Here is a 71505-nt window from a genome sequence, read left to right as displayed (position 1 = left end):
GGTAACGGAGCCACAACAGTTTGATCCTAGATAGAGGCGGATATTGCTCTCTCTGGGCACACTGAGAATATATCTGCTGAACAAAACTCTGTATTGGTGACAGGAAAGGCATCCGGCCAGTAAACACTCAGCTCCACTCAGTTGCCCAGACTCCACCCCGCAAGGGATTATGGGATCATTAGAAGATGATTGTAATCTCCCAGAGTGGGCAGCGTACAGACAGTCCTCAATTTATGACCAATCACTTAGTGACCATTTGGCGTGTTCTGACCAACCTCCCCAGAGTACTTAGGACCCGCTTCTGAAATTCCAATGGAGTCAAGCCCTATCAACAACTACTTCCAGCATCCTACGGTCATGTGACGATGTTTTATGACATTTTTGCTGAAAACCACCATTCATTCTGGTTTTCACCAAAACTAATCCATAGCAAATAAATGATTCGCTTAACAATTGTGGCATTCACTTAATGATGGCTGCAAAGAAGGTCATAAAACTGGACCAAACACGTAGATTACCCACTTTACAACTATCATGACCCATGACTATAATGGTCAGGCAGGGAATACATGTTGGTGTTAATTAATTTCTATCCTGAATTTCCTCTTCAACCAAAGGCAGCGTTCAGTGGATGATGGGAACTGCCTCATATTTTGTTCTGTCAGCAACAATCTGATGAAGGAGATTGGATCAAGAGATACTTGACTAGCTGGGTCTGGGAAGAGAAACATTATTTTTGTCTCATTTTCTTCTTACTTCATCCTTCTGTAATTTGTTTTTATCAATAGAAATCAATAAGGAGAACAATGAAAGTGTGATTTAAAATATTGAAACAGCTCTTAGTGTTATCAGCTTAGTTTCATTGCCTTGAATGAGTACTTATCAATGTACTGATCGTTTCAAATCCTGTATTTTTCTTAGATTTGCTCTGTGTAGGGCCAGGATTATCAAAGGCCTTATGATTTATAAAGTCACTTAGGCAGCTCTAAAATTGAGATAGAAGCTGATTCTTTATGATCCACTTTAACACCTCAATCACAAGCACGCTCTTGTCCTCATACACAAACACAAGTGTTGCTTTTATTCCAGGTAATTGTGTTGTAATTTCTTGGAGCCTTTTGAGGTTCATTTTCCATGAAGAGTTGAGCAACTTATATCAGAGCAGTGCCAACTTAACCAGCCATTCAGTCCAGTGATACACTTTAAAAAAACCTGATTTAATGTTCTCAAGAAGGGAGTGTCTTAAATAGCCAAGCATATTATTTGGGAATATGTACCATTTCGTTCTAAGAGGTGATGTTTAAGATTATGTAGTACAAGCTGCTGCACACAATTATAACATTTAAATAATACAAGGAATAGGAATTCTGGTCTGGTGGGTTGCCCCTGGTTCGGACCGGTTCTATAAAACCGGTAGTAAAACCGGTGGGAGGCTGCACCCACTGACCCCAACATCATCAAAGTTGATCTGCACATGTGCAGAAGAGCGCGTGCGGGGGCATGATGTGAACCGGTAGTAAAGGTAAGTAGAACCCATCCCTGCTTCACACACCAGACTTAACTCTGAGTAAATACCTTGAGCTTCCTTGAACACCTATATTTTATTAAGCAAGTTAAATCTCCTGTCATAGCAACTGTTTGGTTGGCTATTTTAAGTCTTCCCGGAGTTATCTCCCCCTGGAGATCTCTCTTGGATGCTCCATGAAGTTAGATCTCCCTCCAGATCATTCTTAAGTGATCCATCTGCATATCCCTTACTCTATGAAGTATTTACAATACATGCGCTGCTATTGTTCAGTTTTAGCAAATGAGCTATGACGTCTTGCAAAAATAGCGGCATACGATTTATGCTGTTTGAATTCTACAATCGGCGCATGATATGCAGGGTGGGTTCTACTTACCTTTACTACCGGTTCGCAACGGGATCGCACAGATCGCTGATGATGACATCCGGGGCGGTGGGTGGGGCCTCTCAACGGTTTTACTACCAGTTCTTGCGAACCGGTCTGAACCGGAGCCAACCCACCGCTTATGATATGCAAGATAAAAGCAAGGAGCAACACATTGCTATATCTTTCAAACATGGCAGGAAGTTCACTAGGGCAGGATTTATATTAGATTACTGCTCCCATCTCTATGGTTTGATTTGATAGATGCTAGAGTTTCTTTCTCAGAGCCTGGCCCTTTAAAAGCTGCACAATGAAGGCCAGAAATCAACAAGCTTTGCTACTTGGAAAAGCTTAACCGGTGGACTACCACCTGTTATGCAAGCTGGTAAGAGAGCACTCAAGCTATAAAAAGACCCTTGGCCAGGGGTTTCAAATGACTACCCAGAAGGATTTGAATATTCTTAATGAACGGGATTGAAAAAGGGCTATGAATGTGGGTTCATTTAGAGCCAATGTTTTCTTTTAAAAGGTTGAAGGGCCTACCAAGATAGGAAATCTGCCTTAATTTTATTTTCACCATTAAGTTGTGGAGACTGGTTGGGGGTCTTATTCAAAGTCACCCAACCAATTCTGTAGACTCCCTGCATTTCTCAACTTTGACAGCTTTTAAGAGGTGTAGAGTTAGGCTCCCAGAATTCCTCGGCTAGCTTCCTGGCTGAGGAATTCTGGGAGTTGAACTCCACACCAGTGGTAGGTTGCTCCTGGTTCGGTCCGGTTCTATAGAACCAGTAGTAAAACCGGCGGGAGGCTCCACCCACCCGCCACGACATCATCATGGGTGATCTGCGCATGCGCAGAAGTGCATGCACACAAGCGAAGCGAGCATGCTCCTGCTGCAAACCGGTACTAAAGGTAAGTGGAACCCAACCCTGGTCCACATCTCTTAAAGTTGCTAAGGTTGCAAAAACCCTGCATTATCTTGTAATTCCCTTGATTTCCAGAGACATCCCCACAAAACAGGCCCGTTTAAAAAGGGACACTTTGCAAAACCTCTTTCTCTCTGCTTCAGCAAATCTGCCCCATTAGAGAATCCTGCTCCCTTAAAAGAATTTTATTTTGATTCTTGGACAATCAGCATTTCTGTCTCTTTCCTGCCTCCTGTAAAATTCACCTAAGATTGAACTGGGCTGACTGTGGCTACTGAATGCATTTCCACAGAGATTCAAAAAAAAAAACAAAAAAAAAAACAACCTCTCAAATTATGGTCAATCTCTACAATAGATTTCTCAAGAGTTTAAAAAATGAAGAATTCCTCCAACTTTTCCAAACTCTAGCAAATTAAATTCCACCCATTTCGCATGTTTTCTTACCTATTGCGACCCTTGCAGCCTCCTGCCAAATATAACATGATATATATAAACATGGTATATAGGGACTCATTCTTCAGCAGGGGGTTGAACTAGAAGACCTCCAAGGTCCCTTCCAACTCGGTTATTGTGTTATTCTCTTAAATGTGATGTGGCCCCAGGTTATAAAGATTGTCAAATTGATATAATGAACGGCTGAGCGTTAATAATGTAAAAAGCATAGGAGCCTTGGTGGTGCAGCGGACTAAGTGCTGTTATGTAGCCCTTAGCTGTCAGCTGCCTGCAATTAGTGCAAGTTCAAATCTCACCAGGCTCAAGGTTGACTCAGCCTTTCATCCTTTCTAAGGTAGGTAGACTGAGGACCTGGATTGTGGGGGCAATAAACTGACTTTGTAGAAACATCGTTTATTGGGGGGGGGGGGGGGGCAAAAGCCCTAAGAAGCAGGTATATACAAAAGAATGAATGAATAAGTGCATTGTAAGCCGCCCTGAGTCTTCGGAGAAGGGCGGCATATAAATTGAACTAATAAATAAATAAATAAATAAATAAATAAATAAATAAATAAATAAATAAATAAATAAATAAATAAATAAATATATATTTGTTACCTGCATTATTGTCTAGTTCAACTGTAACTCCTCTTACCCACCTTTAGTCTAAGGTTGACTCAGCCTTCCGTCCTTTCTAAGGTAGGTAAATTGAGGACCCAGTTTGTGGGGGCAATAAGCTGACTTTGTATAAAATATACAAAAGTATGAAGGCTATTGCTTAACGCACTGTAAGCCGTCCTGAGACTCCGGAGAAGGGCGGCATATAAATCAAATTTAAAAAATAAAAATAAAAATTAGAAAGCCCAATATTGCAGTTTTTCTTTATGGGGGAGTTCCTTTATTTCATTTTATCGCCCCCTTTTTGCATCTTTTCCTGCAGAGTGGCAAACGCTTTCCCTCCGTGCCTTTTTCTCATTTTGCAAAACTCATACTGGACCTCACAACCAAGCAGAGGTCTCCCTTCATGTTATGTCCTTCCCGTCAAATAGAGATGTTGGTAGCATATTCATTACAGTGCCTCTGAAACTGAGCATTACCATGTAAAAATGGATTCAGCAGGGATGTCATAGGACTGGAAGTGTTGGTACCAATCTTAAACCAAAGGATTCCTCTGTCTTTTCTCTATTGTGGTATAGATACGAACTTAAGCTCTTTTTGAAGCTCTAAGGCGCCCTCTCCCGACAGATATTCTGAAACAGCCTAATCTTAACAGAATAACAGAATAATATAATAATAATAATAATATAATAATATAATATTATAATAATATTATAATAATATAATAATAGAATAATATTCTAGTCCAACCCCTTGCTCAAGCAGGAGACCCTATGCCATTCGACAAGTGGATGTCCATAAAAGCCTCCAGTGATGGAGCAACCACAACTTCTGAAGCAATGGTGAAATCCAAATTTTTTTTACTATCGGTTCTGTGGACGTGGCTTGGTGGGCATGGCTTGGTGGGTGTGGCAGGGGAAGGATACTGCAAAATCCCCATTCCCTCCTCACTCCTGGGGGAAGGACATTGCAAAATCTCCATTCCCACCCCACTCTGGGGCCAGCCAGAGGTGGTATTTGCCGGTTTCTCCGAACTACTCAAAATTTCCGCTACCGGTTCTCCAAACTGCTGAAAATTTCTGCTACCAGTTCTCCAGAACCTGTCAGAACCTGCTGGATTTCACCCCTGTTCTGAAGGCAAACCGTTCCACGGGTTAATTGTTCTCACTGTTAGGAAATTTCTCCTTAGTTCTAGGTTGCTTCTCTCCTTGATTGGTTTCCATCCATTCTTTTGTTCTGCTTTCAGGTGCTTTGGAAAATAGGTTGACCCCCTCTTCTTTGTGGCAGCCCCTCAAATATTGGAAGGCCGCTATCATCCATAATGCTTTTTTTCACCAGACTAGACATACACATATGTTTACTTAATTTCCCGTTTGCACCATGACAACTCTATTACAGATAGCTGCGGAGACTGTTTTGATCCCTCTGGCTCTCTCCTGAGTGTGTGAAGTTTGGCTGGGCAGTATTTTGTTGACAACATACCAGAGTAAAACTGTACTTCTAGCATTTTGGTAAGTGCTGCATCTTTGGACAAGCAAATGTAAACCAAAAAAAGCTGGCAGGGTATTACATGTATTCACCTAAGTCTTCAGGGGTTCAAATAATTCAGTATAAAACTGAATTCTGAAAAATGAATAGGGGCGCGGTGGCTCAGTGACTAAGACGCTGAGCTTGTCGATCGAAAGTTCAGCGGTTCATATCCCTAGTGCTGCGTAACGGGGTGAGATCCCATTATTCGTCCCAACTTCTGTCAACCTAGCAGTTCGAAAGCACGTAAAAATGCAAGTAGAAAAATAAGGACCACCTTTGGTGGGAAGGTAACAGTATTCCATGCGCCTTTAGCGTTTAGTCATGCCAGCCACATGGCCACGGAGACGTCTTCAGACAGAGCTGGCTCTTCAGCTTTGAAACGGAGATGAGCATCACCTCCTAAAGTCGGGAACGACTAGCACGTATGTGCGAGGGGAACCTTTACCTTTAGGGGTTCAAATAATTCAGTATAAAACTGAATTCAGCTACAAGAGGGTTTTTGATTTGAAAAGGGGGGCAAAGCAAAAGAGTAAGGGAGTGTAATAAATGCAACACCGAATCCCAATAGAGTACAATCTAATTAAATACAGGTAGTCCTCGACTTAACAACAGTTCATTTCGTGACCATTCAAAGTTACAAGAGCGCTGAAAAAAGTGACTTATGACCATTTTTCACACTTCACGACTGTCACGGCATCCCCTTGCTCACAAGATCAAAATTCAGATGCTTGGCAACTGGCATGCATTTATGATGGTTGCAGTCATGCAATCACCTTTTCTGACCTTCTGACAAGTCAATAGGGAATCCAGATTCATTTAACAATCATGTTACTAATTTAACAAATGCAATGACTCACTTAATAGCTGTGTGGCAAGAAAAGTTGTAAAAAGGGACAAAATTCAATTAATGTTTCATTTCGCAACATAAATTTGGGGCTGAATTCTGCTCATAACTTGAGGACTATCTGTAGCTGGAGAGAACGTGGATTAAAAAAACTATATAGTTATATATTTACAAATATACTTAAATGTAATTTATAGCAGAGATGATAAATCCAAATTCCTGCTCTTTCTTCTGTTCTCTCCCAATAGCAATCATCTCCCAGTTTTTAATGGCCTAACCTCCCTTTTTAATTGTTTTTAATATGGTTTTATAATTGGGGTGTTTTAAATCTGGCCAAAGTATTTAATGTATTTTAAATGGTTTTTAACGTTTGTATTATGTATATTTTACTTTCTGGCTGTTCACTGCCCTGAGTCCTTTGGGAGTAGGGCGGTATATAAATTTAATTATAAATAAATAAAAATAAATAAATAATGAAATTGGAGAAATAACTCTTTATCAAAAAGGCTGAACACGACTTTTCTGGACAAAAGAGTAACCACAAGATAACATCAACATTTCTTTATTCAGCATTTATTCAGTTTTATGAAACACATTTTGAAAATGCGTTTGAAGCAACAGTGAACCCATCATTTCTGCAATTCTATATTGGGATTCCAGGATTCCTTTTCCGAGGCAGATTTGAAAACACAAATGATCAAACTTGCAGTTCCCTGAGGGCCACTTTTCCTGCCCCCTTATTTTACTTCTGAAGTTGCATCAGAAAAATAAATTTTGCCTAAAATTTATCTCTTTAGGTACTTACCGTAGTAGTTCTATTGCAATTTGAGTATTCCATGCCCTGAGCCTATGGTAAATGTTCCTGGTCTAAATGCTAGAATTCCCCAGACAGCCATGCAAATCTTGAAAAGTGGTAAAAATTGCAGGAAAAAACGGTATATGAGTTGCATCCTCCAGTTTTATGGCAGGAGACCACTTTCTCAACCTAGTACAATCCATGTGTGACTACAGTGCTCACAATGTATTTGCTCCTGAGAAACTCTATAATGCGTATTTCAGTATGTTTGCAGAGCTCTGAATTTAAGAGTGGGCATCTGACATTTCACCCTCTAACTTCCAAGGCAATCTCCCTAAACCCATAGTGTCCGACATCAAAAACTCTAACATGGGCAGATCCAGATTAATCTAAATATCTAAATATAATTATTATCAATATTTACCAATACCATGTTTTCCTCAAAATAAGACCCTCTCTTATATTTTTTTGAACCCCGAAATAAGCGTTTGGCCTTATTTTCAGGGAGGTCTTATTTTGGGATGCGTGGAACAAGATGAGGCTCCTCTTGCAGCTCTGCGTTTAAATATTTTTGGGGAGGGCTTATTTTCGGGGGGGGAGGCTTATTTGAGCGCATGCTGGTGGTGCAACAGACTAAAGCACTGTTAACATCAGCTGCCTGCAATTACTGCAAGTTCAAATCTCACCAGGGTCAAGGTTGACTCAGCTTTCCATCCTTTCTAAGGTAGGTAAAATGAGGACCCAGATTGTGGGGGCTTATTGACTTTGTATAAAATATACAAAAGTATGAAGGCTATTGCTTAATGCATTGTAAGCCGCCCTGAGTCTCCGGAGAAGAGTGGCATATAAATCAAATCAAATCAAAAAAAAAAAAAGCCCAATTGGGCTTATTATCAGGGGATGTCTTATTTTTGGGGAAACAGGGTATTAATAAATATATCTGTTTTATAATATATATTGTTAATGTTATTTTTATATTTTTACATCTGTTTTTATATATGGTTTTTACCCATTTGTTATGTTGTCACCCAGAGTTGCCTCCAGTAGATAGGCAACTATATAAATTTGATAAATAAATCCATACATTTGATTATTAAATAAATAAGAAAGAGGAAGGGGCTTCGGATTTCTCTGCCCTCTACAGGCTTGTAAAAACATTACAAGGCAGGACTGTGGGGAAAATATAGCTGAGAAAATTCTGCAAGCCTTTCCGAAAGAGGAGGTCACAAAAGGAGGGGGGGGGGAATCAGATACTCTGAGGAAAATGTACAAAAAGTCCTGTGTTTGTGTAGCCGCTCCCTATAGCTCACATCATAGATGTGGTGCATTCACTCTTCAAAGCATTACACCTGTCCAGATTCCTCACAGATAAAAGGTCTCTTCTCAAGCAATTATGGAAAAATGAGAAGCAGTGTCCCTTTCAGGTAAAATACAAACAGCTGCATTTTTCAGCTGCAGAAGAGAAGTGTGGATAAAAATCTCACCCATCAGATTTCAACCTTCATGTCACTGCAGCATACAAAGCATTTCCCCGACTGGCGAGGCGAAAAATGCCAGCCACCCAAAAATGCCACCTACAAGAAAATAATAATTGACCATTTATGACAAAAACCGGATTTTTCTCCCTCGCCTTCTTTAAGTTAAATCAGCTAAACTGTTTTAAGCACTAAACGCGCAGCAAATGAAGAGGAAGTTAAACAAAGGTGAGAGATGCACAAACAGATCCAGCAGGAATATCTCCAGGTGATCACTACGGTAGGCGCCCCAAAGGCAGGGGGAAAATCACTCAAAGAGGGGGCAGCAAGGGCTGGGGAGAGGGCTAGGAGAAAAAAAAAGAGGTGGAAAGCCTAGCAGGAGCCACCCAAGACGGTCCTCAGCTCCCGGGAGAGAGGGAGGTTGCGTGAGCGATGGACAGCCGCTGGAATAAGCCGCCATCGACTCAAACCTCCCCGGAAAAATCCGTCGTGCATCGTCCGGGGGAAATCGCCCTCGAGATGCCCAGGCGCAGCCGAACTCTTGCTCCATTCCCAACAATGCGCCTTCTTCAGCCAATGCGGATTTTTTGTTTTTTGATTATTATTTTTTTGGTCCCGATCCAGGGAGCCTCTGCAATCGCAGTAGAGAACTGCACCGCCGCATTTGAGTGCCCGCAACGCAATATTCCGTGCATGCAAAAACGACCGAATACGACCAAAAAAGAAAAAGAAGGCATGCAACAAAAAAAATCACTCTGCATCTGCAAGGGTCCCGGGCGAGCGCGCGAGCCTAATATATAAAGCGCTCGCGCCGAGAGAGAGAGAGAGAGAGAGAGAGAGCGAGCGTTGGGCAGCCAATGAGAAAGGGCGCGCGCTCCCGCCCGCCAGCACGCTCCGCTCCCCCTCCCCTCCCCAACTCGCGAAATGGACGCCGAAGGCCCGCCTCTCCCTAGCAACCAATCAGAGAAGCGGAGCGAGCGAGCGAGCCGGCCGACTTCCCGGCGCGCGGGACCGCCCCTCGGGGTGCGCGCGACGGGCCCAGAAGGGGGTGTGTCAGGGAACCCGGGAGAAGTAAAGAGAGAGAGAGGGAGGGGGAGGGGGTGGGGAAGGGAGCCCGATAATGGCGGCCGGGAGGAGGGAGCTCCGCGGCAGCTCTGAGGTAAAAATAATAATAGTAAACATTGAAAGCCACGTTAGGCCGTGTTGGGGAAGCCGGGGCGGCGAGGAACGCCTCTTGACAGGCCCCGGGGAGCATGTCGGGCAGCCGGTGCGCGTCCCTATCCTGGGCCTGTGGAGAGGCGAGACTGAGGCGAGCGAGCGGCCTGGATGGCCGGCTTGTCGTCGGGCCTGGCGCTGCGGGCGAGAGGCTACCGCTGTCATCACGGCCGCCTGCTTTCTTTCCTCCTCCACGCCCGGCGAGCGGGCCGCTGTCCGTGGACCGTGTCGCGATACCAAAGCGGCGGCTGTCAAACCCGCGGCCCGTCCGCGCATAGCGTGACGCGGGGCTGTCGAGTCCGGTGCAGCGGGTGGAGAATGAGGCCGGCCGGGGACGCTCTTCGAGGCTGCAGCCGGTCGAGCGCTTGGCGGCCGAGGGTCGGTCAAGCTCGGGGTCCCGTGGTCGACGGTGGGGAGACTGGACGGGCTCGTCCTGAGGAGGAAGGATTGATTTCCCCCGCTGGCCTCAGCTGAGAGGTCGTCGACACCCACCCTCCCCCCAAAGTAGGGTGTTTTTCGGCTTCTTTCCAGTGGGCCACACCGGCCCGCTCATCCCCGCTTGGCGGTGCAGGAGCGTTTGTTGGGCCTTTGGAGTTCGCCTTTTGAGGAGGCGTAGATTAGAGCTGAGCCACAGGGCGGCCTGTTCCTGAATGAGTTTCAAAGCCTTTTATTGTCATTGTACATCGTGTTATATGCAACGAAATCGGTTTAGCCCAAGGATGTCCAAACTTGGCTCCTTGAAGAGTGGTGGACTGACTTCAACTCCCAGAATTCCCCAGCCAGCAACTTGCTCATATTGATAGCGCATGCTGGCTGGGGAATTCTGGGAATTGAAGCCCACCACTCTTCAAGGACACCCCTTGGTTTAGCCTCTACTGGTGCAGTCCATACAAGAATACAAGACAAGATGAATAATATAAAGAATAACCCTTATAGAGTAGTTAGGGGGAAAAAATAGTCATACGTTTCCATATGTATGTATGTATTTATGTATTTATTTATTTATTTATTATTTATTTATTTATTTATTGGTTCGATTTATATGCCGCCCTTCTCCGGAGACTCATTAATGCATTAAGCAATAGCCTTCATACTTTTGTATATACCTGCTTAGTAGGGCTTTCGGCCCCCTCCAAGCGGTGTTCTTTTTTATACAAAGTCACCTTATTGCCCCCACAAACCGGGTCCTCATTTTACCTACCTCGGAAGGATGGAAGGCTGAGTCAACCTTGAGCCTGGTGAGATTTGAACTTGCAGTAATTGCAGGCAGCTGGTGCTATTTAACAGCACTTTAGTCTGCTGCGCCACCAAGGCTCTTGTATGTCATATTCTGTGCAACTTGTATATTGCTCTGGTGTATGATCTTATATCATGGTATATACATATTACACTGGCACCAGTGAATAAACACGCCTGGGGCTCAGTCGGGATACAAAGGGGTGCAGTGACATCTCCTTCCAGTTTGTGAAAGAGGAAATTGGCTTCCTCTGTCTGGGGTTAATTAATTTCATATCAAAATGTTTGACAATTCTCCTCTTGAACCAAGTACAGGTAGTCCTCGACTTACAACAGTTCGTGTAGTGACCATTCAAAGTTACAATGGCACTGAAAAAAGTGACTTGTTATGACCATTTTTCACAGTTACAGCCTTTGAAGCATCTCCGTGGTCATGTGATCAAAATTCCGCTGCTTGGCAACTGGTTTGCACTTATGAGGGTTGCTGGGTCCCTGGGTCACGTGATCCCCTTTTGTGACCTCCTGACATGCAAAGTCCATGGGGAAGCCAGATTCACTTAACAACCAGGTTACTAATTTACCAAGTGCGGTGATTCACTTAATAGGCAAAGTCGTAAAATGGGGCAAAACCCACTTAACAAACGTTTCACTTAACAACAGAAAATTTTGGGCTCAATTGTGGTCGTAAGTCGAGGATTACCTGTAGAGGAATTTGGGTCTCTTCTACCCAGGTGCTTCTTTTGCTTCATAGGAGTATAATATGCTTGACTTGGCATAGGCCAAGTCTTGGCATATGCCTGTCAGAGAGTTCAAATGACAATGGAATCAAGCCATTTGCTGGGTTGAATAATTTTGCCTCTAAGAAGGTATTTCCATAACAACTATAAGCCTGCATTGTTATCTTTAGAATGTGGTGGATAAAATTCTAGCCAACCCTACTAGAGTGTTCAGAACTGAGCAAAGGTATGAGCAAGAATGTTGATATTTAGTCCATTAAATAGATATACACAGAAAATATGCTTTGCTGTTGTACAGATTGACCCAGTTTATTTACATTTTTATTTTAAAAATGGGTTTATGAAAGGCTATGAATTGCCCAACAGAGCTCTCTGCTCAAATATGCTATGTGTATAATACAGTCTCCTGCAAGGCTTTTTTTCTACATTGGAGGATGTTTAGCAGCGTTCCTGGTTTCATTTGATTATTGTAGTCTCAGCATTGTTTTCCTACTGCTATAAGAAAAAGATAGTTAAAACATATCTTCCCCTATGCTAATTTATTCAATCTTATCCATTTCATAGAAAAAAACAAGGTGCCCATTTCTGGATTGTTAAAGTGTATGTGTATGTATCAGGGGTGGGTTCTACTTACCTTTACTACTGGTTCGCAACGGGATCATGTGTGCTTGCTTCGCTTGCGCGCACACCGAGGTTCTGCGCATGCACAGATCGCCTATGATGACTTCCGGGGTGGTGGGCAGAGCCTCCCACTGGTTTTACTATCGGTTCTTGCAAACCAGTCTGAACTGGAGGCAATCCACCACTGGTATGTATGTGTGTGTCAGGGGTGAAATTCAGCAGGTTCTGGAGAACTGGTAGTGGAAATTTTGAGTAGTTCGGAGAACTGGCAAATACTACCTCTGTCTGGCCCCAGAGTGGGGTGGGAATGGAGATTTTGTAATATCCTTCCCCCAGGAGCGGGGAGAGAATGGAGATTTTGCAGTATCCTTCCCTTGCCACGCCCACCAAGCCATACCATACCCACCAAGCCATGCCCACAGAACCATTATTAAAAAAAATTGAATTCCACCACTGGTGTGTGTGTGTGTGTGTGTGTGTGTGTGTGTGTGTGTGTGTGTCTGTATACATCTTTGTTTTATACTTTCATGCCATCTTTATATGACTTTCATAATGTTGCTAAGTATTTTGTTTGCAATGTTTATACATACTACTAAATTTTCAAGAGTAACAGAAGTATCTTCATATGGACAGCCATAATCACTGCCAGAATCAGCATTATTTACTGTACTATTGGGGGGTACCAGTAACAAAATGGGGTACCAGTAACAAAACCAATGAGGTTTTGTTTGTTATACATACTGCATTTTAGGATATAAAGGTTATTCAAGGTGGCTTGCAAAATATGAAAATGGTAGGAACATTCAAAGTTAGCCATAAATAGCAGCATTTATGATATTTTTTTAACTACAGTAATTGGATCAGTAAAACCCCTATTTATAATCATCCAGATATGCTTTCTAAGGAAGGGAATTATACAATGACAGTTCTTAGCACTGGAATTGTTTCCCCCTCTTCTCTGAAATGATAGTTTATACTTGCAGCCAGGTGAGCTATGGTAGGCCTTGACAGGTTCATATAACTGAAAAAAGGTTTCCAAGTAACCTTATACCAAACTGCTTAAGACTTTCATTCTAATAGCTAACAGTTAAATAGATACATTATATTATATGACTGAATTGATACATCATGTTAATAGTTTCTTGACTAAACTAATTGCTTGAAATGTGCAAGATGTTAAGCAATCAATCGTGCTGTATTTTGTCAGCTATAGTAGCTGGATTAACAAAAATTCAAATTTTATCTTAAGATGTGTGAAAACAAAAATCGGCTACAATTTTTTTTGTTTTTATTTCCATAGACACCTTGACCTTGAAGATGGTGAGTAGCCAGCCAAAATACGATCTAATAAGAGAGGTTGGTCGTGGCAGCTATGGTGTGGTATATGAAGCAGTAGTAAGGAAAACCTCTGCACGTGTTGCGGTGAAGAAAATTCGGTGTCATGCTCCAGAGAACGTAGAACTAGCCTTGCGTGAGTTCTGGGCACTTAGTAGTATTAAAAGCCAACACCCAAATGTAATCCACTTGGAAGAATGCATATTGCAAAAAGACGGCATGGTTCAGAAGATGTCCCATGGTTCCAGCTCTTCGCTTTATTTACAGGTAAATGAAGTTGCAGATAATGAAAGAGACATGGCATTAAAAGTAAAAAAAAAAGAAAAAAGGATCAGCTATTTGGTTATCGAACAGTGAAATAGAGATTGCCATTCCGTATAAATACAGAAAAGCAAATATGTTTGCTTTTCTGTATTTGATATAGTTCTAGATATTTCAAAAATCTTGTCACTAAGCAACATTAAGCTTCAGAGAAACAATAGAGTACACCTCCACTGAAGAACATTGGGTCTTCCCAGGACATTCAATTAATTGTCTCTGAGTGCTTGTTTAAGCAGAAATGTGGGTTATACATTGGGTAAATAATTTTTGTAGCATTGTAAGGAAAAATTGCTCCCTCTTGTAAAAGGTGCATTAATAATCTTTTTAATAGTTTTATGTGAGACCACTTCAAAAAAAAAATCAACATTGTGGTAAGAAATAGCTTGATCAACTCTAGTGAAATTTGTTTTGTTCTTTGAACTCAATTATATATTGATATTAATAAGATCAAGAATAAAATGCCATTAAAATAATATATTAGAAGTACTCTTCTTAAAATGCCATTAAAAAAACTATAGGTCAAGTTCTTCTCAGATTAATTGTCCTCCCTATCCAGTATGCTACAGAATTATGACAGTCTATGAAAACAGATTAGTTTTATATTTATGCCAAGCAGATTGCCAGAAGAGCTGCTCAGCAATATATATTTCATTAATAGAATATAGAAATACACTTGGGACATTTAAAATTAACTTTTAAAATTAAAAGCTAAAGCCTCTTGTTTCGTAGCTGTGCTATTTTATTGTTTTTTCAGGTTACTCTGGTCACATTTAATTATACAAATAAAAAAGAGTTATGCTCAGTGGTCCATTAAATAAGTTTTATTACCAAGAGTTAAATTAACATTTGGCGTTTATGCTCATAATGGTAATCTGTGATTTCTACCTCAAATCTATAGTTTGTAGTGTTTGTCATTTAACATATTATGCTAATTCATGGTTTCTTGAACAAGCTACCAGCCCATTATGTGATGTGTCAAATGCAAAAGACCAGGTCCACACATGATGGTCCAATTAAATTGATTTATTGATAAACAGCCAATGCATAGGAATCTTCTCAACTAAATCATTGGTACCTTCTTCAAATTAGATAAGTGTCCACAGAATTCAACCTGGGTTTGGACTTGGTTCACTTGTGGCTTTGTAGAGATTCTAGGGCTGATCCTTCTTTTAACTCCACCCCCAGATTCTGCCACTCCTTCTCCTACATCTTGTTTGTTTTAGCTTAGCATAAATTGAACATGGACAATTATGGTTTATTAAGTTATAAAGGTTTGGCTTACACAACAGCCATAAACCATCAATCATAGTAAGCCAAACCAAACTAACAATATTTTGGATTAGCATAATATGTAAACACAGACTCATTTTCTGTTTTAGCTGGCAAATCAGAAATGAAAACGTAGCTTGGATTAGCTTTATAAACCACATAAGGGCATTTGCAGGAGAGAATGAAATGATGAAATTCATATAATTTTTGTAGTGCATCATGACATAAGTGATGTAAGAGAATCCCTTATACTAAAGAACAGAAAATGTTGAACAAATGGAAAATGATATTAAACAAACACAGTTCCAAACTAAGTTTTACTTTTTTGTTTAGAAGCCAGTATTTTCCTAGATTTAGGGGGCCCTTGGACAGTCACTCATGGTTTGACTAATGTGCTGTACATTGGGATTTCAATCATGTTTGTTCAATATATGCATGAAATATCTTTGTATTTTAGCTTGTAGAGACCTCCTTGAAAGGTGAAATTGCCTTTGATCCCAGAAGTGCCTACTATCTTTGGTTTGTGATGGATTTTTGTGATGGAGGGGATATGAATGAATACCTCTTATCCCGAAAGCCCAGCCGTAAGACCAACACTAGTTTTATGCTTCAGCTCAGCAGCGCCCTGGCTTTTCTGCACAAGAATCAGATCATTCACCGTGACCTCAAGCCTGACAACATCTTGATCTCTCAAAGCAGGATGGATGCTAGTGACTTGGAACCTACTTTGAAAGTAGCTGACTTCGGCCTAAGCAAGGTTTGTTCAGCATCAGGACAAAATCCCGAAGAGCCTGTGAATGTAAATAAATGTTTTCTGTCTACAGCTTGTGGCACAGACTTCTACATGGCTCCTGAAGTTTGGGAAGGTCACTACACTGCCAAAGCAGACATTTTTGCATTGGGGATTATAATCTGGGCAATGTTAGAAAGAATCACTTTTGTAGACACAGAGACAAAAAAAGAACTCTTGGGCAGTTACGTGAAACAAGGGACCGAGATTGTACCTGTTGGAGAGGCATTGCTGGAAAATCCAAAAATGGAACTACTCATACCTGTTAAGAAAAAGAAAATGAATGCTCGCATGAAACAGCTGATTAAGGAAATGCTTGCTGCTAACCCACAAGACCGGCCAGATGCTTTTGAACTAGAACTCCGGTTAGTCAAAATTGCTTTTAAAGACAGCAGTTGGGACACGTGACTTGTGAAGTACTTTGCCTTTTTGGCAGAAATGTGTGTAACAATGGTGCAGCATTTTAAAGAAGCAAAAACCAGACTAACCCACATTTTAAGCGTCAGGGTTCCATATGTTTTCCCCATTGCATTTCTCTCTTATTTTTGTACGCTAAGCAAAAGTTGCTCTTCTTGTTTCAATATCCAAATATGTATATTTCCAAATTACATCTGTAAAAATCTTTCCAGCTTGTCAGGAAAATTAACAAGTTAGGCAATGGTTTTCTAGGAATACTTTATGGAATATTTCAAACATTCCAATTTCTTACTGTAGAACAGAGGTCTTCAAACTTGGCAGCTTTAAGACTTGTGGACTTCAACTCCCAGAATTTTCCAGCCAGCATAGCTGGGAGTTGAAGTCCACAAGTCTCAAAGCTGCCAAGTTTGAAGACACCTGCTGTAGAATCTTGAATACCCTTGAAGGAGAAGACTTGCATGCTGGTAATGCAAATCATCAGTCAACTTTGTAGAATAAATGTGTATATATTTATGTCACAATGAGTGATGTAACCCCTTCCAATATGGAAAAGATATGTCCCAAATTTATAGAATTCATAGAATTGAATGATTGTGACACATTCTTGGATGCCCCAGCTTCTGTGTCCGTTTCCTTTTCTTCCCCGTAAAACAATGTGATGACACAAAATGAGGTCTACCGAATGATGCACAAGGAACCTCTGATTCAAGCACTGTAGGAAAAATCTTAGTTTGGAAGGTTGTATTAAATAAACTGATGGCTCATTCCAGTTGAGGTGCCAACACTTGTGATACCGTACATTTAGCTACTTTTTTCAAGGATAACCAAATGATTATTTGGTAGACCCAGAGTTACTGGTCACAGCTATATTTTGTATTTGACATTATGGTAAGTCTTTTTTGAATTCGGTATTTTTTAAAAAAATCTTTAAATCTTCAACTATGGTTCCCTCATGTTTTAGTTTGTCGTTTGGCAGAGATTCATTACCTTTGTTCCCCATACAGTTTGGGTGAAAATTAGAGAAAATTGGGCACTGTTTTCTTAACACATGTACAGAGAGTGGCGTGTATAATTAGTTCAACCAGAAGCCTAAATGTTCATTCCACTACCATTGTGCCACACTGATGTGACATTACTACTATTGCCCACTGTACTGGATCATAACTCGAGTCTGTACTGCTAAAGTGAATCTCTCCCTCTTTTTGTTTTCATCTGAAGCACTCGGCAACCTGCTTCTCTCCCAGGCTACTGGTTTGCAGGTTGCAGCATCTTGTTCATACATACAGTTAAAAAGAATTGCAAGCCTGGTACAATAAGCAAATGAAAACTCAATTTATGAGTAAATACCGATAGATAAATTTCATGAGAGGAAATAGTGTAGTATATGCCTTCATGTCAAAAAAATGTCAAAAACATTTTATTGTACAGGTTGAAACTGTCCTGATGCCATCAGCTACAGCACAGAAACCAGAAAGTGAACTGCCCTATATTTCCTTAAAAGAAGCACTGTAGAAATTATGTATTAAAATCCTTGTTCGTTATACCTAGAACCTGAAAAGTAGATAAGAAAAGGTATTTGTTTACTCCTTAGCTGCTATGTCCACATTAAACAAGGGGACATTCAAGGGGATATATTTCTAAAACTTGAAAAATATATGGTGTTCTTTTTTTGTTCAGTATAGTTATCAGTCATGTAATATAATCCTTTGGTTGCTAATAGTAAGCAAGTCTCACAGAGTTCAGTGAGGTAAGTATGCAGAGGATTGTTACTTTAATAGTTGATACAATTTTGGAAAAAGTCAAATTAAAAATTTTCATTAAAATAACAAACAAATGTCATATTAACAGAGAGATATATTTTAAGAGAATTTCAACTAGGGTAGCATATGTCTGGCTTGCAGTGCTAAATTGTTTTAGCTGAGGATCCAGGTAATGTTTGTTCTTTAACTGAGAGGATAAACAAGGGCTTGACTTATATACATTTAGAATATCAAATTTTCAAAGTAATCAAACGTCTTCATTCTTTAAAGCACCATTTGTGCCTTTAGAGACAAGATTGCATTGCACACAGGACGACCCTTCTATGGTTATCCTGTGCTTAATGACATTGTATCTCCTGTCAGCTGAACAGTTACATAATATTTGTGTCAAACAAAAGAATATGAGTGCAGGATCTTGATAGTCCTTATGTATTAGAAAAACCAGCAACTCTCAACCACATATGTCCTAACTAGTCTGATTACTACATACAGTTTCTTGGCAAACAAGTCTTTCAGATTTTTGGATATATTATTTGGTGTACTTTTTAGTGCAGTGTAGAAGCTACAAATAGAGCAAATTATATATTGCCCAGTAACACAGTTAATGTTAAAAGTGCACTTGTTTCTTATTTTTAAAAGTTGGGGAAACTTCCCTGGTCACTTCTCTTCATGGTGCTTAGTATGTTGGCATTGAATGCCAACTTGATTGTTCCATTTATTACCTACTGAATAATTGTCCCTTAAAATCTGTGTGTGTGATTTTTGTTGTTGCTTGTGTTTGGTTTGATTTCCTGTAAAATCTTTGAAACCAATTGTAGCAGTCACAGAACAATCCACCAGCGTAACATAAAACAAAAAATAACTCATCAGCACTTCAAAAGAGAAAGGAGTTTCAAAGCTTTCTCTTATAAATTGTAAATTTTATTTTGTGAAAATTTTATTAAGGGGGGAAATTATTGTGTAATTTATTGAGTTCATGACTTTTTTTAAAAAAAAATAAAAGTCTGAATTGACCCATGAGTTGTAATATTATTTTTTTATACTTATTAGCTAAATGAATTATATTTTGTTGATTTTTTGAGGACAGAATTTTACTGTGTAGATAGACAGACAGACAGATGTTTTTTGAGCAAGGAGTTGAATTTGAGCAAATCTTGACATCTCATTACTTTGTCAAGCAGTTACGAAAAATGGCAACTGGTTTACATGGCCTATTTTAGGTGTCAATAAAAACAGCATAATAGATGGACAGTTTTGTCAATTGATCTACAAGCTTGGCTTCACTCTTAATTCTCAAACATTATGTCATTGTTAGGATTACTGTTCTGCTTCTTAAATACCTGTTCTTCAAGTAATGTCCTTATTCAAGCATCAACAGGCACAAAGCTTAATCTGATTGCCTGTTCAGGTTCCGCTAGAGCTACATAGACTCTCTATTGGACATGCTTGGCTATAAAACATTGATGAGTAATTTTGTTCACTGTTCATTTCTGTGAAAGACGTACAGAGTCTAATGTACAGATCCTGATTTGCAACACAGTTCCCAAAAATCAAGTTATATCTATGGTTTAAGAATATATTTTGACTGATAAAATTAGCACTCTCTACTTCTGAGATCTGAATGGAGTTGGTACATCTCACTTTAGAAACTTGGGGATATTTATAAATAAGTAAATTTCGTCTGTGGAACTGAAAACTAGCTTCTTGCAGATCAGGCTTCAAAAACTCTTGCATGTACCGCCTCAATATACTTGCCCCTGCACTAAGTTTTGTGAGCTTATCTATACCTGTGGGAGATGCAGCTTTGTGTAGCAGCCTACAGAATTTCAGTGTCATGTTTCTTACTTTCGATTTGTTTGTTTTCTGAGAACATTTCAAACAGTGCTCTTCCCCATTCATCAGCCAATGAGGGCTTCTGGTTGAAACTGCAGCATAATGATAGACCGTTGCCTGGTGCGGTTAGCTAGATAAACTTTTCATAGAGGAAGCTAAACAACATCTGAAGTTTCTGTCCTTTGAACACTTTCCATATGAAAAGTCACGCTGTTCGGTTGACTGCAAAAAACCAAGCAAGATCAGACTTGGTTAGTATTGGGGATAAACCAGAACATTTCTGTTTAGTATTTAAGTCTCCCAAAAGATACTAGGGTTAAAGGCTAGACTAGATAGTACTGTAAGAAAAATATTCTGGAAGAAGACAAAGACCAAACATTTCCATATTGCTACTACGAAAACTACAAGGAGTTTTCTGAATGAGTTTAATCTATTTTAAACAGTTTCTCCAACCTGGATGGTTCATTTTAATCATAGTTTGTTAATCCACAATGACCTAAGCCATAAACCATGTTTATAATCGCAGTGACTGGGTTCACTTCAAATCCAAACAAATAATGTTATGGTTTAAGATGATATGCAGACAGCTTTGTGCAGCCTTATGTTGAAATCTATTTCATCTATAATGAAATCTATGCTCTATTTCCTGGAAATCTTTATACATAGTTTGCTTTCCCACGCCTACTTTATTATGCTACTTTGAGTATTTTGACAGGTCATCTTGTCATTCCTTTAAAAAAAACAACAACCATTTTCTCCACCAAGATAAACTACAACATCACAAAGCATTGATGTTCCTCTGAATTCTTCAGGCTGGACAACCTATAAAATAAATAGACCAGTAACAAGACCAAATCAAATATTTTCTAGGCATGATAAAAAGAAATGTGAGATCTTTGTTTTTCAAGGTGGCATGTTAAGCAGGCTGGATTCATGCAAAAACTGGAGGAGGAGGAGGAGGAGTCAATAGTGATGTTTTCTTAATTTATGGGTTGAGCAATTCTGGCCAGAAATGCATAAGACACAGGATAACACTGTAGCAACTGGGAATTGTTGCAGTACCTTTCATACCCTCCAGGTGATACATTTCTCCAGAATTTGTTTCAAATTTTATTTTTCTCTGCTTGGTGATCTCCACTGCATTCAATTCTATATTCTCATCCGAAGGACAAATGCAATAGCAATAAGTGAATAATCAAAACAAGCTCCATATCCCAGAATACTCAGAGTCACCTATTCTTAAATCTGACATTCATGTCATTTCCGTACAACTCTTGTTGGGGAATCTTAACTTTCAGGGGGAAAAAAACAATGTACTAACATATTTGGCAAGCAGGATATCTATTTCCTAATCCTGCTCAGGCTCACTTCCTGAGAAAGGTTGAGTAAATGACTGGAGGGAAGCTACTTCCATAGAAGTGATGAATTCTCTTTTCCAGAGTCATCCACCCCTGGTGTCAAAATAATAGTAATAATAATAATGGGGAAAGGGTTTTTTATATCGTTTCAATGGTGGCTAGCTGGATTTATGGCACCTATGTCAATATACCTACCTCCTTGATTTACAGCCACAATGAGGACCAGAATTTTCTATTGCTAAACAAGGAAGTTGTTAAGTGAGTCATGCCTGATTTTATGACTTTTTTGCCACAGTTGTTAAGTGAATCATGGAATCTGGCTTCCCTCATTGACTTTTTTTGTAGGAACATGGCTGGGAAGGTCGCAAATAGCAATCATGTGACCTTGGAATGCTGCAATCTATCATAAATACATGCTGGATGCCCAATGCCTGAATTTTTACCATGTCATCATGGGCATGCTACAGTGGTTGTAAGTACAAGGACCAGTTGTAAGTCCCTTTACCATTGGAATTTTGAACAATCACTAAATGAATGGTTGTAAGTCAATGAGATTGTAAAGGATATGATAATAGCTGAATCTCTTTCCAACTTCCTTGCCTTTAACTCAAAGTTATACTCAAGACACAAACCACATAAATTGCTGCTATCAGATACAATGAGATGACCTATCAGTTTAAATGATTTTTTTTAAAAAAGTATTAAACCCACTGATAGAAGACTGTGTCATTAATGGCTATATTATTTCTCCTAAATCAAAGGAAACATGCCTTAAATGACAGCTGCTCCAGATCATGGATGGAACAGGATTATTGCATTGCCCTGTTGATGTTCTCCCTCATAACTGATTAGTCATTGCATGCCAGAGAATGATTTAGAATAAGACTTAAAATAAGTTTGTCACTTTAAATGTATAATAATTGACATACATTAAAATGAATGTTTGTTACATACTGCTCTCAAAGGATTACACCTCCAATATACACTACATCAACATGATAAATAAATAAACAAATAAATATGCATATATCCACATACCCACATATATTATATGACACAGAGAAACAACACAGTCTAGTTCGGATGTATACGTGTACATGGCGAGAAAAACAAATCTTGCAAGTTTACCAGACGGATGACATAGGGAACAAAGCTGTTACAGAACCTGGTAGTCCTGCTAGAAATACTTCAAATGTTGGGATAGGTCAATTGTGTTTTTATTTTATTCAAAGTTTGTTCTTTATAAGTAGCATCTCTGACTAGACTTTATTTCTGAAAATTTTCCTACCTTCATACTGGAGACATGTGGATTTCTCTCTGGGTCATTATATAATAATACATGAGGGGCATAGACAGAGGTGGGTTTCAACAGGTTCTGACCAGTTCTGGAGAACCGATAGCGGAAATTTTGAGTAGTTCGAAGAACCAATAGTAAAAATTCTGACTGGCCATGCCCCCATCTATTCTCTGCCTCCCAAGTCCCAGTTGATCGGGAGGAAATGGGGATTTTGCAGTAACCTTCCCCTGCCACGCCCACCAAGCCACACCCACCAAGCCACACCCACAGAACCGATAGTAAAAAAAATTGAAACCCACCACTGGGCATAGATCATACCCTGGCTTAGCTTTACTATCCAAATTGGAAAGCAGATCAAATGGAAAATAACAACAATAAATTCAACAGTGTTAGTTCACAACATCACTTGCTATGGGTCTGGTGCTTGGCAAGAATTCTAAAAGAATTACTTATCTTAGATACGACTTATCTCCCAAACTGCTCTGAAACATTGGCTGGGGTAAATTTTCCTTTGTTGTTATCATAAAATAAATTTGGCACCCATTCCACATTGGATTTTCCAGACTGAGGTTGTCTCTGTGCTATGACCCCTTGAATGAACCATAATATTGGGGGGGCCGGGGGGGGTAATATGATGACTAAACACACTGTCCCAAATTACTAAACCTCTTTTTAAAAAAAGGAAACACAAGTTTCCAGCATTAAAAATTCCAGAGGTCATCATGCAAGTTATTCTTTGATTTCAGGAATTGACAACTCAGAACCATCACAAAAGAAGAATATTTAAAATAAATAATAATATGTGGCAGATATACAAGCCTGTAACACAGTTAGTCTTTGACTTACGACCGCAACTGAGTCTAAAATTTCCATTTCTAAGGAAGACAGTTGTTAAGTGAATTGCATGCCATTTTACACCTTTTTTTTGCCATAGTTATTAAGTGAATCATGGCATCGTTAAGCAAGCCTGGCTTCCCACATTGACTTTGCTTGATAGACGCCAGCTGGGAAGTTTACAAAGGGGGATCACATGACCCCAGGACAGTGCAACTGTGATAAATACATGCCAGTTGCCCAGCTTTCAAATTTTAATCATGTGACCATAGGGATGCTGTAACAGTCGTGGGTGGAACGTTAAAGCTGGTAGGCTAGTAAAACAATTCCATGATAAGTTTTCCGATAAGTCAAAGAGTCCCCCTGAGGGAGGGAGAGGTGGTTAGTATGCTGACTTAACCACTGTGCTACTCTCGTTTCAGGACACACTTTTCTGATGGGGTGGCAGCCTGTCAGGCCTGGAAGCCATCTTTTGCATTGGGCCTTCAGGCCTGCCACATTTACTACTGTGGGAAATTGGGAGGGGGGATTGTATGGAGCTAGGGTGATATATAGTCAAAATAACATTCCTTTCTCAGAGAGTCAAGGACAGCTTGCCCTGCACCTGGACAGATGAAAGTGGGAGGCATCTCCAGTTGGGACGCTGCTTTGATTGGACCGTGTGATGGACATGTGGGTGTTGGGCAGGGACTTGAACTTTCTTTTGGGTGGGGAAAACCTGGAAGCTTTCAGATTTGGGTTTTCCCAGATATGCCAATAGGACATCTCTAACTTTGAGGAAACTCAAGCCTCAGAGTTCTCTTTCGTTGGGGGTGTTCCTTGGAACCCTGACATTGGGTATGAAAATCAGTCATAAGATACTTTTTTCAGTGCCATTGTAACTTCAAACTAAACGAATGATTATAAGTCAAGGATTGCTTGCAGATACCTAAGTAGGTAAGACAACTGTTTTTAATTCTAAATTATTTATATAGGTAGAAAAGACAGGACAATATGAGGACAATTTACAGAATCCGAAGACTTGCTTAAACTGTTCTCTGAAAGGATTTAGAAGGGACCAAGTCTAAAAGTTGCCAAGTTTGGAAACCCCCTGCTCTAGAACATAGTGGCCAACCTTGGCCACTTTAATACGTGTGAACTTCAACTCCCAGAACTCCTCACTCAGTATGACTGGCTGAGGAATTCTGGGAGTTGAAGTCCACACTAAGATGTGTGGACTTCAACTCCCAGAATTCCTCAGCCAGTCATACTGAGTGAGGTTGCCAAGGCTGAGAAACTTTGCTCTAGAGCAGGGCTGTCAAACTCCCGGCCCACGGGCCGGATGCGTCACACACTGGCTACAGCCACGCCCAGTTTAGCAAAGGGGGGGAAAGTCTCGATATGTCATGTGCCATCGCCGTGACGACGTGAGTTTGACACCTCTATAGAGACTTGGACTTCTACTTCAACCCATTCCTTAACTATGGCATGCGCAGTATTGCAAATTGTTACTCTGTTCTGCCTTGGTTAGTCTTTGCTCTTCCCAAAATAACATGAAAAGTGACTGGGAACTGAGATGATTCACATTCAAAAGAGTTCTCAGAAACAAGCTATTTAAAATTCTTGTTTACACTTCTCTGTCTGGCCACTTCAGCACTGCGTCCTCACTTCCAGACTTATTTTTGTTTGTTTGCTGTGGAAAAGCTCGTTTCCTTTTCCCTTTCAGTGAATTATTATTTTCATCTTGAATGATAGTTTTACAGCTTTTGCCCTGGAGAGCAGCCACCTTGAAGGAAAATGGAAGTGAAGATCTCAGAGGTACCTAGATGGAGATCCATTTTTATCCCTGCAACATTAGGCAGCAACTACCTGGCGAGATAGGCTGAATGAAAGAGTGATGGACCCAAATGAGCTTCTGCACCCAGGTTTCTCCTGTCCTCATCTTCATTGCTGTACTATTCTCTGAGGGACGAATAGGGACGTGGTGGCTCAGTGGTTAAGACATTGAGCTTGTCAATCGAAAGGTCGGCAGTTCAGCGATTCGAATCCCTAGTGCCACGTAACGGGGTGAGCTCCCGTTATTTGTCCCAACTTCTGCCAACCTAGCAGTTCGAAAGCACATAAAAAAGGCAAGTAGAAAAATAGGGACCACCTTTGGTGGGAAGGTAACAGCGTTCCGTGCGCCTTTGGCATTGAGTCATGCCAGCCACATGACCCTGGAGACGTCTTCGGACAGCGCTGGCTCTTCGGCTTTGAAACGGAGATGAGCACCGCCCCCTAGAGTTGGGAACGACTAGCATGTATGTGCGAGGGGAACCTTTACCTTTACATGTTTTATTCTCTGAGGGAGATGCAGGTCTCCAAATTTGATAAATAAATTCCATATTTATCAAGCCTGCATGACAATCCCATAAATCAAAGCAGAGGGGAGTCTGTTTTGTGACTGTGTGTTGTTGTCTAAATATTTCTCACTGTTCTCTTCCCCCCACCCCCTGTGGGATCCATGTTGTTGCATATGGGTGGGAAAGCAAGGAAAAACGTCCTTTCCATTTCTCTAAAAAAAGAAACAACATTCTGTGCCCTAGAAGATTAGCCACAAAAATAACCCCTGGCTTTTCTCTAGGTTTCTCTTGTGGCTTCCTGCAATTTAAATCTCCTCAGGAAAGAGTGTGACCCAAACTTCCTCTTGGCTGGGTTGGCAGCAAGAATAAGGATGTTCCAGCTTTTAACTCTGTTAGTGCCAAACCAAAGATTACCGCTAAATCAGAGGTGGGTTTCAGCAGGTTCTGACCAGTTCTGGACAACCGGTAGCAGAAATTTTGAGTACTTTGGAGAACCGGTAGTAAAAATTCTGACTGGCCCTGCTCCCATCTATTCTCTGCCTCCCAAGTCCCAGCTGATCAGGAGGAAATGGGGATTTTGCAGTAACCTTCCCCTGGAGTGGGGAGGGAATGGGGATTTTGCAGTATCCTTCCCCTGGAGCGGGGTGGGAATGGAGATTTTACAGTATCCTTCTGCTGCCACGCCCACCAAGCCATGCCCACCAAGCCACACCCACAGAACCGGTAGTAAAAAAAATTGAAACCCACCACTGCACTAGTGGTCCTTATGGACCATGATCAACTGGATCATGGTCCATAAAGACTTTCTCTAACCTGGATAGATGTAAATGCAGACTTCTCTAGAAATGGCCAGTTTGGAGAAGGTTGTGTGTTGTGCCATCCCATTATATAGGATTGCTTTTAAGATGTCACAAGAATTTCTTGGTTTTTGTTGCAATCAAGGGCACTTCCTCATGAAATCTTTGTGTCAGTTCTGAATCAGCTCAAGCATGTCTAATCTTACCTAATTACTGTCTGGTAGCAAAATCAGTTTAAGGATCTTGCTTAGCTGCAGCATATTTAAAGTAGCAGCCAATTTGGTGTTTCAGCTTGAAGCATTGCAGTTCTGCAGAGGTTGTGAACTCTCTGTTCTCCTGCTTCTTTCATCCCCTCCCTGATAGAAATTCAGTGGTCTTCTTAGAATGCAAGGAAAGAATGGTGGCTTGGCAGCTTTGCATCATCCCCTCTTCACAGTTGCTTGTTATTTTGTAGTGGGGGGGAGGAGGAATCATCAGGCAGACACACACAATATGAATTAAAACTATATCGAGGGCATGATATTGTCTGGATGTTATTCACTGAGCTTTCATATTGGACAGTTGGACAGAATTGACCAATATTATTCCACACCTTTTAAGATAAGTAGGCCTTGATATCCAAAACTACTTTGGAAGGGCATGGAAGTGCCTTGATATGATTGGGCTGATCTCCTTAGAAGTCGAAGACATCAAGTTAATTCATGGCTTTCGTGGACATGATAGCCTTCTGTTGATGTAACCCCAGTTTTGCATTTTCTAAACCGAGCAGAGGTCAGACTAGATAGTCTGCAGTGATCCATTCATTCCATGACCCTTTTATTGCAGGAAAGCTTCACAAGTAGAATTTTTAAAATGTGGAGTAGTTCATTGTACTTAAATTTGGTGCAGTGGTTAAGGCACCAGGTTAGAAGCCATGAATTCTGGCTGCCTTAGGCCAGTGGTGGGTTTCAAAATTTTTTACTACCGGTTCTGTGGGTGTGGTTTGGTGGGCGTGGCATGGCTTGGTGGGTGTGGCAGAGGAATGATACTGTAAAATCTCCATTCCCTCCCAATCCAGGGGAAGGATACTGCAAAATCCCCATTTCCTCCTGATCAGCTGGGACTTGGGAGGCAGAGAATAGATGGGGGCGGGGCCAGTCAGAATTTTTACTACCGGTTTTCCGAACTACTCAAAATTTCCGCTACCGGTTCTCCAGAACTGGTCAAAACCTGCTGAAACCCACCTCTGCCTTAGGCACAAAGCTAGCTGGGTATCCTTGGGCCAGTCACTCTCTCAGCCCTTGGAAGAAGGCAATGGCAAACCACTTCATGCAGTTATCTTGCCAAAAAAACCCACAAGGACTAGTCCACGCAGTGGTCAGGAGTCAACAATGAGTAGTGATACCCATTGTTAGCTCATAAGCCTTTTTTTTGGTTGTTCTTTGTATTGTTCTTTTCTTTGTGTTTTGGGTTTCCCCCTGCTATGTTTGTGTTTTTTAAAACATGTTAAAATAGAACCAATTGTCTATTTTTTTTCCTTGTCCAAATTCCCAGTGGCTGGATCCCTTAGCATTAAGCCTATTTTGCTTCTGAAACTTTGCCCAAAGATTTTTTTCCCACCCAGGACCAGTTTTGAATATAAATTCTGTACCCCCATCCACATCTAAGCTACATCATGCCCATGTTTAACCATATTATTTTGGCCTTTTGAGACAGAAAAGAAAAAAAAAATACCTAAATCATAGGCCAGTGCTGGTGAACCTTTTCTGCACCAAGTGCCAAAATGGGAGCGCGTGCATGGGGGAGCGCTGGAAACCGGAAGAGCATTTCCCCAGCGCGCATGTGCACGCTGGGAAGATGAGCTTCCGGTTTCCGGCACTCCTGCGCCCAGAAAGATCAGCTGGCCGGCGCATATGTGCATGCCAGAACCCAGAGGAGCAATGGACAATGGCTGGTGTGCCCGGAGAGATGACTCTATGTGCCACTTCTGGCATGTGTGCCATAGATTCGCCATCACGGTCCTAGGCAGTGCGTTTCTCCCTTCCTGGCAGTAAAACTAGTTAATAATTAACAAAACTGCTGCTCTCCTCTATGACTCTTAAAATCAGTTGCCTGAAATGGAGATATTGGCTTTCTTGTTAAAGACAGTGACCCGTAACGCCAAGTCCACAGTGGTCAAGATTGGACTGTAACCTGATTCTAGTTCAATTCTGGACAAAGTACAAAAGGAAAACTTCCAAAAAATGCCAGTTTTCAGCATGAGAGGCTGAAACATCCTGGGGCTTGGATTGTTTTCTCATTGATGGGAGCTTCCCCCATTCAACCTCCATAATCTCCATCAACAAATTGGACTACTTGGGGCAGTGGTGAAATCCAATTTTTTTTTACTACCTGTTCTGTGGGCGTAGCTTGGTGGGCGTGGCAGGGGAAGGATACTGCAAATCTCCATTCCCACCCCACTCCAGGGGAAGGATACTGCAAAATCTCCATTCCCTCCCCACTCCTGGGGGAAGGATATTGCAAAATCTCCATTCCCACCCCACTCTGGGGCCAGCCAGAGGTGGCATTTGCTGGTTCTCCGAACTACTCAAAATTTCCGCTACCGGTTCTCCAGATCTCCTGTCAGAACCTGCTGGATTTCACCCCTGATTTGGGGGTAGTTCTTGACTTACAACCATTTGTTTTGCAAGGCACTGAAAAAAGTGACTTACACTGTTAAGAAGTTCCTCCCATTTAGAAACACAGCAGCATCCTCATGGTATTGTGATCAAAATTTGGGCAATTGGAAACCATGTATATACCGTGTTTCCCCGAAAATAAGACCCTGTCTTATATTTTTTTTGAACCCTGAAATAAGCGCTTGGCCTTATTTTCGGGGATGTCTTATTACTTTGGGGCGCGTGGAGCAAGATGGGGCTCCTCTTGCCATCTTACCTGATTTCCAGTTCTGTCTCCCTAACCCTAACCAGAAGAAATGGCGGGGACCGTTTAAATATTTTTGGGGAGGGCTTATTTTTGGGGTAGGCTTATTTTCAGGGGAGGTGTATTTTTAGCGCATGCGCTCAAAAGCCCGATTGGGCTTATTATCAGGGGATGACTTATTTTCAGGGAAACAGGGTATGTCAACTACAGAATCTTGGGATCATGGGATCACCGTTTGCAATTTTCCCAGCTGACTTTTGACAAGCAAAGTCAATGGAGGAAGCTGGATTTGCTTAACGACCATATGATTCACTTAATAACTGCAGCAATATCAGTTAACAGCTATGGCCAAAAAAGGTGGCAACAACAGGTGCGACTTGCTTAAAAACCACTTTGCTTAGCAATGGAAATTCTGGACCCAATTGTGGTTGTAAACTGAGGACTGCTTGCATTGTCTTCTGAATATGGACACCTTTGTAGGGAGTGGGAGGATGGTGGTACCACGTGTTACTCTTTTGAAGTGGAGCTAGTTAGGAAACAAACTCCAGGAGAATGACTGGAACTCTTTCTTCCTTATTGAGATGTTGAAATCCTGACTGTGTTTTTCCCCTCCCTGCTTCTTGCATCCCAGGGAATTAAGATGGAATCAGATTCATCCGAGCCTGGTGCCTTTTCATTCTTTTGTTTTTTAAGTGCTTCAGTTAATTCCATCATCGTTATATTTCTTTCTAACATCATTTCAGTGTCTTTAGAAATCTGGGGTAGATTCACTTTCTGCAGGTATTGTTTAACACTTTCCTCCTCAATATTCTCTTGCTCATACAGTTTTCTATAACAATCTTGTATAATTTTTTTTCTTCTCTTTATTCCCATACCTAATTTGCCCTTGATCATCTACTAGTTGTGTTATTTTTCTTGATTCTCTCTCTTTTTCCAGTTTGTATGCTAACCATCTACCTGGTTTATTTGCGTCTTCAAAATAGTTCTGTTTAGCACTTCTAATTTTTTGTGCTAAATCCTCTTTTTCTATTAATCCCATTTTATGTTTAATTGTGTCCATTTTTATTTTAGTGTCCTTTTTTTGTGGAAATTTCTGTAATTCTTTTTTGAGTTTCTTGTTGTCATCCTCTAATGTTTTATAAGCTTGTCTTTTCTTAGTATTTCTTTTCCTTGTATAGTCTATTGTCAAACCTCTAGCATAGGCCTTCATTGTATCCCAAAGATTTTGCATTGATGTGTCCTCTTTTCTATTTTCTTTAAAAAAGAAAGCCAATTCTTTCTCCATTTTCTGTACAAATTCCACCCATCTCCCATTGGCGACTCTGGACAACATATAGGATTCAAACAATCATGCCAACCCCACCCTCTAATAAACAGAATATTGTACAGAAGTCAATAAAAACTACTACAACCCTATTAAAACCGAATTGAAACCAGATTAAAGCCATAAAACATAATAAGTAGGCAAATACAAGTCACACACCAGTCAAAATAACCTCACGGGTTATTGTAGGGAAAATAGGAAGAGAAGAGTATTACATAGGTTCGCCGCCTTGAGTTATTTATAAAAAAATAAGATAGGAAATAAATAAATAGTAAGTTTCTCCAAAGTCATCTCTTTGGCTGCATCATGACTGTCTGTCAGCCTACCCTATAGTGATTCCATGGATAACCATATGGACAGGAATGGGGTGCTGGATCAAGTTCATTTCATGGGTTCTGTCCAGGAGTGGGCTTCAAAAATTTTAGCAAGGGGTTCTCTGCCCGGTTGCTGGGTGGGCGTGGCCATGGTGGGCGTGGCCTAGTCAGCCTCATGCACCATGATGATGTGTGTGTGTTTTTGCCCTCCTCGTGCTCCGGTGGCTTTCTTCCAGCCTCCGGGAAGGCAAAAACAGCCTCCCCAAGCTCTGGAGGCCCTCTGGAGGCTGAAAACTGGGCTCATTTCCGGCCTTCCCAAACTTCCGGTAGGCCTGTTTTTTGCCCTCCCTGAGCTGCCGCACGCACCCTGCACTTACCTGCATCCAAAATGGGCCGCATGGGAACTCCTGGGAGGGGCGGGGTGGGAGGGGTGGGGCCAGCCAGGAGTGGGATTTGGGGGTTCTCCGAACTGCACAGAATCTTAGCTAGAGGTTCTCCCGAACCCCTGCAAACCTACCAGCTGCCCACTCCTGGTTCTGTCATTGGTTGACTGGAGAGAGTCCTTGGGGAGTGGGAGTTAGTCACAATCAGAACCAGCATTGGCTGACGTGTGTCTTGATTTGGGGTGAGTGGAAGTGCCCTTAATCAACTACAACCACCCTTCCTTGAGAATAAATCCTATTGGCTTCCTTGAATTACAAGATGGTTTCTCCATCTTGGCAACTTTAAGAGGTAATTGATTTCAATTCCCATAATAAGACCCTAGCCAGCATGCTCCCTGGGGAATGAACGATGGGAGATGAAGGCCACAATCTTAAATGGCCACAGTTGAGAAAACACTAATTAAGATAAAGAATATGGTGCCATGAATGATGTAATTTGGAGCTTTATCAAGTTGAGGTTTGGTGTTGTGTATTTTATTTTCAAAATAAGGGGGCATGACTTCTGCAAGCATCCTGATGAGCTCTTGATCAGTTCTGAAGATAGAATTTAACAAGGGTGGCAGACAGGTGTATTACAATCAGTTCTTTGGTTGCCACGATGTAAAAAAGATGTTGAGACCTAGAAAAGAATTTAGAGAAGAGCAACAAAGATTAGGGGACTGGAGGTTAAAACATATGAAGAATGGTTGCAGGAACTGGGTATGTCTAGTTTAATGAAGAGAAGGACTAGGGGAGACATGATAGCAGTGTTCCGATATCTCAGGGGTTCCCACAAAGAAGAGGGAATCAAACTATTCTTCAAAGCACCTGAGGGTAGGACAAGAAGCAATGGGTGCAAACTAATCAAGGAGAGAAGCAACTTAGAACTAAGGAAAACAAGAAGCAATGGGTAGAAACTAATCAAGGAGAGAAGCAGTTTAAAACAAAGGATAAATTTCCTGACAGAACAATGAATAAGTGGAACAACTTGCCTGAAGAAGTTGTGAATGCTCCAACACTGGAATTTTTTAAAAAGATGTTGGATAACCATTTGTCTGAAATGGTGTAGGGTTTCCTGCCTGGGCAAGGCTGGACTAGAAGACCTCCAAGGTCCCTTCCAACTCTGTTATTCTATTCTATTCTATTCTTTAACCTAACAATAGCAGCTACCCTATTTCCCCCCAAATAACACATCCCCTGATAATAAGCCCAATCGGGCTTTTGAGCGCATGGCAATAAGGCCAAGCACTTATTTCAAAAAATAATAAGGCAAAAAAATAGAGTTCAAAAAAATATAAGGCAGGGTCTTATTTTCGGGGAAACACGGTAGGCAAACAACATTTGCAGGATACTCCATTCCATCCTCCATGGGTTTCCTTATTTTTTTTAACTGGTAAGCTACATTCCATAGCTTCTGAGCATACTCAGACTTAATTTAAGTGCTGGGGATTAAAAAAAAAAAACACTTAATATTTTTTCTGTTAGTATTTTCTTTTATTACCCTTAAGGACAAAAAGATAAGCTGCAAATTTGTTGATATCCCAGATTCCACTTTGGCTCCATTTCTGTGGCCACCATCTGGAATTAGCCTGCAAAGGAATGAATGATGTTGACATCTTCAGAATATTTCGATAACCAATATTACAAAACATTACAGAAGGTGGTGAGCACAGCACAAAACAGTGTGGGCTGCCTGCCCCCTGATACCACTAGATGAGATCGCTAGGGTTTGCTGCCTTAGAAGACTGAGGGAAATTCTGAGGGATGACTCACACCCTGGTCACCACTTCTTTACCCTCCTACCATCGGGAAGGAGATATAGAAGCATAATAGCCAGCCACACAAACAGGCTGAAGAACAGTTTTTATCCGTGGGCTGTCAGAATCCTGAATGCGAAATAACATCACATCTATGTAGTACCAGAGGTGGGTTTCAGCAGGTTCTGACCAGTTCTGGAGAACCGGTAGCGGAAACTTTGAGTAATTCGGAGAACCGGTAGTAACAATTCTGACTGGCCCCGCCCCCATCTATTCTCTGCCTCCCGAGTCCCAGCTGATTGGGAGGAAATGGGGATTTTGCAGTAACCTTCTCCTGGATTGGGGTGGGAATGGAGATTTTACAGTATCCTTCCCCTGCCATGCCCACAAAACCACGTCCACAAAGCCGCATCCACAGAACCGGTAGTAAAAATTTTTGAAACCCACCACTGTGTAATACGATGGACTTGAAGGGCCAGCGCAATGTGTAACCTGTTCACACTAGTGCAATAGGACTGTGTGGTTGTTAATATGATTTATTGGGTTAGGGATTTTCTGTCTTCACCGTTAGTTCAGGGGTGAAATCCAGCAGGTTCTAACAGGTTCTGGAAAACCGGTAGCGGAAATTTTGAGTAGTTCGGAAAACCGGCACATACAACCTCTGCCTGGCCCCAGAGTGGGGTGGGAATGGAGATTTTGCAATAGCCTTCCCCCAGGAGTGGGGAGGGAATGGGGATTTTGCAGTATCCTTCTCTTGCCATGCCCACCAAGCCATGCCCACAGAACCGGTAGTAAAAAAAAATTAGATTTCACCACTGCGTGAGTTGTATTGTGTTGGTGGGGGGGTGCACTGTGGGAGCTCAACCAATCTCATGGTACATATGTTGTGCACTGACAATAAAGATTTGAAATTTATGCATACAGCTTTTCTTTTTCTTTTAAATTAAAGAGCCAAGGCAGGCTGCTCTTGTTATTCCCATATTGCAGATCGGAAGACAGAGACCATGAAATAAATTCTTGCCTGTCCTGAGCTGATGACCACTTCGCTCCACCAGTATTTAACCAAGTTCTCAAAACTTGCATCTACATCATAGGTGCAGGAAATACAAAATCAACAGACACACATACACAAACATGCTTTCCTTATAAAGAAACTTATTTTGAGGGTCTGTATTCCTCCGTTCCCGAGAGCACAAGGTGAATTCTTTGGCAAAAAATTTGAAAAGCATTGGGCAAAGGGAGTGAAAAGCAGCCTGAAGGACCAACGTGGCTCAGAAGGGGTTAAGACGGAGGAGGGTGTGGATTAGCCTTTTCCTGTCTTGACAGCCTGTATATACAGCAGGCAGACCAGCTGCCGGCTGGCCGCACGGCATTCACTTCCCTTACTTGCTCCAAAAACCTTCTGGTGCTCGGATGTTATTGAAGATGCTGCCATGCTTTTAAAAGGGAGAAGAAGGTGAGTCCATAAACAGACCTGGTTACCAGCATGCCGGGTGACTGCCAGATTAGAGAGCAGCTGTTCAGAAATTGGCTTTCCTTGGCTTTGCTAATGATCTTACTGCCTACGAATTCTCTTCCACTTCATTTGAATTACGGTAGACCAGCCAAGGTTGCCAGTTTTAAGATGTGTGGTTTTCAAACTCCCAGAATTCCTAGCCAGCTGTGCAGGATGGGGAATTCTGGGAATTGAGGTCCACATGTCTCAAAAGTTGCCGAAGATGAGAAACACTGGGATAAACAGTCCATTCAGAAAATCAAAGTACTTCTTAGGCATGTGTGCATTTTAGAGCTTCATTGTCGTTTATTTTTATTTTTATTTTTATTTTTTTTTAATTTGATTTATATGCCGCCCTTCTCCGAAGACTCAGGGCGGCTTACAATGTGCTCAGCAATAGCCTTCATCCTTTTGTGTATATTTATACAAAGTCAGCTTATTGCCCCCACAAGTGGATCCTCATTTCACCTACCTTAGAAAGGATGGAAGGCTGAGTCAACCTTGAGCCTTGGCGAGATTCGAACCCTGCAGTAATTGCAGGCAGCTGGTCTTAATAAGCTTAATAACAGGGTGCAATATTTATTGGTTATGTATCCATCTAGGTCAGTGTTTCTCAACCTTGGAAGCTTGAAGATGGGTGGACTTCAACTCCCAGAATCTCCACCCATCTTCAAGCTACCAAGGTTGAGAAACACTGATCTAGGTTTACATGGCATGATAGGTGAAAATGTGGCTGGCAGCTTTATATCTTGGTGGGTTTTGTGAACCTAATCCGTCTGTTTCAGAATCTGGTGTAAACCCCAGGAGTTGATTTAATTCCAGAAACGAAAGATGGTGGGTAGAGTCGGACATGACTGGCAGGGGAAATATTTACCTTTTTAAAAAAACATTTTATGTACTATTTTCGTACAATGTTATGTATTCATTCACCCACCCAGGTAACGTTTTGGCTGACAGAAATTTAGGCAGACTGGATCCTAATCCTGTCGACTTTTTTTTTTTTTTTTTAATTTGATTTATATGCCGCCCTTCTCCGGAGACTCAGGGCGGCTTACAATGTGCTAAGCAATAGCCTTCATTCTTTTGTATATTTTATACAAAGTCAGCTTATTGCCCCCACAACTGGATCCTCAATTTACCTACCTTAGAAAGGATGGAAGGCTGAGTCAACCTTGAGCCTTGGCGAGATTCGAACCTGCAGTAATTGCAGGCAGCTGGTCTTAATAACAGGGTGCTTTAGACCACTGTACTACCAAGGCTCTTTTAAGCTAAGACTTTTAAGCTAAGCTTTTTCAAAGTGGACTTTAGTAGACTTCTATCCTAACGCATCCATCAAATCCGTAGCATAACTGTCCACAACCTTGCATTTTACAGCTGCCTTGGATTATAATATCCATCATCCTTGAACTGCCTTGGATTATAATATCCATCATCCTTAGAGAGATAGTTTGTTTGTTTTTGTTTTGTTTTTTTAATTAAATTTATATATAGTGAAGATGTGATGGATGCTGTAGCCCACCGAAGGGGAGGCACGCCTGAGGATGATGCCAAGGGGGCAGACGCCAATCCACACATCCAAAAGGCATCGGTTTGGGGTAGATAATCCCCCAAACGGCACAAGATTCTTGTCTTGGAGCCAACTCTTGTGACTGTGCTGGTGTGTTTCCTCTAGCGAGCAAGTGGCAACTCAAAATAAACCTTTGGAGGAGTCTTCTTGCGGCTGGTGTGGTGTTTGGCTTCTGGGCATATGTATCCCATTTGGTGAGGTCTGTACTTAAACCTCCAAATTTGGAGGGTGTGGCCCAGGGTGGAAGGAGACTGCTAGCACCAGACAGGCTTATTTATAGCTGTGAATTCAAGAGGCAAAAGTTCAGTAGAAATTCGTTCTGTAACCTGTTTTTGTAAACGCTCTTCTTCAGATGCACAGGTCTTAGGGAAAGCTGGCTTCTTGGGGAGGGGAGTCATGACATGATGGGCCTGGCGTTATAAGAAATTGTGGTCACCATGGCTTTTTGATATACTACTAAAGAACATAAGAACTCAGCGATGGTTTTAATTTGGGAGGAGAGGGGTATTTTTATGGGGTTCCTCCTCTTAGCTGTCAGTGAGCCAAGCTCCAAGAAAGATTGAGCAAGTGAGCCAAGCCTTTTTGATTAGGATCACCAGAGAAACTCTCTTTGGACAGGAGTACCTCACCAGGGCATAGCTAGTTCCTGAAGGAGAGTCTCTGGTTTGTCCCCACAACTGGCAGCAAACAATGTTTGATTAGGTCCATATTAACGCTAGAAATATGATGTTATTCCAAAACTTTGCAGAGTAAATGGCTTCAGATGTTTTTGGTGCACCAGAAACAAACTCCTTGATATTTGTGCAGGTCAATCATTAGTTGTGGACCAGGTCAAGTTGGGAGCTCAGGTGTGTTCCCAAAAGACCGTACAACCATGTCAGAACTCTTTTTGAGGGTGGGGGCCTTCTGAGACTCCCATGTGAGTTTATTTTCCAAGTAGAAATAGAAAATGTTGCACCTAAGACATCCTGCCTTCAGACAAGGTTGAATGCTTTGAGGACTTAAGAAAAATATTGCAAAAGTCCTTGAAGCCCAAACAGAAGTGAAACAATTGATGCAATCAATCAACAATAGATTAATGTTTTTTTTAAAAAAAACAAATAAAAAAATACAACAAAATATAAAGTACACTGTCCTTAACAGTAAACAGTTACAATTCTTTTTATAATTATCTAATGCAAACATTTTGCAATTCGATGTCTACATATGGGTGTGTGTGTTTTTTATATATGGGTGTATACATAATAATAAATACATGGGGTACAGGGGTACAGGGGTACAGATAGTCCTCGACTTACAACCTTTCGTTTAGTGGCCATTCAAAGTTACGACGGCACTGAAAAAAAGTGACTCATGATGACGTTTCACAGTTACAACCATTGCAACATCTCCATGGTCACTTGATCAAAATTAAATTAAATAAAATTTAATTTAATAAAATTAAAACACTTGCCAACTGGTTCATATTTATGACAGGTGCAGTGTCCCGGGGTCCCTTTTTGTGACCTTCTGACGAGCAAAGTCAATGGGGAAGCCAGATTCACTTAACAACCGTGCTATCATCTTAAGAACTGCAGTGATTCACTTAACAACTGTTGGCCGTAAAATGAGGCAAAATTCACTTAACTGCTTAGCAACAGAAATTTGGGGTTCCATTGTGGTCGTAAGACAAGGACCACCTATATAATACGGTAGATGTTGTTGCGTCATTGTACTGAACCTGGCTTCCCATTGGCCATATTGTCATTCAGAAATACTCGAAGGTTTACAGGTGAGACAAAATATTACTCTCTCTGGTGAGAATAATAAATATGAGAAGACTATTATGTTTCTTATGAAAAAAGATGAAGCGATGGTTCATAGGAGTTATGTTTTCAGTCGTCCTTCATCTTTAGGGAAGATGGGAAGATATTAAAAGATTTACAGCTTTGGGACTGTCAGCGTATTTCTAGCCTAGAATTTGCTCTTTGGCTGAGGGAACCATTTCCCCTAAATAAGATTGGGTCTTATATTAATTTTTGCTCCAAAAGACGCATTATGGCTTATTTTCCAGTTAGGTCTTATTTTGGGGAAAATACAGCACTAAACGCCTCTGTCTGCTGACCATCTTTTTTTTTTTAAAATATTTTTTATTGATTTTACAATAACACCACAACACAACACAACATACAAAACATCAACACACCCTATGTGCGTCTTTTTACATATCAGTTTCGTTCCTCTTACTTTCTACTTTCTACATTCCCCATTTTTCTCATTCTTTATCGTCTTTATCTTTATCGTCCCTTTATTTCTAGTTTTATTCATTTACAATATTTTACACATTTATCACATCATTTATTCCCTTTTACCTTCCCTAGTCTTTAGCCGATCAGACCCCATATTCCATACTTGATAATATTCTGTATCTTCTTTTTCTTTTATTTCTTTCGTTAATTTATCCATCTCCGCACAGTCCAGAATTTTCCTAATTGTTTCTTCCTCTGTTGACAATCTTAACTGGGACTTATTTTGGGGGTAGGGCTTATATTATGAGCATCCTGAAAAACCATGCTAGGGCTTATTTACCGGTTGGGTCTTATTTTCAGGGAAACTGTGTGTGTGTGTTGGTGTGTGTGTGTGTGTGTGTGTGGTGTGTGTGTGTGTGTGGTGTGTGTGTGTGTGTGTGTGTGTGTGTGTGTGTGTAAACATTTGGAAGATCAAAAGGGACATGGCCATCAACAACTGCCCAGGCTGAAGGGGAAGGGAGAGACAGAGCTTAAGAAAGTCGGCATAGAACAGACAACACAGGAAATGGCTTCCTTGTTTTTCAGACCAGACGGAGGGGGCAGTGGGTTCAGCACATGGCTTCTGCTTGACTGGTTAGGAACAAGTGAAGAAACACAGTTGTGCAATGATTGAAATTTCACTTGGGCATCTCAAGCAGCTAGCTAGGTGCTCCATCCTGCTGCAGTTGCATCTGTGATCTGTATCAAGACTGAATGGAACAGTTATTAGTGCTATTATATAGGCGGAATTTTATTAGAGCTTTGTCCTGCTTTTATTATTTTGGAAGTAATTTGAGGTGGGGAACATGCATAATACTTCTTCGTCCCCCTATATTCCCCATAACAACAACAATATGAGGTGGGTTGGGTTGAGAGAGAGGGCTCGGCTCAAAGTCACCCAGCCAGTTTTCATGCCTAAGGCAGGATTAGAACTCACAGTCTCCTGGTTTCTAGGCCGGCATCTTCACCACCACCATTTGTCTGAATTTGTTCTGCCCCAGCTACGGACCCCAAAGAACGCAGCACACACAAAGTCTGTACAAACCTTAGTTTCCTAAATTAAATCAGTCTTTCTCAAACAAAGGCTGTTAATTAACTTTATTAACAGCCTACAAGAATCCAAAGAATAAATAATCGTAATCTTACTGTGGTTGGCAGAATGCTCAGAAGCAATTTGCAGAGAACTAAGATCAAGACGTGAAGGAGAGTGAACCAAGTTGTTCCCTGCAAATTGCCTCAGTCGTCGTCCTTCTTTAAATAGGCTAAGGGAGTGGCCAATTAGCCCCAAGCCTTACTCTCGAGGAGACCTCCTCCTGAGGAGCCACTCCTGCCTTTTGACAGCTCTGCGCGCCCATGCATCGAGAAGAGGCTCCTCCTCTTCGTCCTCTTCACTTATAGGAGCTTCTGGAGGTTCTGAAGGCTCTGGCTGAATCCCCGCCTCTGGCACCACCTCTTCTTCAGCCTCTTCATTGTCTGACTTGAGTGCCAGCTGCACAGGCTGCTGGCACAGCACCACACCAGCCTCCTCCCTGTCGGAATCAGTTACTAGCTGCACAGGCCGCTGACGGGCCACAACAGAATTGATATAGGATTTCTTGCCTAAACAGGGGGTTGTACTAGAAGACCTCCAAGGTCCCTTCCAACTCTGTTATTCTATTCCCGTGATGGTGAACCTATGGCATGCAGAGCCCTCTCTGTGGGCATATGAGCTGTCGCCCCAGTTCATCTCCACCGCACATGTGTTCATGCCTCCCACAGGGCAGCTGATTTTCAGGTCTCTGACATGCATGCGTGGGGATGAGGCGCATGCATGTGTGGGGGTGGGGGTGTTGTGTGATCATGCGCGGGGGTCCCATGCACATGTGCGGGTGGTGGGGGAGCATGGGGGGTCATGCACGCATGTGCCAGGGGAGCAGGGGGTCACATGTGCAAGCGTGGGGGGTGGAGGAGTGCAGGGGCTATGCATGCATGTGCTGGGGGGTGGGTGGAGCACAGAGGCATCACATGTGCATGCATGGAGCGTGGCGCATGGGGGGTATCGCACGCACATTGCATTATGGGTTCGGGCATGCGTGTGCGAGCTTTCGGCACGCAATGACAAAAAGGTTAGCCGTCACTGTTCTATTTCCCAAAGCCGAATGGTTCTGGGTTAGTTACAAGATGCTAAATCTTGGGTGTGAATCCTGTTTAGGGATCTATTGGCTCCTGTGGAATTAGATGGACTTTTCAACATCACGTGCTTCTCCCTTAGTATATAAATAACCACCTGCAATCTCAATGAAGGGCAGAAAAGGGTATAGAATCCTTGCCTTCTTCCTATTGAGCTCAATGGCACTCTCTCTCATATCAGCCACTCTTTAGTTTACCATCTTTCCCATTTTTAATTTCGGTACGGGAGCAGGCCCATTTAAAAGAAGTTCAGTGGCAGGTATAGGAAGAAGTTGTTGAAAATATATATTTTTTTTAAAAAAAGGACCTATGGCCCATCACTGTAACAAGTCTATCTACTATCTTCCTGTACCTGCAAATGATTAACTAGAGAATATCTGGAGAGGAAGGCAAAGTCTCTCAGCAATTTTTCATTGCAGCCTAATTTGTTTGGTATTCATTCACCCTTTAAAATTAGCAAGGTCGAATGGCTGGGGAGCTGGAAATAACCTGAAGAGGCAAAGGCTACAATAATTTTACTTCATTGCATCAGCATTACGCAATTATCTTCTCCAGCCTGATATCCTCCAGATCAGGGGTCTCCAACCTTGGCAACTTTAAGCCTGGAGGACTTCAACTCCCAGAATTCCCCAGCTGGCTGGGGAATTCTGGGAATTGAAGTCCTCCAGGCTTAAAGTTGCCAAGGTTGGAGACCCCTGCTCCAGATGAGCTAGGATTACAATTCATAGGATTTTCAAACAAGAGGGACCTGTAACTCTTGAAGCTATACTTCTGATACCTCTGCAAGGCTTCCGACTGGAGAAGGCTAGCCTAGCAGAGACATCCTCATTTGTTGAAGAAGCAAAAAAATAAATTTGGTCTATGGAATTCTCTGTTTATGTTACTGCAAGATTCCTACCACTAGACAAGGTTGGGATAGACCCTGTTTCCCTGAAAATAAGACCCAACCGGAAAATAAGCCCTAGCATGATTTATCAGGATGCTCGTAATATAAACCCTACCCCAAAAATAAGCTCCAGTTAAGATCATCAGCAGACGGAGGCATTTAGTACTGTATTTCCCCCCCCCCCCAAAATAAGACCTAACTGGAAAATAAGCCATAATGCGTCTTTTGGAGCAAAAATTAATATAAGACCTAGTCTTATTTTGGGGGGAAAACATGGTAGGTGTAGTCAGAGGTATATCAAGAACAAAAGAGTGCATCAAATCCTACTCTTGTGGGAAAACCATGGTGTCAGGAAACCCTAAATGTGAACAGGAAGACATTTTGCTAACCCTTTCTGCCCAGCAAAACTCAGTGGGGACATCCTGAACGGATATTCCCAGGTAGATGTTTCCATCATGTCATTCTGATTGGTTAATACACAAAGGATTCCCGATTCAAATTCTAGCACACTCTGCCTATCAGATCCATTCTGGACTTTTCCAAGATCTTTCCCAGGATGGTCTCCACAGATGTTCATAAACTCGAACTCTCAACAGCCTCAGTCAAGCATTGTCAAGAATGAGAGATGTTGGCAGCTTATAATTCAGCAATATCTTGTGGGAAGCTCCCCCCCCCCAGAAGAATGAAATATTTTGAAGAATATTAAAAAGGCAGAATATTAATTTTCCCTAAATGAGATGTCAGATTAAGGAGATAAAAAGTTATTGAAAGAAGAAGCCAATTATCTAGATGGCTCTATTCATAAGCAAAGCAAATATTGCAGGCAGAAATCCATTCAAGACAAGATATTTCGAAACTGCTTGCAGCAAAGTTTGACAGCTAACAAAAGCAGAGTGATAGGATTAGAAGCAGCCCCTCACCCACGATCCAACACAGGACGAAAGTCATTAGGAATTGCCCAATGCCAAAGCAGCTGGCTGGGGAATTCTGGGAGTTGAAGTCCTCCAGGCTTAAAGTTGCCAAGGTTGGAGATCCCTGTTCTAAACCATCACTAATATTTCTGGGCATTGTTTTATGAAGAGGAAGCGGGCATGGTGGTGGAAGTCAGGCCAACCCTCCTTTAGGAACTGAGATTTGCTTCAAATTGCATGAAACAGAAAGGAAATCCATAACACCCAGTCTGGCTTTTCTAACCTCCCACTGTCTCTATCTTCCTGCCTCAGACTTGGCTACTTTCATACAACTGGTTGCCCGGAGCAGGGTTAGAAGAACTTTTGTGGTCATTTGTTGCTTGTGGGGTTTGCTTTGTTCTGGGAATGGCTGAGTCTATAAAGATAAGGCTGCTAGTTCCTCTATTTTTTCCTGCTTGGCTTCCTCTTGAAACCTCTGTATGAAACTGTGGGGCTCATCTGATATCCTGCCCTGGCAAGCTTCTTCTTCTGAAATGAAGCATCTTCTGGAGCATCTTTTAGCCCTGCAGAGCATCTTAAACATGATGGAATAAACATTTTTTTTAAAAAAAATAAAAACCTGGCATTTTAATGTTGGCGCATAAAAATTAAATCTTTCCCTTCTAATCCGGGGCCAAGACTTTGGTTGAATCTAAGTGATGTCACCTGACTAAATGAAATCTGCCAGGAACTGTATGGAATAACTTGGTGGGTTAGTCACTGAAGGCAGCCACGGAGACGACCTTGGAGAAAGGATTCGGAAATTGTTCCAGCAACAGAAGGTGCTAAAATATGCTTTGAGCCAAAGAAACTAATAGGAAGAATTTAGTCTGGCCCCTCCTTTAATCCCTGGGGTATATGACAGGAAAACATGGTCAGGCTTATAAGATACTGTTATATTGCAACATCTTATCTTAATAAAGGATAGTCCTAATCATCTTGAGGACTCTGTTGATCTGGCCAACCTTACAGCAAAGGTTGCAGGGCTGACAGTCATACAGTGGTGAACAATTGATTATATTTTGTGTAGCAGAAGGGGAAAATTCATTCATTCATTCATTCATTCATCCATTCATTCACTCTTGCATCTTCAAGAGCCACAGTGGCACAGTGGTTAGAGTGCAGTACTGCAGGCTACTTCTGCTGACTTCTGGTTGCCTGCAATTTGACAGTTCACCAGGCTCAAGGTTGACTCAGCCTTCCATCCTTCCAAGGTGGGTAAAATGAGGACCCAGATTGTTGAGGGCAATAGGCTGACTCTGGAAACCACTTAGAGAGGGCTGTAAAGCACTGCAATGCAGTATAAAAATCTAAGTGCTATTGCTATCTTCAAGTCAGTTTTGACTTCTGGTGACAGGACAAGTCCTTACACTTTACTTGGCAGGATTTTTGGAAGTGATTTTCTCTTGCCTTCTTCCTAGGACCAAGAAAGAAGGGCTGGCACAAAGTCACCCAGCTGACTTTGTGCCAAAGATGAATAATAGAACAGAATTTTTTATTGGCCAAGTGTGATTGGACACACAAGGAATTTGTCTTGGTGCATATGCTCTCAGTGTACATAAAAGAAAAGATACGTTCATCAAGAATCATATGGTACAACACTTAATGATAGTTGTAGGGTACAAATAAGCAATCAGGAAACAATATCAATATAAATCGTAAGGATACAAGCAACAAAATTACAGTCATACAGTCATAAGTGGAAGGAGATGGGTGGTGGGAACGATGAGAAGCTTAATAGTAGTGCAGACTTAGTAAATAGTTTGACAGTGTTGAGGGAATTATTTGTTTAGCAGAGTGATGGTGTTCGGGAAAAAACTGTTCTTGTGTCTAGTTGTTCTGATGTGCAGTGCTCTGTAGCATTGTTTTGAGGGTAGTAGTTGAAACAGTTTATGTCCAGGATGTGAGGGGTTTGTGAAGATGGGACTAGAATTAACAATTGCACCAAAACTGGCTAAATGTATGTCATCCAATGTAACTTATGTTAAAAGAAATCAAATTTAGTTTTTGTCCAGGCCTGCTTACTTTTTGGAATAAGTTTCTCCCATATGCTAAGACATGCTGAGTGTGGCCACTGCTTAAAAAACCCAGTCCTGCTGACACAAGAAACTCACATACAGAACTTAATACATAGTCATCCAGTCCTTGCTTAAAAATATCTGATGAAAAGAAATACTGTTTTCTAAGACAGCCTGCTCGCTACTGAATCTTGAACACCATCAACAGTTCTATCTCGTGAAATAGCTGAAATCCCCATATCATTTATTTATACTGGTCAGGAATTATGGAACTTAACAAATCCAGTTCATCACAAGAGTTGTAGTTAAAGGAGATTATTTGAAGCAGGAACATTCAGAAAACCATAGTACAAAGTGGGAAATTACCTTGGAGTAAGGCTTTTTACAACCTGGCATTGTTGCGGCCAATCCGTTTTGAGCCGGAACACTGGAGTTTCCCAAATGGTAGGTCAGCGCTTGAACAAACATTCATTTCATTTTTTTAAAAAAAATCAAAATATTAATCACGGCTGATTAATTGTCTGTATTTCCCAGCAGTTCTCATCTTTCAAGAATCATAACGTGATAGGAAATGCCATTCTGTATCTGCATTATCTCATTAATCTTCTCTGCTTCTAGGACCATCGTGGAGTGGCGAGTATCCAACAGTGTTCTGTCTTCACCGAAAGATTTCACTCTCCATTGGAAGCGTGGCTGAATTCCAATAATCAGAAACAAATAAGCAAGTAAACTGGCTCCCAGCATTGCAAGAAGAGATTGTGGAAGAGGATCTAAAGCTTCATGTAGGACAACCATATTCCTTTTCTCCAGGGTGTGGCGTTGGACAAAATTCTGCCAATTCTTTTAACCTGTTAGTCATAATCTGTTTATGCAATTGTTGCAGACCAAAAACAATCCTGGTTTTGGAAATTGCACAATATCTGAAACGGGGGATACAGCATGAGGCCTCTTTCTCCAGGAGATGGACTTTCCCCTCTGGGTCTGCTCACACGAGGGCCTGACTACTTGCGTAAGCAGCTGGAGATGAGTAGTGGTGGGCGGACGCCGAGTGCCGTGGAGAGGCTGGAAGCTGACAAAGCCAAATATGTCAAATCTCGGCAAGTGATCAACAGCCGTCAAGAGCCAATTCTGCTCAGCCACACTCCCCAGTCTTCCCCATGCTGCAGGAGACCCCTAACCATCCACCAGCAGAGTGAATTTCCTCAGGGCTTGACAGCAGACCAAGATGGCCTCAGACCCAAGAAGCAGCCCCCTTCTCCTCAGTCCCCCATAGCACGGCGAGGGGGCAGCAGGCGCCTACTGAGGCCTGACTCACTTGTCATCTACCGGCAAAAACGTGACTGTTCTCTGGTCAACAAGGAGAACAGCAAAGGGTACAACAACCTAATGAAGTGGCTGTTTCAGGGTCCACTGAGAGATGGACCTCATAACTGTTCTTCTTCAAGGAGTCTCTTAGGAGGAGATGGACATCTGGAAGTGACCCAAGAAGAGAACTCCATGGTTTGGGTACCTGCAGAGAAGGAGGACACAAGGACTGCCAATTCAGTGGACATGTTCAATGGATTCATGGGTTGTGAGTCTGAGCCTAGTCCAAAAACCCAGGCCAACTCTCAGCTCAATGTTGACCAGCCCTTTCCTTCCTCAGGCCATTACCAAACAGAAGCCAAGAAAGAGCTGACTCTGAGTTATTCTCTTCCTCTTTCAGAGAAAGAACGATTCTTTAATTACTGTGGACTGGACCGGAATTTGGTCGAGGTGTTCGGAATTGAACACTTCAAACCAGGCAGCTGGGAAGCTGGTTCCTTCTGCATTGGGTCAGCTAGTTCTGAACGTGATGGCCTTTCCTATAATGGGGAGCCCTTGTCTGCTGAAGACCCAACTGACAAGCTGTCTGCCTCGGTCTCTGTTGTTGAGCGAAATGCCCGTGTCATTAAATGGCTTTACAGCTGTCAGCGGGCCCAAACGAGGTCCAAAGAATCTACAGTATGAACTCATGAAGGTCTTGGGGTCCAAAGCTCTCCCTTTATCCCAAGTGAGGGGAAGTCCTGTTTTGGAGGGGATCATGGCAAGGTTCACCAGCACTTAGACTTATACATAGGTGGGTTGCACTTTCTTTAACAAAGGGTTCGCTGGTTGTGCCCGCTCATGCCCCTTTCGGAGAGAAACGGAGCTTCAAACAGGCTCCTAATCAGCTCAGGCAGCTACGGTGAGAACAGCAGGGGCGGTGTGGAATACAGCTGGGCCAGCCAACGAGGTTTTAAATAGATAGCATAGAACAGGGGCAGGTGGGCGGGCCCAGACAGCAATCAGAACTAAGGGTTCGCCCAAACCCTTGCCACCATGCAGCAGCCCACCACTGGACTTATATACCGCTTCATAGTGCTTTTACAGCCCTCTCTAAGCAGTTTACAGAGTCAGCCTATTGCCCCCAACAATCTGGGTCCTCATTTTACTCACCCTGGAAGGATGGAAGGCTGAGTCAACCTTGAGCCGGTGAGATTCGATCTGCCGAACTGCAGCTAGCAGTCAGCTGAAGTAGCCTGCAGTACTGCACTCTAACCACTGCGCCACCTCAGCTCCCTATCGCCAAATGTCTCTTTCTCAAAGGAATACTGTTAAGAACCAGTTGGTCTTGAACTTTTGCTGAATTTTTCCCCCAGTCGTGGCTACATAATAATGGTTCGTTACCATACTGAGGATTCTGAGAATTGACATCTAACAGAGGCGGATGGCCTCAAATAGAAAAATATTCCCTTGGCAATAAGGAGGCAGTTTCCAGGACTAATTTAAGGACTAAAATTTCTTGCTACCATCCAGAGCCAGAGGAATACGTTTTCCTTTCTTTCCTCATTGATTGAGAGCCAGCCATTGTGATGCAGCAGAGTACACAGGAAGAATTGGTTCAAATCTCTACTCGCCTTTGAAGTTTCTTAAAGTCAGTGTTTCTCAACCTTGGTAGCTTGAAGATGGGTGGACTTCAACTCCCAGAATCCCCCAGCCAGCAGCGCTGGCTGGGGGATTCTGGGAGTTGAAATCCACCCATCTTCAAGCTTCCAAGGTTGAGAAACACTACTTAAAGTGGAAGTTTAGGTTTACCTAGCACCTTTTCTACGAGGTTGTTGTATATCCTGATATCTGGCCAACAAACAACCCCTGTGTACTTTGGCTGGTTGGGTTATTAATCACTGCTTATTTAGATCTCTAATGAAGTGCTGAGCTCTAAGGAATTTCCACTCCTGTTGGCAGAATTATCTGAATGTAGTTCTATATTATTGAATCATCCAAGGTTTCTTTTTCCTGATAGCTTGGTTCAGCATAGAACAGTGTGCTTGGCTCTTCCTTTATGTGGAAGCCTGTATGACTTCCTTCGCTGTGCTGCAAGATGATTCTGCTTCCCAGTGTTTGTAATTAAAAAAAAAGTTGTTGATAAACTTGTCTGCCTTTGCTCAATACCAACCAATTTTTGGAAAACAGCATCTTGAGGGGGTTCGGCTGATGTCAGGCTGGATGATTTTATGAGTTTTACAATGTGGATTTTTAATGCTGTAAGTCTCCTGGAGTCACCTGGAGTATGTGAATTGGGCGGTTCTATACATTTGATTAATAGATAAATAAATTTATTTTCTGTTCTGGGAGAAGCACTAGGCAGCCACAGAACACAACCCTTGAATTTGGTAAAGTGGGGGAAAAAAGGATGCATGTGCTTCTGGAAAACTGGGATTATTTCTAGGGGAGGTCTGAGGATTTTATTCAGCTGTGTTTCCTTCTGTTCGGACTGTTTACTACTTTGATGATTGGAAGAATCAAAAAAGGCTCTCTAAGGATACTTCCATATCTCCTCTGCTTCTAATCTTTAATCACAATTTGAAATGTACCCTATTGCATTTCTTGCAGCTTTGAGAATAAGGAACACAAATCACGCACATGCAGCAACAAAATTCTCCCTTCCCCTCCATAAAACAGGGAAGAGGATCAGTATATCAATACAAAGAAGTAGGAATATAATCACAACTCCGTCCCTGCTTCATTGGGGAGCTGGGGGAGGATACAAAGCTGTAAGACCACCATTACTCTTTATGGACCCATTAGAGTAGTGGAAGTTCAATTAGCAATAGCATTTAGGGTTATAGACCGCCCCATACCATAGCGCTTTACAGGGCTCTCTGGAGAGTTTACAATGTAAGCATTATTTGCATATTGTCCCCAACAATCTGGATTCTCAATCTTGAGCCCCATCAGGATCAAACTCCAGGCTGTGGGCAGAGTTTGCCTGCAATACTGCACTTTAAGCATTGCGCCACCAGGGCTCCTTATAAATAGCCAAGAGAAGAGAAGACACAAGAATTCTGCCAGTAGAGAAATGGCTTGCTCCGGGCCTGGGATCTCTTCAAGGCTCCACAGTTTCCAGTGAAAAACTGATTTCAGAGCTTTTTTAAAAAAATTCACAACAGAGCTGCCAAAAAAAACACAGCACACCTGCCAAAGAGTCAGGCGTAAAGGTGTGGAGATGATCTGGGAGTTGTCTAAATATCCTTTGTAGTACTGCCACGAGTTGCAGTTCTACGACTCATAGACTTTAGCAGAGTCTACAACTCTGCTAAAGTTGGGCAGCCATTTACATTTCTTAAATCAGATAAATAAATGGTAAAGCTTCCTCTCTAATAATGTGGATGCTTAAGATCTCACACATTATTTCACATCAAATTGTGAAAGGTGACTTTGAAATTGAAGGCTCATTTAAGAAACCGAGCACTTGCACAGATCTTATATGCATTTTAGGACAATTGATACTTTCCATCGAATGCCCATGAAAAATTGCAGCCTACGCATGATGAATGCTGCCTAACAAACTCTGAATTATTGCTCTGCAGAAAGTTAACAAGGTTTTAATTTCTGATGACAGTCTATCTGTTACCACCTTGTGGTGGCTAGATATATCACAATCCTTTTATACAAAACCTACATTTACTCTGAATAGGCAACTTATTCTAGCGGAGCCCATTCCATGAAAATAGAAGATGCCATTAAAATGAACAACTGAAGCTACGTTTCCAAACCTTATAATTGCAAGCCTACATTTCAAAATATGTGAACGTGGTCAGTTGCAAGAGCCAAAGTCACTGTAGAACATTTCCTGTCCTTTAGGAGCCCTACTTTAATGTCATGCTTTCCCCCTTAATGAGCAAAAAACACAATATTTAATCTGCAACATAGGTAACACTGCAAAAGTATGCAAAACATCTACTTTCTTTGAAAAATTACTTATATATACCTTTGCTGTATTTGTGCAAAAGGCTTACAGACTATAGCCGTGATGGCGAACCTATGGCACGAGTGCCAGGGGTGGGTTCTACTTACCTTTACTACCGGTTCGCAACGGAAGCTTCTGCACATGCGCAGATCACCGATAACGACATACGGAGCGGTGGACGAGGCCTCCTGCTGGTTTTACTACCGGTTCTTGCAAACCGGTCCGAACTGGGAGCAACCCACCACTGACGTGTGCCCAAAGTGGCACGTGGAGCCATGTCGCCTGGCGTCGCCCATTCTTCTTCCGGGCGGCTTGACAATCAGCTGGCCTTTGTGCATGTGGCAGTGCTGGAGACTGGAAGAGCTGGTCTTCTGTTTTCTGGTGTGAGCAAGTGCGCCGGCCAGCTGATCGGCACGTGCGCATGTGCAGCAGTAACTGGAACACTTGCTGGCCAGTGCGCATGTGCGTGCCGGAAACCAGAAGTACCTTATGCAGCGCACAACCCCCCTGGGCAGCTCCTCTTCCTGATTGCAGGGCTGATGAGCGTGCACACACGAAGTGCTCTCTTTTCAGCACTCAGTGCCAAAAAGGTTCGCCATCACTGGGCTATAGTTTAAATTATAGCGATTTCTCTCTGCCTCTAAGGCAGAGATTCTCAGCAGCTTTAAGATGTGTGGACTTCAACTCTCAGCATTCCCCAGCCTGGATGCTGGCTGGGGCAGGGGAATTCTGGGAGTTAAAGTCCACACTTCTAAAAGTTGCTGAGATTGAGTAACATCACTCTAAGGGTTGCAAATCAAGAAAATCTTGAGTATATTGTGGTGGATCTTAAGTATGTGTGGCTGAAGCAAGATATGGCTATAGCCAAATTATGAGGTCAATATGGCTATCCATTCCTTTACCTCTGATATTCTGTTGTCTTTCCTTCCAGCAGCAAGCTGTAGGAAAGAGGGAGAGACTAAAAATGAACACATCGCCCAAGATCTGATTCAAATGATTCCTTTAATTCAGTGAGTTGAGTTGATCCAAATTGTGGAATATAACTGAGTCAAACTACCTGCTCAGAGAAAGGTGTTTGTGGATGCACAAGAGGGTACATTATTGAACTGATTCACAGACATCTCCTTTCTGAGACTTCAAGGAGAAAACAGCAATTTGATTCACTTATCCTATTCAAAGTGGTGATATGATCTAACTGTCTTTAAACCAGAGGTGAAATCCAGCAGGTTCTGACAAGTTCTAAAGAACCGGTAGCGGAAATCTTGAGTAGTTCGGAGAACTGGCAAATGCCACCTCTGGCTGGCCCCCAGAGTGTAGTGGGAATGGAGATTTTGCAATATCCTTCCCCCAGGAGTGGGGAGGGAATGGAGATTTTGCAGTATCCTTCCCCTGCCATGCCCACCAAGCCATGCCCACCAAGCCATGCCCACAGAACCAGTAATAAAAAAAATTGGATTTCACTACTGCTTTGAACTGAACATTCAGTTCACTAAATTCTAACAGGTATTCTTTTTTCAAGAAGCCTGAATCAATCTCTTAAATGGGAGGAGTTAAAATCTGGCAAAGGACTGCCTAAAATTAGAATTATGGCTACATTTAGCAGGTTGTCCACGATTATCTATGACAGAGGTGTCAAACTCAAGGCTCAGGGGCCAGATCCGGCCTGCAGGATGCTTAGATCTGGCCCGCGGGGCTTCCCTGGAAACAGCAAAGGACCGGCCCATGATGCCTCTGTCAGCAAAAATGGAGCTCGGGAGGGTTGCACACGGGTCCTCCCGAGCTCCGTTTTTGCTGGCAGAGGGTTGCAGGATGCTGTCACAGCCAAAAACGGAGCTCAGGAGCCTGTTTTCTCTGGCAGAGCACTTGAGCCACCACAGGCGCCCTCACCATGAATGACGTTGAGTGGCCATGCCCACTCTGGCCACGCCCACTTCACCCCCCCGAGGTCAAACACAAACCCTGATGTGGCCCTCAATGGAATCGAGTTTGACACCTCTATGATCTATGAATTTTCTTTTTTTTAATTTGATTTATATGCCGCCCTTCTCCGGAGACTCAGGGCGGCTTACAATGTGCTAAGCAATAGCCTTCATCCTTTTGTATATTTATACAAAGTCAGCTTATTGCCCCCACAACTGGGTCCTCAATTTACCTACCTTAGAAAGGATGGAAGGCTGAGTCAACCTTGAGCCTGGCGAGATTCGAACCTGCAGTAATTGCAGGCAGCTGGTCTTAATAACAGGGTGCTTTTAGACCATTGTACTACCAAAGCTCTAAGGCATCAAGGAATTTACATTTCCATGACATAAAAGACAATGATCAACCTGAAGCTATTTCTGGCTATTAAAGTATTTTAATTTTCAACACACTTAATTTCAACATTACTTGGGACAGACAGGGAAGGAAGAAGAAGAGAAGCAGAAGACACCATGTTTGAAAAGAAGCCTCTTCTCAAGCAATGAAACACTAAATAGGTATCTAGAACATTTTAACAGATTAGGATGTTTTCAATGATAGTCATCAGCAAAGATCCGAAGAAAAATGAGGTGCTAATGAGGTAGTTGTGTCCAAATGTCTGCTTGGTGTACGGACTGAAAGTTCTGCAGAGAACCACTGAATTCATACGTAGATAGTCTTACACAGCACGACAAACCAGCACTGTGAATCCAGGGATAGTTCCTTCATTAAAAATGGTGCCAGCTTTAACAGAAATATTTTGAGAGGGGAGATCCATCAGATAAGAGTTGTCAATCTTTCAATCCTTCAATCTTGTCTGTTGATGATTCTTGGGTCATAGAAGACAAGGATCTCATTAGATGCTTGAAGCTTTATTTTTTTCCTCATCATGCTACACCAGTGGTCGGTTGCTCCCGCTTCGCACCGGTTCTATTGAACTGGTAGTAAAACCGGCGGGAGGCTCCGCCCACCGACACCGATGTCATCAAAATGCTTCTGTGCATGCGCGCGGCCCCGTTGCGAACCGGTAGTAAAAGTAAGTAGAACCCACCTCTGTGCTACACCATTAGTCATAAAGATTTGGGCTGAGTGGTTAGAGACTAATTACTCCCTGAAAGTCATCTGTTGCCCATGGGTGTTGCAGGAGGAAAAACATTTTGTCCAGTAAGATAGAGGTGCCAGGAATAAGTGAAGATTGTAGAAGAATCTTAGACATTCTATGCTGTAGTAAGTTTTGCAGCCTGAATTCTCTCTTATTCCACATATTTAGAATAGAATAGAATAGAATAGAATAGAATAGAATAGAGTAGAGTAGAGTAGAGTAGAGTAGAGTAGAGTAGAGTAGAGTAGAGTAGAGTAGAGTAGAATAGAATAGAATAGATTAGAATAGAATAGAATAGAATAGAATAGAATAGAATAGAATAGAATAGAATAGAATAACAGAATCGGACTTGGAAGGGACCTTGGAGGTCTTCTAGTCCAACCCCCTGCTTAGGCAGGAAACCCTACACCACTTCAGACAAATGGTTATCCAACATTTTCTTAAAAACTTCCAGTGTTGGAGCATTCACAACTTCTGGAGGCAAGTTGTTCCACTGGTTAATTGTTCTAACTGTCAGGAAATTTCTCCTTAGTTCTAAGTTGCTTCTCTCCTTGATTAGTTTCCACCCATTGCTTCTTGTCCTGCCCTCAAGTCCTTTGGAGAATAGCTTGACTCCCTTTTCTTTGTGGCAGCCTCAATATTGGATATCATGTCTCCCCTAGTCCTTCTTTTCATTAAACTAGACATACCCAGTTCCTGCCACCGTTCTTCATATGTTTTAACCTCCAGTCCCCTAATCATTTTGTTGCTCTTCTCTGCACTTTTTCTAGAGTCTCAACATTTCATTTAGCCAAATGAGTTTCCAATCTATTTTACTTGACACATTTTAGGATTATAATCCTTGTCTACCTGAACTACTAGTTTACATAAATTATGATGAACCTAGAAAGCTATCTTGCCATGATTTGAGACCTGTCTTCCATTATAATTCCTCAACCCAATTTGAGGATGATCTGAAATCATCTTCAAGCCAGCTAACCTTAAAACAGGATTTTACACTGGAATTTTCTCCAGCCCTGCTAAGAAATACTAGGGATTGAACTGGAGACTTTGTTTGCATACAAAGGTATGCACTTTGCCTCATAACCGTGTCCAACAGGGATAAAGGAAACTCCCTAAGATCAAACTGCCTTTAATCCTTGGTGCTTGGTACCGTCTATGTTGTTTACAGCAACTTTTCAGGGCTTTAGATCTTTTTCAGCCATTCCTAAGGTGCCAGGAATTGAACTTCAGCTCTGGATGAGATGGGCGGCACATAAATCCTGTAAATAAATAAATAAACTTGGAGATTACTGGAAAACAGAATTTCCAGGCTGTAACAGCACTGCAAACATCAGCGCCAAGCACCTCTGAGATCCCCTTGGCAAGCTCGGAATGCCTTTGTGGGTTATTGGAAAGTGCCTCCACGCACAGATCTAACTACTTTTGGTTGCCAACATTTTTTGCATCATACTTTTCTTGGTGTGAAGAGTTTAGAATTTCCATGCCTGGAGCTCTCCCATTTTATCATCCTAAATCTGTGAGATCTGTTGTGCAGGTCTCATTGTGGCTTAGCGGGGATCTCTATCCAGGTCTTCTCCATCCAAGTCTATCAATGGCAGCAAGTTATCACAGAATCATCTGGTAGACTGCTATAGATTGGACTCTTGGATGAATCGTTCTGCGACAGCTGCTTTCTTAGAAAGTCATTGTTGGTGCCATCAAAGTAGGTGAATGTGGAAAGAGAGTAGGAGATGCTCGTTTTTTGATAGGAAGCAGTCTCTGGCAAGGGAGATTTTTCCTAAATGTCCGTTAGCGTAATTATTCTAAGGACAATCTTCTAAGGAGAAAAGGAGAGAAATGGAATGAAGGCATCGGAGACACACACTCTGGGAAGGCTTCGTAAAGTTATCATCCTAAACAACACCCATGTCTGAACTGAATATTTCACATTAAGCCCAGCACTTTTTTCTAGAAAGCTCTTGGAAAATAATAAAATATATTTTGATCACTGAGAAAGGGTCCCTCACTCAAAGTCCTCCATTTCTGTGTCTGTCCTAGTTACTTTTGGGAATATTCTTGTTCTTCAACTCAGCCAGTTTGTTGGTTACGAAGCTCCACTTGAAGGCCACACCTTCAGCCTCTCGGAGATCATTGTCATGGCCAAGGTCACTGACTTCCTCAGCTGGCATCACCCCAGAACCCCCACTGCCCTCAACCCTTTCTTCGCTGGGGTCCACCTTGGCAGTCATTTTTTCCAAAGCTGAAGTTTTCTGCCACTTAGTAGCAAAGACATCCCAAAGGCCAGTGGTCTTCTTCTCAGCTGCTTCTTCTGCTGGCTTTGCAGCTAGAGGACTGAAAGGAGAAAAGAATTTAGGAAAGGAGAGGCATTAAAACTATATTCAGGGGTGCTATTCAGCAGATTCTGACAGGTTCTGGAGAACCGGTAGCAGAAATTTTGAGTAGTTCGGAGAACTGGCAAATACCACCTTTGGCTGGCCCCAAAGTGGGGTGGGAATAGGGATTTTGCAGTATCCTTCCCCTGGAGTGGGTTGGGAATGGAGATTTTGTAGTATCCTTCCCCTGCCATGCCTACAAAGCCATGCCCATCAAGTCACACCATGCCCACCAAGCGACGCCCACAGAACCGGTAGTAAAAAAAAAAATTGAATTCTACCACTGACTACATTGGATAGTGTGTTACTATAAATCCCCCAAATTCTAAGAATAAAATCAGAAACACAAGAAGCTGCTTAAGGCCAAGCCAGATCTTCAATTTGCTCTTAGTGGAAACAAAACTACAGCTAAAGAGTCCCCTATCAGTCGTGCCTGACTCATCTCCATTTCTTGGCCAAGTGGAAATGGCTCACCAGAATTTCAGACATAGGTTTTCCCAGCTCTTCCCGAGAGTAATGGAAATTGAAATGGATGTTTCTTATGTAAAATATATTCTCTGATCTTCCCTAAAACCAGGGGTGAAATCCAGCAGGTTCTGACAGGTTCTGGAGAACCAGTAGCAGAAATTTTGAGCAGTTCAGGGAACGGGTAGTGGAAATTTTCAGTAGTTCGGAGAACCGGCAAATACCACCTCTGGCTGGCCCCAGAGTGAGGTGGGAATGGAGATTTTGTAATATTCTTCCCCTGCCATGCCCACCAAGTTACGCCCACAGAACCGGTAGTAAAAAAATTTGGAATTCACCACTGCCTAAAACAATATTGTAGTAATTGATTTGGTTTCTTAGGAGATGCTTATCTAAATTATAATAGATGGAATGTACAGTAAAAAAAAACACCTATTGAGTTAAGTGGGAAACTATATGGAAATGTGACCTTAATCCTAAAAAGCCTTGCATTAACATTAGTACATAACAATCCTAAAGAATGTAAGGCTGATGCAGTACTATCTGGACCATATCTTGAGGTTGGCATTGTTTGTGAGTGTGGTTATAGTACGATGTGCAAAGGAAGACCTTTCTGATAGTAGATCTCCCTCTTTTCTTATGTTGTTGCCACTTGTGAGCTTGGAATGCCCACTTAGTAATTTCCCCAAAGAGCACTTTCCCCAGTTAGAACTTCACTGTGACATCTGATACTGCTTTGCTTTCGTAGATTTAATAATGGTAGTTTTTACCATTTTAATCTCGTTTCAGCTTTTTAAAGAATGGAGGGTAATGGATACCATAAAATAATAAAGAGCATATTTTCTAGAGTTTTTTGTATAGCTTGAAGGTTTAGTTTAAACATCCATTGGAGTTGAACAGCTATAATAAATATGAATGAATGAATGAATGAATGAATGAATGAATGAATGAATGAATGATGACTACTCTTGGAGGCTGAAGACTCCAACAACAGTGTGTCACATTTTATCTGCCCACTGGGGGGCAGAAGGTCAAAAGGAACAGCTGACTGATTCTAGCTAGGCGAAGAGAGACAACAAGGAATGTTTGCAATTAGTTTGCAGGGATCCTGTTCTGATGGGCACCAGTATGGCTATACCCAGTGATGGGATTCAGCCGGTTCGCATCACTTCGGGAGAACCGGTTGTTAACTTTCTGAGCAGTTTGGTGAACTGGGTGTTGGAAGAAATCATTAGGGCAGAGAACCGATTGTTAAATTATTTGAATCCCACCACTGGCTATATCCATATAGAATTATAGGTTGGAATGGACCTTGGAGATCTTCTAGTCCATCCCCCTGTTCAAGCAGGAGATCCTATACAATTCTGGACAAATGGCTGTCCAGTCTCTTCTTCAAAGCTTCCAGTGATGGAGCATCCACAACTTCCAGAAATAAGCCATTCAACTGATCGATTGTTCTCACTGCCAGGAAATTTCTCCTTAATTCTAGGTTGAGTCTCTCTTTCATGTTCTTCGACCTGTAACTTCTTGGCTTGCCTTCAAGTGCTTTGGAGAATAAGTTGACTCCCACTTAAATACTGCTATCGTATCACCCATAGTCCTTCTCTTTGTTACACTAGATGTCCAGAGCTACATAGTCCTCTACATTGGCTTTCATTCTTGGCCGCCAGAATTGTCTTCTAATCAAGTGTTTAGCCTCCAGACTCCGTACCGTTTTTGTTGCTCTTCCCTGCACTTTTTCTAGGGTCCCAACATCTTTTTTATATCATGGTGACCAGAACTGAACGCAGTATATCAATGTCAAGGGTGGTCTCATATTTGTACGTAATTGCAAAAGGATGCAAAAGCGTCAACCACAATGAGACAAAAACCAAGCCAAGACTCCTTAACATTAATCTGGTTTTGCAAGGTGGGCATGGCTAGGAAACAAAACACTAAGACTTATTTCTAGACAAATATAAGGAAGTTGAAGGCCCGGTGCATTTCCTTCCTGATTCTTTGGGCAACAATAGCTTTTTCTGCCAATTGTAGCTCATATCAGAAAAACATAAGGAAACGAAACATTCAGGGTGGTTGTAGTTTTGAATGAAGTGCCAAGAATGTGGATTGATTGATAGCTGATTTTTTTTTTTTTTTGTTTTTTTGCAGAATCTGGGGCACTCTGAGTTTGGAGGGAGGAGTTCTCCTCCATAAGTTCCTGTTATGACTATAAAAATGAACAGGCATTCTGGGTGAAGGGATGGTTCTGTGTACATGCTATCCCTCAAAGGCAGGGGTGGGCTGCTGGGGGTTCACAGGAGTTCGGGAGAACCTCTAGCTAAGATTCTGTGCAGTTTGGAGAACCCCCAAATCCCACTCCTGGCTGGCCCAACCCACCCCACCCCTCCCAGAAGTCCCCACATGGCCCATTTTAGATGCAGGTAAGTGCAGGGCGCGCGCGGAGGCTCAGGGAGGGCCAAAAACAGGCCTAGCGGGAGTTCGAGAGGGCCAAAAACGGGTCTGTTTCCAGCCTCCAGAGAGCCTCTGGAGCCTGGGGAGGCCATTTTTGCCCTCCCGGAGGGTTGAAAAAAGCCTTCAAAGGCTGGGAAGGGCAAAAAGCCCCCACCCCACCCCCGGTGGTGCAGGAGACCGACTAGGCCACACCCACCATGGCCATGCACACCCAGGAACCTGGCAGAGAACTCATTGCTACAATTTTTGAAGCCCACCCCTCCCTCTAAAGCAGTTTCCCAACCTTGACAACTTTAAGATATGGGGACTTCAACTCTCTTTCATTTGTCTGGCTGGCTGGCGAATTGTGGGAGTCGAAGTCCACATATCTTACAAGTTCTCAAGGTTGAAAATCACTGCAAAGAGGATAAAAAGTGATTGAACAAAGGCGTATATCTGCCCTATTCAAACAATTTGAGAATTGCAATTAGTTAGATATCTCTTACTGGTCAGCAGATGGTTCAGGAGCCAGCAACTGATCTTCATCCTCCCGGCCGAACAAAGATGACATGGTCCTCCAGCCTTTGACTCCAGCTCCCTGGACCTACATACCAAAATCAGACATTTGGGTTGTGGGTAGACATCATGGAAAGAGGCTTCCTCAGACAAACTTCAGAGCCCTTTCCTCAATGCAATTTCCTCTCAAATCAAGCATTTGTATGATTGTTTTTCTTTCTGGAGCTGTAATGGAGAGTGTGCTGGAACTCTTCAACTCTTCAACCCAACTGCTCAATAAGAATCTCTGCAGATTCTCAGCCATCCATGTCAGGGCTGCCCGCAAGGTGCTTTTTCAAAAGGCAATTGGACTTCTTTTTTTTTCCTTGAAGATGTCAGAACTGAAGAAGCTTCTTGGATGAGAAGCGAAACGTCTTCCATGAAAAAGCAAAAAAGTCCAGTTGCCTTTTGAAAAAGCACCTTTAGGATGCTCGGCAAGAGATTAATCCTTTTCTTTGGGCCAAGTAAAAATCTCTGAGATGATGGATAGGTTCTAGGTTAGGTGTGGGTGATCCCTTTGGACCACAAGTGGTTTCTCTATTCCTCCTTTTTTTTTTTTTTTTTTTGGCCTCAAAGTCCCCCAAGATGATCATCTTCTGAAAACAAGATTGAGAAAAGGGTCTTCTCCAGTGATATTGAACTCAGTAGAAGACATTGGGCTTCTGTAGTGATTTTTGCCTTTTTGCATTACGCGTTCCAGATTGTTTCATTATTAGCTATTTCATTGGGTTAACTAAATAATAACCTATTTTTTTTTTGCATTTCAAGGTATTCTCAACATTTTTCTCCAGCACCACACTTCAAAGGCATCCAGTTTATTCCATTCCAACTTTCTAATGGTGTAGCTTTCACAACATCTGTTACAACTGGGAAGACCATGGCACTGTTAATATCCACCTTTGGAATCATTGCAATGTCTCTGTCTTTTAACGTTTTGAATAGATTTGCAATCATTTTTCTTTTCAAATGGGAGACATCCCTTTATTTTATGGCTTCAGTTCTGAAATGTCCTTTATGTCAATATAAATCTGCACCAGAGACAAATTCCTTGTGTGCATAATCACACTTGGCCAAATAAAGTATCCAATCCAATCCAATTCAATTCACTACCGGTCACTTGGATGAAAACTTCACTTTCACTTAATTTTTCCCCATTATTCCTTTTTCTAACGTGCTCATACTGACATATTTTCATATCATAGGACCGCTATCTCCTATTGGCCCAACTAGCAACTTCTCATTTACAATTTAAATATGTCTGCACAATCTTTTTGAAAACCGTGCCGATTTTGGAAAGATGTTGATGCATTATTGTTACTGATAATCCTAGAGTTCACATATTCCCCTCCCCTTAAATTCCCCCCCTCTCAGAGGCTGAGCCAGCCATTTTGTTCTCGCATGATCATAATCTTAGTCACCGGTTTCTTTTTGTTTGGGCCTCGAAGGTGGCGCAGCCATTTTTTCTGTAATGCAACAGTAACTTCAGAAATGTAAAAGAAGGCTTTAGCTCTTTGGATGAAGACAGTGACTGTTCTTACCCGCCGAGCCAACTGAGAAACGGAGTTCAGTCCCTCCTCTGACAGCATGATGGAGTCTGTAGTTTCCACCAGTTGAGGATTCTCGGTCTGAAATAAGGAATCATCTTTTGAGAATTGTTGGTGCATGAATAGGCAATTGTGGCCTTTTGCTTCTACAGGAATCTGTGACTCCATTCAGTAGAGCAGGGGTGTCAAACTCATTGAGGGCCGCATCAGCATTGTGTTTGATCTTGGGGGGGCCGGGGAGGCATGGCCAGGAGGGCATGGCCAGCTTGACATCACTTGTAGCGGGGGAGCCTGTGGTGACCCAAGCACTCTGCCAACAAAAACGGGCCCCTGAGCTGAACTTCCTTTAGTGTCCTGTCTCAGGATGCTCCTTACCGTCTCAGCTTATCATTGCAGGTTTTTTTCCTGATCAAACAGAAAAAGTCTCATTTTGAAAGAATCAATTGGGTAACAGCAGTGGTGGGATTCAACTAATTTAACAACCGGTTCTCTGCCCTAATGATTTCTTCCAACAACCAGTTCACCAAACTGCTCAGGAATTTAACAACCGGTTCTCCCGAAGTGGTGCGAACTGGCTGAATCCCACCACTGGGTAAGAGGCTCCCATTGTTGTTCTCCTTTGAGGGGAGACCTACTGTATGTGTGGTCCCCCTCAAAGCATTTTTGAATGCGAAGATGATGCTAGAAGTAATGTTGCTTTACAGCATGCCTTCTGCCCCCCCCCCTTTTTTAATGCAAGAGTTAGAATGTTAGTAGATCCTCAATAATCACTGTATCCCACTGATACCAGTGTTTCCATTCTGGACTAAAGAATTATTTCCCATTAAAAAATAGAAAGTAGAATGTATTGTCTGAAATGCTATAGGATTTCCTACCTAAGCAGGGGGTTGGACTAGAAGACCTCCAAGGTCCCTTCTAACTCTGTTGTTCTATTCTATTCTATTCTATTCTATTCTATTCTATTCTATTCTATTCTATTCTATTCTATTCTATTCTATTCAAGAACCTTGGTGGCGCAGCAGACTAAAGTGCTGTTAAGTAACACCAGCTGCCTCAATTACTGCAAGTTCAAATCTCACCACGCTCAAGGTTGACTCAGCCTTCCATCCTTTCGAGGTAGGTAAAATGAGGACCTGGTTTGTGGGGGCAATAAGCTGACTTTGTATAAAAAAGAACACCGTTTAGGGGGCGACCGAAAGCCCTACTAAGCAGGTATATACAAACGTATGAATGCTATTGCTTAACGCATTATAAGCCGCCCTGAGTCTCCGGAGAAGGGCGGCATATATTCTATTCTATTCTATTCTATTCTATTCTATTCTATTCTATTCTATTCTATTCTATTCTATTCTATTCTATTCTATTCTATTCTATTCTATTCTATTCTGATCTGGGTGCTTTCCCACTGCCTTCCAGATGTGTGGCCTTTAATCCCCAGAATTTTTGTCAATGACTTTGCCAGCTGAAAAATATTAGGAGTGAAAGTCCATCCATCTGGAATGGGTGGGAAAGCTAACAAAGCCCATGTTCAATGACCAAGGAAAAAGAAGAGGTTTGATCATGGATTTCTCTACCTCATCTTGGAGATCCTCTTCCTGGAGCTCTCCACCAAGGGCTTGCATTACTTTTGTCTTATAGACTCTCCAGAATCCCTGCGTCATCGTTGCAACAGCCCAGTTCAGCTTTTATGATCTCGGTTTCTTCAGATGCAAGAGAAGCTTCAAGCTTTACCCTTCCTTTTCCAGTTTCTGCGTTGAGCATCGAGCAAGTTAAGTTCCAGGGGCCATTGTGTCATGGCACTCAGCTGCTCTGCAGGCTGTGCAGGGTATTAGTAGCTCAGCTAGAAGCTAGTGTGTCCTGCTACTTCACACCTGTTTCTAGCTGCCTCCTCCTTAGATCTGGTGTCTTCATTAACAATTCAGAAGCGTACAGCATTCATCGCAAAGAACAAAGTAGAATCAGATACATGGCTGACCCAGAATAATAATGGATGACAGATCTTGGGGAAAAAACAGGCACCCCACCCCTAGATAAGTTCTGTTAAAAAAAATATGGTTGTCTTCTTCATCTCACACATGGAAAACTAATCCTTCTAGGCTACCCTTGTCCATTAAACTTTTCTTTATGGGCAAACACCCTTTTTTATGTAGAAAGTCCCCCCCCCTTCAGAATGTGCCACTTGGCAGTTCCCTAATCCCAAGGAGACTGTTTCTCCCACTTTGGAATCACAAGGAAATGGCAAAGGAAAGCATCCCTAAGTTGCTGCTTTATACCCCCATTGTCTGCTGCACCCTGTAACTGATCTCTTGCAAGAACGGACTTTAGAATGTAAGAGCTAAGCAGCAGGCTTAAAATAGCTGCTGACAGATAAATTATTTTGTAGGGCTGATAGCCTTGCAAACCGGCATCTTCTCCTTCCTGGATTTAGTTTCTGCTTTTGGCAAAATGCCAATCTCTACCCCTCCCCACTCACTCTGCCCAATTGTCCAAATGGTGTCTTAAAAACCTGCAAGGAAGCTGAATTTATTCATTTATTCATTAATTTATTAATTTTATTTCTATACCGCCCTTCTCCCGAAGGACTCAGGGTGGTGTACAGCCGGATTAAAAGCACAAAGACAGACAAAATTTAAAAATAATTAAAATTATTAAATAATTGGCTCATTTATAAAACCCCCAAATTTAAAATCCCATATTTAAAACCAATTAAAATCTTTACATTGATAGCTCAGCCTGGCGGAACAACAAGGTTTTGAGGGCACAGCGAAATACACGGAGAATTGCCTGTCACTTTCCACATTTATGCTCTAACTCCATGATGGCAAACCTATGGCATGCATGCCACAGGTGGCACGCAGAGCCATATCTGTGGGCACGCAAATGTTGCCCTAGCTCAGCTCCAGCACTAATTTTCAGGCCTTCCGGGCCCACCGGAAGTCAGGAAACTGTTTGTTTCCGGCCTCCAGAGTGCCTCCAGGGGGGTGGGGAAGGCCGTTTTCACCCTCCCCAGGCTCCAAGAAAGGCCTCTGGAGCCTGGGGAGGGCGAAAAATGGGCCCACCGGTAACTTTTTTGCCGTCAGGGGGGGTCGCGTGGGGGGGGGTCGCGCACACATGCTCAGGGTACGGGGCATTGAATTATGGGTGTGGCCACACACGTGCGCAACCCCTCTGTTCCCCCCACTTTTGGCACACGACAGCAAAAAGGTTACCCATCACTGCTCTAGCTGTTGAAGAGAAGACAGTTCTCTTTCCATCACCCAACTTGCTTCCTTCTCTCCTTAGCTAATGACGGATGCCTGTCCGCTGCCTTTCCATATCAATAAATGCCTGATTATTTCTCAGCCTGGTGCAGCAACATGATAACAAATTGTTAATGAACTAGCTATGCCTTTGTCTTGTGCTGACAACCATATGCTAATGCCACAGACTCCTTTGTGCTATGCTTCCCGTAGCCATTCTACATCAAACGTGGGTTTCTCACAAAGCTGAAGCCTGTTGGGAAGTGTCTTTAGATCCAAGAGTTGTCAAGTGACTTTTGTCACAAATTTAAACTTGGGATCAATTTATCTACTCATGTCGTTTCAATGAGGGTGACTGTGGCTCAGAGGACACCTGGAACATTGGAAATCATGGCACTGAGAAATTCTGATGCTTGTTTGGAGATGGGGAGAGGAGAGAAAATAATTAAGGTTTTTTTTTAATGAACTGATGTGTGAGAAGGGAAGACCTCCTTCTCAAACGATCCTCTCTCCCAAACTCCGCCCCCAAACCTGAGTCCTACGGGACTCCTTCATTACATACTGCCACACAGTGGTGAAATCTAATTTTTTTTACTACCGGTTCTGTGGGCGTGGCTTGGTGGGCGTGGCTTGGTGGGTGTGGCAGGGGAAGGATACTGCAAAATCCCCATTCCCTCCCCACTCCTGGGGGAAGGATATTGCAAAATATCCATTCCCACCCCACTCTGGGGCCAGCCAGAGGTGTTATTTGCCGGTTCTCCAAACTGCTCAAAATTTCTGCTACCGGTACTCCAGAATCTGTCAGAACCTGCTGGATTTCACCCCTGCTGCCACACATATCTCAACCACTGGAGACCAAAGTGTGTGTATGCACATGAGCACATGTGTATGCTATACTCCAGCTTCAAAAAGCTAACCACTTCTCCCATAGGGATAAACAGTCAGGCTGGTCAACCCGTGGCAAGCTATTGACTTGATGGAAAAATAGGGCATAAAAAGCCACTAGATTTGAGTGTTCATGCAAATCTATTAATAAATAATTTTAAGTTCACTCGCCCAAAGAGGTTGTGGGGTCAAAACTTCACATCTTGAGTTGATACATTACACCCCATTGTTTGCACCCCTGTAACTGATCTAATAATATTATTTATAATGTTTCGATTATTTAAATAGCTAAGATTTATAGATTCTTAAGAAGGAAAAATGTATTTTCCCACACAAGTTGTTTTTATCAAATTGTGTGGGAAAATACACAATTTTATCATGGAGATTTTTTGTTATTACTTTAATGAATGGGGGTGGGGGAAATGAGTGGTGTTTTGTTGCAGATTTGAATCAAGAAGATCCAAGGCCACTAGGCCTAAATCTCCCAAGAGACTTTTTCATCATTCCATCCAAAAAGGAAATGCTACTCATAATTTTGCAGTTAGATCATCTTTCAGGATTCTGCCGTGCAGACTCTTTTCCCAGAGAAGCGTCACCTGCTGTAACATAAGGCAGTTGTCATGCCTGGAAGCCATATTACCTGTATGCCTTGAGGATCCAGGCCTGCCACAATCATACCATGGGAAGTTGGGAGGGGGGATTGTATGAGTGAAGTAGAGATAGCCATAACAAAATTCTCTAAGAGAAGTTCAAGGCCATGGTATCTGGCAGCTGTGCAAAGAAGAAATTGGAGGATGTCTTCTGTTCAGGAAAGAACTGATTGGAGCTGTGTGGACATGTGGAACATGTGGGAAAGGTCTTGAATTTTCTTGTGGGTGAGGAAAACCTGGAAGCTTTCAGGTTCGGGTTTTTCCAGATGTGCCAATATGACATCTCTAATAAAAGTTAGCTTCAAGGAACTTCAAGCCTCGGAGTTTGATTTCGTTGGGGATATTCTCCTGAGTCTCCAGAGAAGGGCAGCATATAAATCGAACCAATAAATAAATAAATATTACTTGGAACCCTGACAGCAGTGTTCATGTATGCTCGTATGCATTAACATTATAGAACAGGAAACAGAATATTATGATCAACTTTGAAAGCAAGAGGAATGTAGATCAATACAATGTAATGACCCTCAAATGAAACCTGGCCAGCCTAGCCCTAGATGGGCTATTGCCCTTTGCTTATAAAATCTTTTGATGAGGAATCCTGAGGATATGTATTTTCTTCACAGAGGATTAGCTGGACATCAGGAAAGCGCGCACACACAAATACCACAACAGTGCCTTAGGTCAAAGGGTCACTTTTTGTGACTCAGCATTAAGAAGATGGGAACTTGGCCTGGTGGCTCAGCAGACTGATAGCATTGTGATTAACACTAGCTGTCTGCAATTACTGTAAGTTTGAATCTCACCAGGCTCAAGGTTGACTCAGCCTTCCATCCTTTCTGAGATAGGTAAATTGAGGACCCAGTTTGTGGGGGCAATAAGCTGACTTTGTATAAATATACAAAAATATGAAGGTTATTGCTTAACGCATTGTAAGCCGCCCTGAGTCTCCGGAGAAGGGCAGCATATAAATCAAATTAAAAAAAAAACTGCAGCACAACCTTTTAATGGGATATATTAAAATTAAAATTAAAAATATATTATATTCTAGTTATGTTCATCTTAAAGGTTTAAAGTGGAATTCCAAGAAAGGATAAAGAGTTGGAAAGTCACTGGAGGATGGCTTTTCTTTTCAAAGAATGGTAGATTCAGACCTGCAAATCAGATCAGGAAACAGAGGCTAAAACTGTATTAGTTTTATGTTTTAACAAAACCCTGCATTGCATTATATATAATACATAGTTGCTAATAACAGAAGTGCTACAATAAGAAACACGAAGTTTAACAAACAGCAACAGAGCAGAACTAAAAAAAATCTACCTAGTATCAGTTTAAAAAATATTTTTGCCAAAACAAATAAAAGATGAAAAGGATATAAATGTAATAAATGCATTAAGCACTCGGAAATGTACACAGACATATCTATTGATAAATGAAGGGAGGAATTAGAAACATATCTGTTTATGTAAAATAGAGGTGAGATTTTCGGTGGCAGTTCTTTGGACAGGATGCTGATTGAATATTCTTCCTTGCCTTCTTCTATTGGAAACAATGGAACTTCAGGGGTTAGTCTAGTGGATTACTGTCCTGAGCAAGACATTGGAATAGATGGCCTCTAAGATATTTTCCACATCATGCATTCTGAATCTAAAAAAGTGAATGATTATAAATGAGCTTCCAATGGTTTTATGAGGAAATTGTAGGTGCTTGCGCTGTGGAAATACACTAGCACTGGAAGAACAGAGTTCAGATTAAAATACCCCGGAAAAAGACAATGCAAAGTCATGATTCTGCCAATGAAACCATACAGATGGAGTCACCAAAGCCAAGATGACACTTTTATGTTTAGGATCACACCAATATTCCCAATTATAATACTATGTTAAATAAATTTATTATGTAGCTTTGAATGTCATTCTGTAGCAGAAATACAGTACATGCTAGAAATCCAACAAACGAGTATGCTTGGTTGATTTGAAAAGTCTTTTAATGAATTTCAGGTCATGTTGCTTGTTTGTTAATCAGCCATAGCTGCCTTTCCCTGAACTTGGTCTAATTTGCAAACCTTTTTATCTTCGTAAATGAGACTTTGAATTGAACTGGCCATTAATATTTGATGTTAGGATAAATCAGTGTTTTTCAAACTCAGCAATTTTAAGACAGGATGTGCACTTCAACTCCCAAAATACCCCAGCCAGAATGGGAGTCAATTCTGGGAGTTAAAAGTCCACATATCTTAAAAGTTGCCGCAAAGATTTGATTAATTTGTCATTTATTTTTTCCAGCTATTACATTCAGATGAATTGTGGAAACTTGGGAGATGCATATTAAATATCTAGAAGAAATATATTCATAGAAGTTATGTTTCCTTGACGCTCCCATTGGTCATTTCATTCATAACCACGATTGGCTACAGAACGTCATCTCATGCATATTCAAATCAATTTGGAAACGCTCGGGGGGATGGCGCTATGAGATGACGTCACGCGCGCCTATCGGAAGCGGAAGTGAAGCGTCCCTTCTCTCTCTTTCTCTCTCCGGCGAGGTTCGGAATCGGAATATGGCTCCCAAGAGCTCCCGTCGAACGGGTTCGCATAAGACGCACTCCTTGGCCCGCCAGTGGAAAACGAAGCGGCGGCGACGAGATCTGGATCAGATCCACCACGACATGGTGCCTGAGAACGCGGCGAAGCTGCTGCGCCAAGAGCTGGATCCCGACCTGCCTGGCAGTGCCCAGCACTACTGCCTGCATTGCGCGTGCGTCAAGAGAGAAAGGCGGTGGGGGGGGAGGAATACCCCTTGCATATAGAGATAAGAATTAGACCTGACCAACTTTCTCGGTTGTGGGATAGAAAACTGTCTCTTTAGACCAGTTTCTCAACCTTGACAAGTGGTAAGATGTGTGGACTTCCAATTCCCAAAATTTCCCAGCTAGCATGTTGTTTGGGGGAATTCTGGGACTTAAAGTTCTCGGCTTAAAGTAGCCCATTTTTAAAAAAATGCTACTTTAGACATAAATGAGAGTTGCCTATCAAAATGTAAGATTTTAGCTGCAGAATGTATGCAGGAAAAGCTGATTTTTTTTCTTTTTCAAAGAAAGGGCTGAAGAAGTCCTATTTTATGGGTTTAAAAATTAAATTAGTTAGGATGTAAAAAAAAAAAAAAAAAAAAAACCCACCACCAAATGCTTAGGCAGTTGCTAGGTGGTAACAAAGAGCCAGCGATTTCTGCGTTATTTTGCCATCCCATCCAGATTTTTGCAGTCCAAACCTGGAGCCCTAATTGTAGACAAAAGAAGCAAATATGAAGTTGGACTCTTACATTTCCTTTCAATTTTTGGGGTGGGGGGGTAGAGAAAAACTGCAGCCCAAATGTGGTCACTATTTTTAAAACTTTATTTGGTAATCCTGTACAGTTCGTTATTTCCATTTTAGGGAAGGGCATGTAATGGAGAGCAGCTTATGATAGCCCTGTAGCACAGTTCTCTTTTAAGGTTCAAAAGGTGTAAGTCTGCAAATTAATTTGGTTTTTCTGCTACTCAGTAAATCCAGTGAGCGTAAATTTGAAAAAGAGGCCAGAGGCAAGTCACCCATTATTTTTCACTGCTTTCAAACAGCTCCTTCCAATCCCAGAGGAAACTTTATCCCCATTCATCCTTTTAAATTTTTATCCTTTAATTTTTATAAATAACTCAATAACGCATACCTACTACTATGCCCCCCTCCTAGTTTGTGGACTTCTTTGAGTGCCCACAGCTCTAGCCTGATTTGAACCATTTACTGGCACAAATCTTAACTATATTTAATTCTGTCGGGGTTCCCTTCTAAGTTAGGTTTGTTAGTTTGGCTCTGAAACCCAAGATTTAAACATCAGTGGTGAAAATGGGTTAGTGTGAAATATTAAAAACATTTGCTGATGCAGTTTCGATGTTAGGTTTTGATGTTAGTGGTAGGGAGTGGAACTATTCCAAGCAGAGTGCAGTTTTTCCTGTTTTATTTGTAAATAGAGTCTGTCCTTGAGAAGATGAGAACATTTTAGAAAGTGAAATGATATTAAGGAGTGTAATTATCGTTGGCCTAATTGGCTAGTAACTGCATTGGAGCAAAATATATCCTGGTATATTGATTGAGTCATTGCTTTCAAACCAGTCTTGACTCCTCACAACTTCATGCAAGTTTCTAAGCAGCTTTTTTTTTTTTCAAAAATGTCTCATCCTTGCCTTCTTCCTATAGCTAAAAGAGAGTGACTGGCCCAAAGTCATGCACTAAAGAAAGACTAGAATGAGGGGTCCTTAGTGCTCTTGGATATTGGCAGATATTCCATTTCCCAAACATTTTATATTCCAATGGCTTGCCTTGTCAGTATAGTGGGAGTGGTGGCGATTTTTTGATTGGGTTAGTTTGTTTGGCAGTTTACTCCTAAAGACTAGAATTCAGCTTTTCCTGCCCATAGTCCAACAGCTTAATCACTAGGCCCAACTGACTTTCCATCAGTTTACAGCATGCTTGTTTTCTTCTTCTGTCTTCTTAGGCGATATTTCATTGACTTAAAAAGTATGAAGGATCATTTCAGATCAAAAGTTCACAAAAAGAGGTAATGTTAACTTTATTTAATTGGGGGGGAGTACCATCCTGTTAGCAGTCCATTTTCTTGAACCTGAACCGTTTCTTCTGAATGGCCTACCTGTCACATTTAGCTAGCAAATATATACCGTATTTTTCAGACTATATGTCGCACCGGTGTATAAGACCCACCAAGATTTCAAAGAGGTAAGTAAGAAAAAAAAGTTTTTGCCCTCCCTGGACCTCAGGAGCACACTGCAGGCCTCCCAAACCCTCTGCGTGCCCCGTTTTTTGCCCATTTTTGCGAAAAACGAGGCAGGCAGAGGGTTTGGGAGGCCTGCAGAGTGTTCCTGGGGGCTGGGGGAGGGCAAAAACACCCCCGTTTTTGCAAAAAATGGGCCTGTTTTTTTTTTTTTTTCCCAAAAATGGAATGAGCAGGGCGGGCCTTCAGGAGGCTAAAAATGGCTGTATTCAGTGTATAAGACGCACCTTCTTTTAAGGGAGAAAAAGGTGCGTCTTACACTCCGAAAAATATGGTAATCAAAATGTATGCCAATGGCAAAGAGGATGAGATTTCATTCAGGTCTTGTGTCCTTCATTGACTGGAATATCAGCATTTGCAAAACTTTTGGATTTATTTCTGTGTTGTTGTTTTTTTAAGACTGAAACAGCTGAGTGAGGAGCCCTACACCCAGGAGGAAGCTGAGAGGGCTGCAGGAATGGGATCTTACATTCCACCCAAGAAAATTGAAGTCCACACACAAGCTCTTGATGAGATGGATGAATCCAGCTAAGGCACAAGGACTTTTTTTCCCCCATCTGAAAAATCAGGAGATAACTAAGATATGAAAGCATTGGTATAATTAGATGGTTATATTTTTAAAGTTGTACTATTTATTGCAGTATGTTTGCTGTATTTATACTGAAATATAAATATACTGAAATATATGCAGATGAGAAAGATCAACCCTCTTGGATGGAAAAAAAGACATTTTGCCCCCTTCTTGTTTGGTATGAATTAGAATCCAGCAGAGTCAGAGGCAGGAGCCATGCTGCTCAAATGGACTTGTTTTTGATTCTCTTGCAGTGGTTTCAAATGTTACCATAGACTTTCAGCTCTAAATGTTCCACTCTTCCATTGGGCCCACTTAATAAACGAGCCGATGATCTGGTTGGCTAATCTTTGCCTATTTTGCTTTGGGGGTTTGATTTGAATGTGTTGAAGGATGTTTTCTGCAACTTGTTAGAAGAGGAGCAACTGATGCCATTTTGATCTTTTTTGGGGTTTGGGCTTTTAAAAATCACATTGATGGCACGGATCAGAATCTCTCGTTAAGCATGCCTAGAAATAGGTGCATTTTCTTTCCCTTGAAAGTAGAGTCAGATTGTTCAGTGAGGGAAATCCTCTAAATTGGAGCGTTACAAGCAGAGGTGGGTTTCAGCAGGTTCTGACCAGTTCTGGAGAACCAGTAGCGGAAATGTTGAGTAGTTTGGAGAACCGGTAGTAAAAATTCTGACTGGCCATGCCCCCATCTATTCTCTGCCTCCCAAGTCCCAGCTGATCGGGAGGAAATGGGGATTTTGCAATAACCTTCCCCTGGAGTGGGGTGGGAATGGAGATTTTACAGTATCCTTCCCCTGCCACGCCCACCAAGCCACACCCACAGAACCGGTAGTAAAAAAATTTGAAACCCACAAGTCTATGCCATTGATGAATCAGTGGAGAAGGAAGACAAATTCCTATTTGGTTCAGAGATAGAATGTTGGTTA

General features: G+C 42.0%; 4 protein-coding genes across 4 annotated transcripts; 3 read left to right on the top strand and 1 right to left on the bottom strand.

The window, feature by feature from the left end:
- The first annotated feature begins 9613 nt into the window (after positions 1–9613).
- Positions 9614–16679, top strand: PDIK1L (PDLIM1 interacting kinase 1 like). The gene is made up of 3 exons (XM_070949333.1): positions 9614–9669; positions 13620–13921; positions 15702–16679. The coding sequence occupies exons 2-3, from the start codon at positions 13637–13639 to the stop codon at positions 16440–16442; spliced, it is 1026 nt and encodes a 341-aa protein (XP_070805434.1). The 5' UTR covers positions 9614–9669; positions 13620–13636; the 3' UTR covers positions 16443–16679.
- Positions 16680–45660: 28981 nt separating this feature from the next.
- On the top strand, positions 45661–46710 carry FAM110D (family with sequence similarity 110 member D). Its single transcript, XM_070949938.1, has one exon. It carries the CDS (start codon positions 45661–45663, stop codon positions 46708–46710), a length of 1050 nt encoding a protein of 349 aa, XP_070806039.1.
- Positions 46711–55066: 8356 nt separating this feature from the next.
- On the bottom strand, positions 55067–62060 carry CUNH1orf232 (chromosome unknown C1orf232 homolog). The gene is made up of 4 exons (XM_070950116.1): positions 61974–62060; positions 60394–60480; positions 58807–58904; positions 55067–55364 (listed from the first exon to the last, which is right to left on the bottom strand). The coding sequence occupies exons 1-4, from the start codon at positions 62058–62060 to the stop codon at positions 55067–55069; spliced, it is 570 nt and encodes a 189-aa protein (XP_070806217.1).
- Positions 62061–67695: 5635 nt separating this feature from the next.
- On the top strand, positions 67696–70920 carry ZNF593 (zinc finger protein 593). The gene is made up of 3 exons (XM_070949918.1): positions 67696–67930; positions 69704–69766; positions 70397–70920. The coding sequence occupies exons 1-3, from the start codon at positions 67734–67736 to the stop codon at positions 70527–70529; spliced, it is 393 nt and encodes a 130-aa protein (XP_070806019.1). The 5' UTR covers positions 67696–67733; the 3' UTR covers positions 70530–70920.
- The last annotated feature ends 585 nt before the right edge of the window (positions 70921–71505 follow it).

The sequence above is a fragment of the Pituophis catenifer genome, unplaced genomic scaffold (assembly GCF_029215685.1).
Source record: "Pituophis catenifer annectens isolate HBS135680 unplaced genomic scaffold, rPitCat1.0.hap2 SCAF_9, whole genome shotgun sequence".
Classification (NCBI taxonomy): Eukaryota; Metazoa; Chordata; class Lepidosauria; order Squamata; family Colubridae; genus Pituophis; species Pituophis catenifer.
This window is presented reverse-complemented; position numbering and strand designations above follow the sequence as displayed.

Coding starts and splice junctions, on each gene's coding strand:
- FAM110D (XM_070949938.1), top strand. CDS start 45,661: ATGAGGCCTCTTTCTCCAGGAGATGGACTTTCCCCTCTGGGTCTGCTC.
- CUNH1orf232 (XM_070950116.1), bottom strand. CDS start 62,060: ATGACGCAGGGATTCTGGAGAGTCTATAAGACAAAAGTAATGCAAGCC. Junction 60,481..61,973: donor AAGAGGATCTCCAAGATGAG/GTAGAGAAATCC, acceptor TCCTTATTTCAG/ACCGAGAATCCTCAACTGGT. Junction 55,365..58,806: donor CCTGAACCATCTGCTGACCA/GTAAGAGATATC, acceptor TTCTCCTTTCAG/TCCTCTAGCTGCAAAGCCAG.
- ZNF593 (XM_070949918.1), top strand. CDS start 67,734: ATGGCTCCCAAGAGCTCCCGTCGAACGGGTTCGCATAAGACGCACTCC. Junction 67,931..69,703: donor CACTACTGCCTGCATTGCGC/GTGCGTCAAGAG, acceptor CTGTCTTCTTAG/GCGATATTTCATTGACTTAA. Junction 69,767..70,396: donor TCAAAAGTTCACAAAAAGAG/GTAATGTTAACT, acceptor TGTTTTTTTAAG/ACTGAAACAGCTGAGTGAGG.
- PDIK1L (XM_070949333.1), top strand. CDS start 13,637: ATGGTGAGTAGCCAGCCAAAATACGATCTAATAAGAGAGGTTGGTCGT. Junction 13,922..15,701: donor GCTCTTCGCTTTATTTACAG/GTAAATGAAGTT, acceptor TTTGTATTTTAG/CTTGTAGAGACCTCCTTGAA.